Raw genomic sequence first — 72,089 nt, forward strand, 5'->3', positions numbered from 1 at the left:
CGTAAGGAAATGCAGTAAGTGTTCATTCAAATCTTTTGATGAGAATAGCAAGTTCTCAAATCCATTCTGAGTGAAATTCATGTTAAAGGCAGTGCTACTGCTATTCCTATGATTATTTTTTGTTTAAAAAAATGTGGACATAAAATGGGTAAAGAGTTGTTGGGTTGGAGAAGGCAATAAATGTATCGCATTTTTCGGAGTATAAGACGCACCAAGGTTTTGAAGAGGCAATTTTTTTAAAAAAAGTAGGTAGGTAGAGGGATAGAGAGGGAGAGAAAGAGAGAGAAATACAGTAGATAGGTAGGGAGAGAGAGAAGGTAGGTAGGTAGGGGGAGGGAGAGAGAAATACAGTAGGTAGGTAGGTAGATGTTTTCCAGGCACAGCACTTGATCAATCTAATTCTCATCATCAATCACTCTAACTAAAGAGCTTTCCTAAAGGAAAAAGATTATGCACTCTGCAAACCTTGCAAAAACGGCCCATTTTTTGTGAAAACAGGCCTTTTTTTAAAAAGGCATAGTCTTGTGGGGGCTTAGAGAGTGCTCCTGGAGGGGCAAACATGAAGAAAAAATGGTCCATCTTTTGCAAAAACGGGCCCATTATTTGTAAAAAAAAAAAAGCATGCATAGCCTTATGGAGGCTTATAGAGTGCTCCTGGGAGCGGTGTGTGTGTGTGGGGAAACTGAGCAAAAAACACCCCATTTTTCACTCATTTCTGTCCTCCCCAGCCCCTAGGAGCTCTCTGAAAGCCTCCATAAGGGTATGCACGGCCATTTTGGTGAAGGGGGCAGGGGTTTGGGAGGCAAAAAATGCTGTATTCAGTGTATAAGATGCACCCAGTTTTTCAGCTTTTTTTTTTTTTTTGAGGAAAAAAGGTGCGTCTTATATTCTGAAAAATACGGTAGGTTGTGATAAGCTTCTTCTTTGAGAGCAAAAGTTTTGTTTACACTTCTTGGCTTTCTTGGCAGATAGTTGAATTGCTGCGTCTGAAGGAGAGCTATTCCCAGGTCCTTGTGTTAGCTGATGTTTAGTCTTGCTTCCCAGGATGTTTTAAATCTACATGAAAACACTGGTTAAAGTCACTTAAGGACTTGAACTGCCGTGCTATAGGTATGATGATAGTACTCATTTCTATTTTGTTTTCTTCCTTGGGTTCAGGTGTGGCCCAAATGTTTTGGGCAGGTGTCTGGAATCAGATGGGCTAAATGACAGTGGAGTTCTGGATGAGATCAGATTTTCCTTGATAGCACTCCTGAGTGATGACACACCCAACACAACATCCCACCTGGAGGAAAAAATCTAGCTATATAGTGCACAAGTCTGATATGATCATTTGTACACTGTTAAGCATCTTATGAAGGTCAACTTAGTAATATCAGGAACACATTCAGTTTCCTTCACAGCAGTGTGGAAATATTCTGCCATTGCCTGTGTGTGTATGTGCGTGTGTTGTGTATTTTACTTCTCATTCTTGTCCGCAGGCCTGAAGCGTCCCATCTAAGTACCACCCAGGCCCAACTTTACTCCAAGGTCAGTCAGGTGCTGTTTCCCCCTACATAGACATCTGAACTGGCCTTCTTTGAAAAGCATTCCAAAGCAGAACTTAGAAAACTGCAAACAAGTTTTATTTCTCTGGTATTTAATGTTTGCTAAATCCAGTTTGAAGTGCAGCGCCCCCTAACTTAGTCACCCGGAATATTTCGCCGATTACAGTACATTTGTGGGAGGATTAATTCTTCTTCCCTTAACTGTGAACTCCCCTCCTCCCATGATAATTAAAGGCCACAAATCCTCTACTGGAACTAATGGATACCTTATTAATCCGATTTCTTGCAGGGGGTGGAGAAGAAGTCAAGCATGCAAAATGGTAGTTCTTCCTTTCCAAGCAGTAAACCACAAGACTGATTCCACAGAGCAAGGAGGGGGGGGGGGCTTTATTTAACAAGCATATTGAGAGATGAAAGCAGTGTGAAAGCTCTATAGGTGGAAAGTCTATACCTCTTATCTAAATAGTCTGCAGCCCTTTTTTTAAAGTGTAAAAAAGATAAACATTCCATTTTGGTTCCCAGTGATTATACATCCACATCCATACTGTTTTCTGGAAACAAAGAGAAATTACCTTCTATAAAAAAAAATCTCTAACTTCCACTCTGTGTGTGTGTGTGGTGTGTGTGTCCGTCCTGCCTTTATTATTTTTATAAACTCAAGGTGTCGGACATGCCTAATACTCTTTCCTCATCTTATTTTCCTCATAACAACCACCTTGTGAGATGAGTTGAGCTGAGAGAGTGACTGGCTCAAAGTCACACCCAGACAGTTTCCAGGCTAAGGTGGGACTAGAAATTATGACTTGCTTTTTTGCTTAAAGCATAATTAATTAATTAATTAATTAATTAATTAATTGCATTTTCTCTCCCTCCCCTCCTTTTTAAATAGATCCATTATCAGGTGGATGCACTATACATGGGGTTTCCAAGTATAAGTCTATAGGGGTATGTGCTCATATAAAAGGTCTCTTAAGGGAAACTGTGTCTTCCAAAAGATACCTCCCCCTGCTCTCTATTAAAAGGAAAGCAAGGTGGTGCTGAAGAGGGATTGTAAAGAAACAGAGCAATACCCTTATTGGGAGCCATGGAAAATGTAGTCCACTACTAGGTCCAAAATATAGAAAGATTCCAGGAAGGAATTTCATTTCAAGGGCTTCATTTCCAGTGGGTTCATTCACTGGAATTATGACTGGAGTACAGAGAAGCCTTTAAGTCACAGAAATTTTGTGAAATTATTTCCCACAAATTTATACACTGCCTTCTACCTTCTTGGGCACAGCTGGCAATGCTTTTTTTAAACCAGACCTGTGCATTTTATGACCTGTCGGCCACATCTGGCCCTAGGGCTGTCCTTATCCAGCCTGCAGCAGCATCAGTGTGCTAAATGACAGTCCCATGTTCATCCCATGTTCAGGCCACATTTGGAATACCGCATTTAGTTTTGGTTGCCACGATGTAGAAAAGATGTGAAGACTCTAGAAAGAGTGCAGAGAAGAGCAACAAAGATGATTAGGGGACTGGAGGCTAAAACATATAAAGAACGATTGCAGGAACTGGGTATGTCTAGTTTAATAGAAAGAACAACTAGGGAAGACATGATAGCAGTGTTCCAATATATCAGGGGCTGCCACAAAGAAGAGTGAGTCAAACTATTCTCCAAGGCACCTGAGGGTAGAACAAGAAGCAATGAGTGGAAACTAATTAAGGAGAGAAGCAACTTAGAACTGAGGAGAAATTTCTGACAGAACAATGAATCAGTGGAACAGCTTGCCTCCAGAAGTTGTGAAAGCTCCAACACTGGAAGTCTTTAAGAAGATGTTGGATAGCCATCTGTCTGAAACAGTATAGGGTTTCCTGCCTAGGCAGGGGGTTGGACTAGAAGACCTCAAAGGTCCCTTCCAACTCTGCTGTTGTATTATTGTACATGTGGCCCATTGAGAAAATTAATTGACCACCCATTTTAAAGAAATGTCTTATCAAATACCCAGTGTTTTATATTACTACAGCACTGATTTTAGTTACACCTGTTTGTCTAAGACTTCAATCCTGGCATGTTTCTGAAGAGAAATTCTGTCAGGCAATGGATGAACTTATTTACAAGTAAAAGTTAAAATTCCTGTTTAAAATAAAATATACAGTGTCTCTTATAAGCACCATTGAAAATAATTTTGATGTGTAAGTGGCCTGCAAATATAGACAGCAGCACATACTATACCTGACTTTGACTATCTTGAAAAACTAAATAGGGTCAGACTATGGCTAGGAGACCACCAGGAAATTCCAAGAATGTGAGGTAGAATTGGAAGTCAAAAACTCATTCTGGACAGCAGTGGCAAACAACTTCTATATCTTGCCAAGAAAACAATCTGACGCGTCCTTGTAAAGGGCAGGCCCATCAATTTGACTCAAATGTATATATTCTGAATCAGAAACCCTTGTCTTGACTTTTCCTCAGGGTTCAAAGTGCTATCTTCTTGTTCTGGAGACAATTATGCTGGCATTACATTCACTCTATGCATTGCCCGATTCTTATCTGGCTTCTAGTGTCAGACCTGGAAGCCATCTTTTACATTGGGCCTTTAGGCCTGCCACAATTTTTACTGTGGGAAAATGGGAGGAATTATATGGTGTATGGAGAGATATATAGTCTAAATAACATTCCTTCTCAGAGAGTCACGGACACCTTGCCCTGCAGCTGCGATGGTGTGACTGGGAGGCATCTCCAGTTTTGGATGGTGCCTGATTGGACCATGTGATGAACATGTGTGTGCTGGGCAGGGACATGAACCTTCACCTGGGTGGGGAAAAAGACCTTTCTCTTAGAGAGAGTTGCAAGGCACCCATTTTTTGAAACAGGGCAAAATATTTTCTATTTTTTGATATATGCTCCAATATGTAAACTCTATTTTAGCTTTATTGATTTAATCTGTTTCTTTTCTTTTTTAATAAGGGAGGACTGAGGAATTCCGAGAGCTAGTCAATTAGTTTATCATTTTACAGACATTCCAAAAGTGACCCTAAAAAACAACATTTCTAAAATATGCTGGGCTTAAATGAATTGGGGCCTGGAATTCTTGTCCTCTTTCTTGGCGCTTGGGATTTCTCTCTCTTTCCCCGTGGTGCCTTGCTGTCCTCTTTTGTGCTTATATTTTAATTTACATTTTAATTTTATTGTGAAACATTTAACCTACTTCATTTTATCAGAAATTTGTTATTGGCTGGCCTATATATAAATAACTCTGTCTCTGAACAAGCCTTGGCACATATGAGCCAAACAGCTGCATATTCTTCTCATGTTTATTCCTGCCTCCAGTTTTTTTGCACGTTGAAGTTCAGATTGCAAGTTTCTTGGAACCCAGGGCTATCCTTCTACAGACAATGAATTGTTAACACAAATTTAAAATGTCAACTTAGTTGTTCATTTATATGGCAACTTTCCTCCAGAAGCTCAAAGGTATCTCATATTGTGATCTGTCTTCATTTTAACAGATATGGGCTGGACTGAAAGAGAATGACTAGCTCAAAGTCACTGGGTGAGTTTCTGTGGCTGAAGGTCAACTTGAACCAGAGTCTCCCTGATTCTTAAGCGCACTCGAGTCTAAAAACATATAATTATTTTTTAATAATTCTGCCTGCCCCAGCTTAATAGATCTGTTTTTGATACTGAGCAAAGCATGTATGTAAGCACTTGCCATTTATGTCTTTTTAAAATAGCTCTACATTCCTATCTAAATAGTTTACTTCACTTTAATTGGGGTCAACAGGATGTTGGATCCTCTCACTGCAACGGTAGGGAATGTCTAATTCAAACGTAATGTATAAAGATTTATGGCGGCAGAAGAGAAGTCTTGGCTAAATAAATAAGAGCAACAGCACAAGAGAAATGGAGGGGAGGGGGAGCTCAGATTTGGAAGTCCTTTGACACAGTCCAAAGATGGAATTGTGTTTCATGAACAGCTCAACAGCATACCCTATTGGCTCATTTCTAGAGATGCAAGAAACATTTGAAAATGCAAATTAAGCACAGAGATGGGAGGTTTCCCCTAAATTTGGTGCACAGAGGGGGTCACTTGCAAAGAAACATAAAAAGGTGGGAGTGGCTGTTTTCATCTTTCTCTTCCAGCCTTTTTCTTAAGCTTATTGAGAATGTAGACTCCACCACCCTTCTTTCTGTCCTGTTGGGGATAACCAAACGTACACTAACAAAGTTTTCATCCGCCTCTCCTTTTTTGTGGAATTAAGTGTAACTTTAATGTTTTCAAAATTCTAATGCTTTAGCAGCTCACTCAACATATATCCACTTCTGGAATTTTACAGACAAATTTTAGGATTTTGGGAAATTCAAATCATGTGTGAACTGACTTCAAGCTAATCCGGAAACACTAAACTCCCCTAAATAGAGAGCAAACATCTGAACAATTGCTATTGGATTTATGCAACCTAGATAATTCTAGCTTGCTTCTTTAGAGATTCCTGGTAGATGTTTTAAGCAAACTCTGTCTAGCTAGTTTCCTCACTAAAGTTGCTTTTTAAGGCTTGATTATTCCATTATCTTTGGCAATTGAAGATGTAAATGTGTACAGCAAAATATAAAAGATCATCAAAAGATCTCATACAGGGCAATGTTTACTTTCTGAATGGATCTAGAGAAGGATGGAGGTTTAAAAGAAGTACCAAGCCTCCTCACGGGTCCATTTTTACAAGTATTATTAAAATACAAACTAATAGTCAGTCATATAAGAAGTCATATATAATTCAAAAAGAGATTTTGAATTTGGAAAAATTACCGAAAGGAAATGGCTGCGAATGCTTTGATCAAGCTGAAAAGATATTGAGTTCTTTGAAAAATAATAATAGAATTGCCACGTGAATTAATGTTATAAAAATGCTTGTGAGAAAGAGACATCAAGGAGGGAAGAAACAAAGCCGACAAAGATTGACATTGACTCCAGGCCTCAATTTTTAAGTGAATGGATACAAAAATAAAATCATATAAAAGGTGCGGAATCAACAGGACTGGAAATAGCATAGCATTAAACAGACTATGGTAAATACATTTTTAACCATTAGATTTTTCTAACCTTACAACAAATGCTGCCCCCGGGACAAAGCAATGAGAGTGCTTAGCAAGGTTTTAAAATGTACCTAAATGAAGCATATCATACCTAAGGAAAGGGTCCCTAAAGATTTTGGCACTCTTTTTGTGCTGCTCCACTTACGCTAATGCTGCTAATGCTTGGCCATTTGTTTGCATTAACAACTAACAGTCTTCATGCCAGCTGGAATTTTCAGGAAAATTGGCATGTAAAAAAAAAACCACATCTTTTCTCCATTTGCTGTAAACAGGGGATGAACAGAACCTCAGGAATCAGGAAGAAACCATCTGGGAAGACTGGCAACATCAACAACCCCCTCCCCACGGCATTAGCAGACAAGACTAGCACAACAGAAGCAATACTGTGGCTTGAGAAATAATACATTAATGGCACCCTTTGACTATGAGGTTTTTTAAAGTACTTTAAAAGCATGATACATGGCATTTCTCCTTCATTGCACAGAAAGTAATTTGGAAGCACTTGCAGGTGGTCTTATAGGCAAAACAGGGAACTGAACAAGAAGCCACCTTTAACTTTCTACTTGTCCCAATAAAGTCGTATTCATTCAGAGATAGATTCAGATGTCTATTTGTGTGCGTGGATATATTTCTTTTCATTTCTATTGCTTTCACATCAGAATCTCCATATATTTCATCACATCTCTGAGTCCGCATACATCCCATTGATCAGGTAGTCCACTTGAGTGTAGTCTTTCTTTTTGTAGCTTTCATAGGCTTGTATGGCAAATAAGATGACAATTGTTACAAAAAACAGAACACCAAAGAGAAGCACTGCTAAGAGCAAACTGACGTCTACTTGCTGAAAGCTATTTTCTCTATCTGTATCTTTCTGGGTTTTGCTTTGTATTGTAGTTGTTGGCTTGGATAACATTTTGGGATTTGTACTTGGGAGCACTGACAAGGGTCGTACAGAGGTTGTCCCCTTCGTTGGTTGACTAGTAGACAACATTTGCTGTGAAGTGGCAATGTCAGCAGCTTTAGTAAACAGAGGAGGAATTACCTTATCTGAAGTAGGCTTTATCCTGTCTGTTGTAACTGTTGTGAATTCAGCTGACTTTATTGTTACTGTAGAAGTCGCTGCCGTGGTTGTACTTGCAACTGTATGAATCGTACTTTTGGCTGTTGATGCTGATGGCTTGGGGGTGGATGCAACTGTAGATGAGTTTACCACTAACTGAGAATCATTTCCAATGTTAACTGGTGCAGGAATGCTACTTCTTTGCAGCTTTTGGAGAGTTGTGGGAAGCGATGGATAAGTTGCTATTGTAGTCAAAGCAGTGGTTCTCATAGTCCTGGGAAGTGGTTCTGTTGATATTGTTTTCTCCGATATGCCCGATATTAATTTACTCTCTTGTGTCCCTTTTGCTTTTGTAGTACTTGCAATGTCAGTGGTATTGCCTGCTCCTTTTGTGGGAGTTAACCAAGCATGGCTGCTTGGAATACTTAGGGTGTTATTTTTGAAGCTACCAGTAGAATTATTCTGGATTTTAGTCATGCTATTACTAATATTGATTATGGCTGTTGATCCTGTAACATCTTGGGAGACACTAGTGTTCACAAGGCTGGCAGTGGTTGTTCTCAAACTGGAAGTATTTTGTTGTACCAAACTGGCATTGTTTGTAGTGTTGACTGCAGGAGCTCCCGTTATAGTCCTTGATATTAATAAAAGAGGCACTTCTGTGGGTTTCTGAACTGATTCGGAACTCTTCAGCACATCTAACTCTTTATTCACATTTCCTGTATCATTTATCTCATGGGGTGCATCATGGTCTCTTCTTTTACGAGTCACAAATTCTTAAAAAGCAAAAACCAGACCCATAATCAGAACTTCAGCAAAAATGTTCATGGACAAGTTTCAACAGACAAGATTCAAGAATGGTACATAAAAGATAATTGACTCGTCCCCAATTTGCTTACGGTGAATGAAAATCCCAGCCACCACACACCTACCTATCTGTCTGGATGTATGAACTTGTGCACAGCACTTTTGAATTGATTACATTCTATGACTATAAGGTTCAGGTAGCTTTCTATTTTTGGTATTATTTCTTATATCATTTTTGGTTTTTTTAAAAATATATTTTACAAATGTTAATGTTGTAATCTGCTCAGGAGCAATTCTTGAAAATAAGAAAGAAGTATGTGTGTATGTATGTATATATATACATACATACATACATACATACATACATACATATATAACAGATAATACTATGTATTAAGAAGATAATACTATGTATTAAGAAAATAAATAAATACCAGGGATATTTTTAATAACTGGCCATGTAAATCATCTTTTTTACCTAATCAGGTGGCAAGGGCTACTCTGCATTCAGATAGCGCTGATAAAAAAAAGTCAGGTGTATGCAAGCAGCTACTATTCTAAAATTTGTTGTTTTCATCACATCTGGCTGGCAGAACATTCAATAGGTAATTAATTTGAAGGCAAACAATGAACAGGAACAATCCGCTAATTCTTGCCCTAGGCACAGCACAGGGCAATAGAACTTTAAAAGTCCTCATGTTGAGTTTTTGATAGTTGGATGGCATATGAGTTTAATAATAATAGTATTTTGGGAGTTCTCCCCACAAATATGGTTGTGCCCTCCCTGTTTGCAAAACACTTCTCAAACACACCAGAGGTCCCTTTGAAGCCAATGTCTCTGTAGTTCCTAGTGTATTTTTTTCAAATACTTTACTGAGGGTTTGGAACAAAGGGATTTCATGGGGATACCAGTTGCTTTCCTTTCGGCTCTTCATGCTTAAAGCACATATAATGTGAAAATCATAATTCAGTTCATTTAAATGTTTGAGAGAAAGATGTTTTAAAAGAACAAACTGGGGAGGAATGTGCTTAAACGGAAAGAGGGGGGAAAGATCTATACTACTGACTGTTGTCTTCAGGAATTCATTCCATCTAACACAGTTGCTAAAACCCGGAAACCTTTTGAGGATGAAAAAAACCTATGCAGTCCTGACCACTAGAAACATATGGGCAGTCAGTTACAAGGTTATTTTCCTAGATCAATGGTCTCACACTTAGAACAAAGATCGTGGTGTAGAGCAGTGGTCCCCAATCTTTCCAGCTTGGTGGCCCGGCCTGGGATGTGTATGTGTATGTATGTGTGTGTAGCAGGTGCATTCTCTGCTGGAGCTACTTTTAAACTCAAAAAATATATGAACAGTAAATATAAGAGTCTTGTGAAGTTGTCATTTGCTTGTTAAAAATTATTTTTAAAACCAAAAATATTCTGCTAAATCCACGTTACCTCCCATTAGCTCTTTAATATCTTGTCTGCTGGTATTCTGACATGCGCTTAGCTGAGGACAGCGGAGAAGGACACAGTGGCTCTGATACAGCACCGACCAGCAGTAAGGATTATCTGGTGAATCGTAAAGAAATAACATCATTTGGAGTAAGTCAAACCATGTATAGAAAAACAAATAACAGCCAACTTAGGTCCTCCCTGATGCTTTGAGATACAGTTCCAACTACTCAGCCAGCCTGAAAAGGATCAGGGATGATAGAAAATGTAAGGCCAAAAGTAACGCCAGTGTAAGGAGGGCTGAATTCCTGAAACAAGGATTTATTTATACTTTAGCAAAGTTAAATGACCACCATCCATTTCTGTTTCAGTTTTTCATTTGTTTCCTTCCCACAAATCTTTTGTGACCTTTTTGTTTCAACACTCACTTGGAACTGGAATTAAAATGGAGCTCCCAGAAATATTTTATATCACACTATATTTATCCATTAAACATCTTCCTCATGATTAAGATTCTATATACTTATTTATAAGCAAATGCCTTTCAGGAAAATGTCTATAGCAATGTTAGTTAAAACATTTCAGTAAGTCTTCTATTTTAAAAAATGCAAGAAATATAGCACTGAATAACTACTTAATTTCCCCCCTAATTACCGGTGTCTAACTAACGAGAGGAAAATAGACAGAAAATATAGCCAAAATGACATGTCTGTTCTGGACTCCAGCCAGGGATAAAATGGCTGAATATTATTTTGTGCAAATGTTCCTAGTATCTTTTACCCACAAACTTGAAAAAAATAATCAGTGGAAACAGGTAACATTGGACTAACTAGACTGAACAGCTGTCTGCAGAAGAACACATCTTGGGATGGAAAAAACAAATGGTTATGAGCAACTGAACTTGAACAGGAGCAGAATTAAAGGTATAAAGAGTGACTGGAGAAATTGCTATAAGATTGTGAGAAAACAATTGCCTATCTGTGGGCTACTGGACTGAATTACAGCAGGAGACATGGAATTAACAATGTGTCAACATCTTCTTCTCAAAGACTTTATAGAAAAAGGAAAAAGAAACTAGATCTCTGCCAGGCTTGATTTAACTCTAGAAGTCCTTACTTTACATAGTATTGGAATGGAATGATTTCTGAACCCAAGGTCCATTTTGATTTTAAGGGCTTTGCAGGTCCCAAAGCATGGTAAATATGGTGAAAGGGAGACAGAAAGATATGAACTTTTATCAAAGTTTGAAACATCTGGTTAGAGAGCAGGCTAATCAATGTAACAGAACTGTTTAAACTAGTGGAATGCACACAAGCTGCTATAGATTTGAGCCCTTGTAGAATCATCATTCCCTGGGAAAATAATGGCTTGTTTCCGATCTAACTAATGCAGTAAAATAATTTAACTATCATTCATAGAAACCATAATTACAACAATGGAAATTGGCGAGGACATTACATCTCCCCCCAAAAAACATTTAAGATGAATATTGGTAGACTGACCTGCATCTGTTGAGCCTTTACAAGCTTGTTCACAATGCTTTTCATTACTGAGCGGGTATATGTGTACTATTTCAGCACCACTCTCTTTTAAAATGGAATTCCCATGATCAGACAAACATAAAGAAAGCAACAGGGAAAATACAACCCCGGTCCTCATCTTCAAGGCTGGACTTGGAAGGGAACTTGGAAATCGTTTTCCAGATTTACCAGCCACTCTTGGAAACTGAGTGACGCAATCTGCCAAATGAAAAATACACATTGCACTTTCCAAACACTTAATGTGGCATATTTAGGCTTCTTTAACAGTTTTGCTGTTTCCTTTCTAGGTTTTTTTTTTTTTTAAGTTTTTACAACTGTTAAAAATCTGCAAATGCTGTAAGTCAAATGGTGCAACAGATTCAACAGCAGCAGGCAGCTCAAATTTAGAGCGCTGGTTGTCCTTGTCTTACGACCAGTCATTTAGCAACCATTTGAAGTTCCAACAGACCCCCCCAAAAAAGATATTGCGACTCAGATTCAAAGTTCCAACAATCCCACTGCATGGTCATGTGATTACTCAACAACCAGGCCACATTTTGTGGCTGTATGCAGTGTCTCACAGTCACAATTTATGATATTGCTTGCCAATACTTATGGACAACTTAACAACTGCTGCAAAAGAAGTCAGAAAATTGAATCAGTCATGTGGGTACCTCGATTTACAACTATCGTGAGATATGAAAGGAATTCCAGATTCCATTATAGTTGTAAATTGAGGACTACCTGTATTCTTTATTTTTCCAATCAATGATGCTGATGAATAGTCTACAACTTGCATGTGGCCCTGACTTCCTCTCTCCCTCTCTGCTGTTCAACTCTGTTGTATAAAAGCTGGGAGTGAGGAAGATTGTATGGGGAAGAACAAACTACTCGTGTGGAGGAAATAAAGTTAACAGAAAATCCTTAGGCACTTTCCTATTCTCTCTCTCATTAAGTTGCATATCTAGATAGTTAGGAACATCGATTAATTAGTTGGACAACTAAGAACTATGGAAATTCGGAAATTGCAAGGGAGAGATCCCATCTCACACCATGGGACGCAGTTCATGACTCACAGCCACTGGTTATATTGAACAGCACTTTTATTGACTTTTTTTTTGAGAAGGGTAGGGAACCTGCATTCTTATCACCAGCAGGGAATCCTTACAATTGTACATTAGAGGCAGGGGTGAGATTCTACCAGTTTGGACCGGTTTGGGCAAACCGGTAGCTCCGACTATCACCTGGAAGCGTACTGGTTCGCTCTGACTTTGAAGAAGGCCCACTCACCAGACCCTCTGCTATACTCACTTATATTTCCTTTTCCGAAGCCCAGCAGATTGGCGTGGCAGAGTGGATTGCCATGCCTCAGCTGTTTTCCTTGCCAGCAGTAATGCAGAACGGGCATTTTCTGTAAATTGCGCACGCGTGTGCTCAGCAAACCGGTTGTTAAACCAGTAGGATCCCACCCCTGATTAGAGGTACATTACATCTTGAGAGGTAATAATTTGCTCTTGTTTCAAGCACTTTACTTATCCAAAATACAATCCTATATTTAAGAAGCCCACTTAGACTACCAGTCATTTCTTTATCATTTTTATTGTACACCATCCAGAGTCCCTCCGTGAGAGAACTGGGCAGTTCATAAATATGACACCCACACAAACAAAAAGATTCTCAACAAATCTAAGATGGTTTTAAGTGTAAATTGTTTCCATTCAAATAAAACAATCAGCAATAACTGTCTCAAAGCATCTTACGCTATTGACCTATCCAGTTTGGCTTTTGCATGCTAAAATTATGTTTTGGAAAGTAGATATCGCATTTTTTTGAATATAAGATGCACCGGAGTATAAGACGTACCAAGGTTTTGAAGAGGCAAATAAAAAAAAAGTTTTTGCACTCTGCAAACCTCCCAAAAATGAATAGCCTTTAGGGGGCTTGCAGAGTGCTCCTGGGGGGGGGGGGGGCGGATGAGAGAAAAATGGCCCCATTTTTTGTAATAAAAAGGGCATGGATAGCCTTTAGGAAGCTTACAGAGTGCTCCTGGGGGTTGAGGGGGTAAAATTGAGCAAAAAACAGGCCATATTGGTGAAGGGGTTGGGGTTTCGGGAGGCAAAAAATGCTGTATTCAGTGTATAAGACACACCCAGATTTTCAGCCTCTTTTTTGAGGGAAAAGAGTGTGTCTTATACTCCGAAAAATACGGTAATAATATTGTAACTATCAGATGTACCGGTCGTCCTTGACCTACAACCACAACTGAGTCCAAAACTTTTGTTGCTAAGTGAGACATTTGTTAAGTGAGTTTTGCTTCACTTTACAACCTTCCTTGCCACCATTGTTAAGTGAATCGCTTCAGGCATTAAGTTAGTAACAGGGTTGCTAAGTGAATCTGGCTTCTCCATTAACTTTGCTTCTTGGAAGGTCACAAAAGGAGATCACATGACCCTAAGTCATGCAATGGTCCTAAATATGAGACAGTTGTGAAGCATCTGAATTTTGATCACGGACGTAAGTGTGAAAAACAGTTAGAAATCACTTTTTTCAGTGCTGTTGTAATTTTGAACGATCAATAAATGAACTCTTTTAAGGAGAGGATTATCTGTATTGTCAGCAATAGTCATAGAAAATACTTTGTAATGCTTTTCATATTGCCTATTACCCTAATTTAACTGATTGGCTTGAATTCTTCAATTGCAATATGTAATCACCTGGCTAAGAAAAGAAAACATAAAATATCGAAATGTTTAAGAATTTTCATTCCACTGTTTTGGAAATTCATACTTACCAACACTGGGCTAGGAGGCATTTGAGTCGCTACTTAACTATGTTGGCTGAAATATTGCAAGAAGAATTTTGATGCTGGCCATGCAGGACAGAATGATCTCACAACGTAAAAGCAGCTCCAGAGTCACCTCCTTAGCACCTAAAAGATACAAGCAGAACCAAGAAGCAATAATATATTCTCTGAAATTTTAATGACTCTCTTTGAGGTAGTACATTTGGAAAAAAAACTTCTTACAAGGCAAAAACAAGCTATTTATAGTGTTGACAGGCTTCATTCTTTTTTAAAATATATAGAAAGGAAGGTAATCTTTCCAAATGTTTTATTCTGGTACTTGACATCTGGCAGACTGGCATAGCACAATATGCCTGAAAGAAAAAAGATGCTTGAAATAGCAGCAATTGGCATTTGTATATATAGGTGGCAAATGCAGTAAAAATTCCAGTGCCTTCAAATGCACCAAGCTTTAGATGTGCATTTTCATCTGCCTCTTGCACCAGAATGAGGCTTTTAAAAAAAAATTGAGACAATACATCACAAAAGAGATTGCTTTAGGTCTCCCAGTAGATCTGCTATTGCAGAACCCATTAGGCCAAAGTTTTTAAAGCAGCAATCACAATAGAATTCATTGTGCATTTTCAATCACAGAAATACTCCCATTGAACATGTGAAATAATTTTGCCTTCGAGCTGAGGAACGGGCAGAATTTTTCTCCACAAGGAAGAAAAGGGATCCTTTGGGATGCCAAATAGTACTGAAAAGGAAACCAGCCAGGTCTGTAAGAATTTGGCTCCTTGCTTAAAATCTCATTGCAATACAAAATATTTCAAGCCTGAATGAGGAGTATAAATAGCAATAGCAATAGCAGTTAGACTTATATACCGCTTCATAGGGCTTTCAGCCCTCTCTAAGCGGTTTACAGAGTCAGCGTATTGCCCCCAACAACAATCCGGGTCCTCATTTTACCCACCTCGGAAGGATGGAAGGCTGAGTCAACCCTGAGCCGGTGAGATTTGAACAGCCGAATTGCAGAATTGTGATAGAGATGAGCCTAGCATCCAGTATATTAATATGGAAGATTTCATTCTTAAGAACTATATTTCTGAATATCTTTCCAAAATGTTTCAACCTTAGCAGCGATCTTCTAATTCACAGCGACACCCACTCATTTAGCAACCATTTGAACTTGCAATGCTGCCAAACACGTGATAGTTGTAACTGGACCTCATACGTATAGCTATCACTGCTTCCCTGTGATCAGATTATTGTGATTTCGGACCTTTCCTGCAGGCTTCCCGCAAGCAAAGACAATGGAGAAGCCAGCAGAAAGTCAGAAGTCATGGTCACATGACATCTTCACTTACCAATTGCACAGCCTCTTTTAATGATGACAATTGGGAGTTCCGGAAGTGTTGTTGCTATGTGGACAGGTTAATATGATTTCTTGACTTATAATTGCATTGCTTAAATACTTCACTCTCAATTAGCATCGTTAAACCAAAACTGTATGTATCTAGTAACAGAAGCTCATAAACCAACCTCATAAAATGTAGTCTATGCATGCCAACAAAATGAGCTCACAAAGTATAGCTTTCCTCCAATTGGTGCCCTTAAGAGGTTCTTTAAAACCACAACTTCCAGAATTTCTAATCACTACCTAAGATGACTAGGAATCAAAACATTTCTAGTTGATTAAGCCCATTTGAGAAACTATTTTTTTATGAAACCAAGTTCAAGAGACAGAACATCTGAGAAAAACTCATCTTTCCCTAAGGAAGATTATCTCAGAAAAAAGAGTAATAAACACACTTGTAGCAGAATGGTAGATGACTGCTATCTATTAGATAGATATAAAATCAAGCTCAAAATAAGCATACCATCTGTGTATAAAAGCTGTGGTCTACTGCAGGGGTGTCAAATCCGCGGCCTGCGGGCCGGACGCATCACCCTCGGTTTCACAAAATGGAATCACCATACATCAAGTGACAACGTGAAGTCGCGGGTTTGACACCTGTGGTCTACTGGATCATTCCTCTTAGTAGAGAGATTTTATTTACCCTCCACATTTCAAAACTGTTTTGTTCACCAAAACGTTCTAGAAAGTCCTAGGTTCCATTGCTCTTTTGATAATTTCCAGCAAAAAATGTCTGGGGTACACTTCAGTTTGTGATGTGACTTGGTTTGAGATATCTGAAAGAATTCAGTTTAATATCAAGAAAAAATGAACTGCTAAGCACAATGACACTAATAAGCAGAATTAGGCAATAAATCTATCAATATAAACACCAGCAAGGAATAAAAATCCACTTTGAAACCAGACTGTTGTCTTGCACGGCCTAAACAAGACGGAAAGGCACAAGTGAAATTAAAATGCACAGTATCCACCTGGGAACAAATTCTTTGCTTTTTATACCCTGTTGTGGAACTTGAAAGAGCTACAACGCAAAGTTCAGCTCACGAGGGACACCTAGTTGACATCTGCATTCAGGCAGAAAGTGATCTCCCAATTACAGATATGTTTCCCCCTTCCTTCCATCCTTCCTTCCTTCCCTCCTTCCTTCCTTCCTTCCTTTCTGAGGCATGCTTTACAGGCTTGCCTTACTTCTACTGAAATGCTCTAAAAGCCTTGTGGTTTTCCTGTGGCTCTAATTTATTCCAGGGTTACAAATCAGTTGAAAAATGAGTGTTATTAAGATATTACCTTAATAATATCTATGATGTCTACATTCACTAGCAATGATAAGTTAATAACAAGTAAAGATCCCATGATGGGCAAAATCATAGTCATAGTTATAGATTAGAAGAACTGCCAGAGGTTTTAAAATGATCTTCGGATAATGATAAAACAGGGTTCTAGGTGATCTTTCATGTAGATCTGGATTCATTGACATGTACTTTTCACAGCAATTGATATCTACTGTTGGAGGAAGATCTTAAAATTTAGCTGTTGTTCCAACAGTAAAGGCAAGCAAGAATTTCAACAGTACCATTTCTGACAGCACTTTAAGGCTCTGATGACTGAATACTTTTGCATACCTAAAAACTTCCTGTACATATAACACTAAACATTTTAGGAAGCATTTCTCACAACCACTTCTAATTTTGTACATTGGGTACTTTGTTTTGTTACTAACCAATTAGACATTACCACCTGCTTGCAGTAATCCAATTGGAAACTATTAAAAGGCATTAGAAAAATTTCACTTAAAAATAATAAACTTTACCACATTTTTCTCAGGCGATTAAGTATAATTTACAAAATAATTTAAGTAGGTAAAAAATCACAATACTATTTTATTTAAGAAAATTTATATGGTGCCCAACTCACTCTCAATGACTCTGGGAGGTTTACAAAGATAAATATCCAATATACAAACGGAAAAAAACAATAACTCCCCACAATATTCTTACATCACTGATGTTTACTCTGTGTGCATTTTGCTGTCTAATGAACAAAAGAACTATGTTCAAAATGATGTCTTATTTTTGTTCATTGAAATAAAGTTGATTATTCCTATACTTTAATGTTTAAACATATATTTTCTATATGTTCTGATGTAGGATCTCTAATATGAATAAGGAAGCAGTGTTTATATTGCACTTTAATAATTACAGAATGCTGATATAGTTGTTGGATATAAAATATAAGAATATGAACAGGAGGAAACTGAACAACTGCAGAAGCCTTATATATATTAGTAAAATAGAATTGTAGCTCTAAACCAAGCCATAGAGTTAGCAATGAGAGAAGGTGGGCGTTTATCAATAGCAGGTTGAACAAATTAAACCAAAGAGCACCCACATCGCTGTTGAAATCCAGGGTGCAACAATCAAGCCATTGGGCCATTTTTCCCAACTCGGAGCTTCCAGATGTGTTGGGCTGACAATCTTGCCATCATCAGCCATCACAGTCCAAATATGTCTTGAGTGTACCGAGTTAAGTAGCCTTCTTTGCAGCATTTTTCTGACTATTATTAAAAACCCAATATTGGTCACAATCAAATTTATCCACACAGTTTTTCTCTACTTCAAATTTCTGAAATTAGCTCTGGAGAGGAAGAACAACTCTGCTCAGGTATGAATTTCTTGCAGTGTCATAAGCTAGCTGTTATTTTAGCACCAACTTTCTCACTGTACTGCTAAAAGGAAAATGCAAATGTATTTCAAGAATCACATTAGGACAAATCAACATTCCCAAGATGTAACTTTTGGCTTTCAATTATTTATTCTTCACTTTTTTGAATGCATTTAATTATCAGTATATGGGGAATATTAAGAAGCAAATCTTATTTAAAAAATTAAAATATATAGCACACAGGAAACATGTTTCTGAGCAACCAATCAAAGAGCAAAAAGGGAATGATTGTCAGGGACAAGAGACTTAAAAATGCTCTTCATACTAGAATGAAGAATTGCCTGGCTCTAATAGAGGAGTCCGACTTTCAAATGCCACTGGAAGACCTTCAACAGACTTCACCAGGCAGAAATTGTACAACTGATGCCTTGAAAAATAGAAGAAGGACAACTTCCTGTAGCAAGACTAGAAGGTGGTAATGATGGACTGATGATTGCTCATTCCAACCTTTTGGACTGTGAAACTATCTCTGAGAAACATGAATTAGGGTTATGACAGAACTATTGTGAACACTCATATGCTTTGATAACAGTCTCTTACTGCTGTTCACATGGGAATAAGTGATGCAACCAAACACAGCTGCAACTGGATCCTATTATGAAACTTTGCAAAGGAAACGATAAGTTTTGAAACAAAGAACTTGATGAAAAAAGATATAAAGAACTCTGAGATAGAGATAATTGTTCTGCTGCTGTGCTGACTGAATCAGAACTGAAGGAACAGGAACTGATGAACCAGTTTATGCTTTTGAGAAGAGCATTGCTCACAAAGATTGGAAAATATATCCAAAAGATGTCAAGCTTCACAATCAAGAGGGCTTCAAAATTAAATTTTGGTGTAGTGAGAAATTGAGATGATCAATGTTAAGAATTGTAACACTGTTTCTTATAACAGGAAAGAATGTTACTGGAACATTAGCTTACAATTTTCAGCATCTTTATACTAATGTCCTGAGGAATGAAAAGGATAAACTCAAGTTTCTAAAGAACTTTACATGATTTTAGAGACAGGCCTGGTAGGATGATACCCATGAACAGAATAGAATTTAAATTATGATAATTTACATTTAATTTGTTTAAACAAAAAATAAAATAAAAAGGTGTTGCATCATATGTTAAAAGGGCCCACACCTGTACATTAAAAAAAAACAAAGAAAATATCAGAGTCTTCTGGAAAACGTTTAGGTGAAAGAAATGGAAAAAGAAATTAAAAATAGTACCATGGCTGGAATGTATTACTGACCACTTAGCCCAGAGAAGATAAATGGATGTGTTCCACGAGTGAATTGTGACACACCATGAAATTAGTAATAGCAATAGCACTTAAACTTATAAACTGCTCCACATTATACCATCATTGGACCATCCTGCAAACCCACTCTGGAAAATAAACCTCAAATCTGTGGGTTGGGTTTGCTAAGCCAAAAGCAAAGATTAGAGCATAGTGTGATATTAAACCCAAGTTATCTCCTTAGGGGGCGGGGAGTATCTAAGATAAGTATCTATCTGTGGTGAAGGGAAAACACCAGCCTGCTAGTGGTAAAGCCACAGCAGCAAAACATGAGTATCTGCAGACTCACTGCCTGCTGAGCATAAAGGCTGCTCTGAAGAAGAGGGAGGTGGAGATTTAAAAAGGTTGAAGGAAATTCAGAGGATGACAAAGAGCATCTGCTGGACTACCCTTATCCAACCTTTTAAACAAATTCCCCACTCTGTTGTGCTCCCAGCCAGGATTCAGCTCATTGCTTAGGCTAGAGATGGTTAATCTTTTTGGCACCGAGTGCTGAAACTGGACCATACGCAGCAGAACCCATAAGAGCCCACATGCCCACAGGGGGCTCTGCATGCCACCTCTCGCACGCGTGCCATAGGTTCACCATCATGGGCTTAGGCAGAGAAGAGAGCTGGTTCCACATACTGAAGAGCTTTATCTCAGAAAGAAGCCAGAGCCCAAGAAGCTGCTTATATGCTCAGACTGAGGTTGGAGCATTTATTGGTGTGTTGATATGACCACAAGACAAGATGTCTCAAATTCTTGCTGCCAGATTCACTTACTTCCTTACTACTTTGACTTGCTGATTTCCAGAGTCTGTTTTCAACCAGTCCCTGTAGGAAGCTTCATCGGGTCCTCTACATCTTGGGGAGTCTAGTGTTTCCTTCCTATTACAGGTACAGTAGTTCTTATTTAGCAATTGCAATTTGGACCTAGCAACTTGGTCAGTAAGTGAAACCATGATTGTGCTTATGGTCTTATTTCATCTTTTCTCTGCTTTACAGATCTGCTAAATTTACAAATATGAGGACTGATCACTACTGTACTTTATCATCACTGTTGTAACTGAGTGGTCGCTAAACTAGTTGGTTGCTACCTGTACTTGCTAGTCAGCCCCCCACCTCTTTTATCTTTAAAATCCTTTTATTAAGAATTTCCACTACAGGAGGTTTTACCAAAGAAAAGACAGTCAAGAATTTTCCTTTTCTGATTGAACACCACCTGACTACAATTCAGTTCTCAACTAGTACAGCTCACAAAGCAAGGATGTCACATGGGCACATAAAACAAGCATTCTGGACAGTCTTCAAGGGAGGCCCCATGTAGAGCGTATTACAATAGTCAAGCCATGAGGTGACTAGGGCTACTTACAATTGGATGCTTCTCAATTAAAAAAAGACCTATTATGTTAAGCCCCCGTGATATACTAAAAAATATAAACAGCTTTATTGTGCTAGTCTCATGCATATATCATCATTTCAACATACTTTATACCCAAGCTGATTGTAATTGTTGATAAAACAAAACAAAATCTAACATGAATACACCTGCTTATTTTTCATGGTTATGCATAAACAGAGTATGATGCAGGAAGTCCCAAAAACGCACTGTCCCTTTTTGTGACACAGCAATAGCCTCCACTCGTGTGTCAAGAACAGGAAGGAACTGGATAATAATAATGTTTGTTAACACAGAAGATGCAAGTTGACTCTTGCTTAAACAGAAGATAATTCAATGCACAATCGTGATTAGGCCTTTTTAGACATTCGGGAATTTAGATAAGTCTTCCAGTGTTACATATAAACGTCATATTATAATGCTTGAAATTACTGTGTCACAAAAAACAAGCAGTGTAGCAAAATATTGTAACCGAAAGGTCTCAAAATCCAAATAAGAGATACACATCGAATTAAGTATTCAAGGGAACTGCACACGGGGCAACTATTTACAATTGAAGGTTTACATCTGAATAGAAAGAATATTTGAAAGTTTAGCCTTTTGCAAGTTGAAAAAAAAAGAATTGGCTTGAGAGCTCAAGGAACGTTTCTTAACAAACCAAACTGGAATCAAGAACATGTGAATTAATATCACATAAAAAATACTTTTCGAGATTGCATTTATGTTGATATTAAGCAGAGGTTCGGAAACATCACCTTGTGATTTCTGACAAAACATACTGGATAGTTGATCTTATTCATTGCAATTAAGATTTACACAAACTTCGAAGATTTAGAGGAACAGCCTCCAGATAAAGACTTTGAACTCTTTGCTTGTAGGCTGTTTACACAAGATCAAGTGTCGTGTATTTATCGTGGACTTTTCCCAGCTATAATTGTTAAAAAGTAATAGCCTATCCTTCCATTCCTTTAGAGCAGCCAATTCAAAACACTGTGAATTCTGCTGTTCGGCAGCTTGATAGAATCAGTATGAAGATACCACTAATTTCCATTTGGTCTAGTGACATTAACATAAGTACGGTGCCTCTGAGACGGGGTGAAATCCATCAGGTTCTGGAGAACCGGTAGCGAAAAGTTCGAATAGTTTGGAGAACCGAGTTTCGAGTTTAATAGAATTTGTATGTCGCCCACTCCTGTTGGAACTGGCAAATGTCACCTCTGGCTGGCCCCAGAGTGGGGTGGGAATGGAGATTTTACAGTATCCTTCCCCTGCCATGCCCACCAAGCCACAACCACAGAACCGGTAGTAAAAAAATTTGCATTTCACCACTGTTCTGTGATGCATTGGGCAGCAGGCCTTGTAATTCTTGTAACAAGCTGACCATACTGTCTGGGAATGAAGTTATAGTTCAAAACTACACTTGGACAGGAAAGTATCTAAGCTCTCAACTCTAACAGTAAGGTCCAATGACATTACATCTGGAGTTCCTATAAACAGCAGTCTGATCACAGGAAACTCCTGCTTGGAGAAAATGAGACAGTCTTCTGAGATGTGCACTGAGCTATGCTTTCCAGAATAGTATGGAAGACGTTGCCAAGAAATATTGCAAACTATGCAAGAATGTTCTCCGTTCCTCCTTTATTGCAGAGAAAAGCTTCCACTGAACCTTGTCTCTTGCATGGAAATAAAGGACTCTATTGACATGTGGGTAAAATCGCAATACATCAGCATATATTTGAACACATGCAATTCATTGTGGCATACCAAGAACTAGTGCTGTCAGTCGTGCCCTATTGAATATGGAGGGTGTGAAGCAATTTATTTTCTTCACTGCTATTTTTTTTTCTCTCTGGACAAGTAGCTATTCCAGCCAGCAAACCTGAATAATGTTCCTAGAAATCACCTGATTGATTTCAAACTTTTCAAGGTTTAAATTCCCTGCTAAATTTAAGTTTCAACATTTGAGCTACCTTCTTTACAAAAACAACTACTACTGCAGAAATCCACACCGAAACAACAGTAACAATTTTTTTACTGTAGCAGCATTTGCAAAATGCAATTACATTTCCAGTTGCCAGTGGAGCTATTGATCCTATATCAGAACAAAAAACAAAAGCCAGAAACCAAGCAAATTTATCTTTACTGAGGGTTTACAGTCTCTGGTAATCTATGTTTTTAAAAAAGGGCAGGGGAGATGGGAGGGAAACTTAATACTAATAAATTCCAGAGCTGTATTATAATAGATAATGATACCAATAAAGGATAATATTTATAGCTCAGGGTTGAAATGAGGGTCCTTGGTGCTCTCTGAGCTTGCTTGCTTTCTTGCAAAGTTTTCATTACCCTAACTAGGTAACATCATCAGTGCTAGTAAAGAGTGCTGTTTGATGTCAGTTTATAGACACCATAATATAAACTGAACAGCAAACAGCACTCCTTACTAGCACTGATAATGTTATCTTAGTTAGAATAATGAAACATTTGCAAGAAAACAAGCAACTCAGAGAGCACCAAGGACCCGTCAATAGATAATGAGTTATATCAGATTGGTAATGCAATATGTATAATTTCACATTAACTTAAATACAAGAAATACAAATTACCTCCCTCACTGCTAATTTTCATCAACAGAGACAACCATGACGGGGTGGAGAATGGGAAGTGACATTCCATAGCCAGGCAGGGAACAGAGCTGGCATGCCTAGACATCTAATCACTTAAACTGCACTAAGATCAGAGTTGCATCATTAATGTGAATCACAGCTGAATGACTAGACCTGGGATGGCAAACCTATGGCATGCGTGCCACAGGTGGCATGCAGAGCCATTTGTCAGGACACGCGAGACGTTGCCCTGTCAGCTGGCCAGTGCGCATGTGCGTGCTGGCCAGCTGAGTTCAGCCTTTTTTAAAGCCATTTTTCACTCTCTTGGAGCCTGGGGAGAGCAAAAAGAACCCCCCCCCCCGAGGCTCTCCAGAGGCTTCAGGAGCTTCCCTGAAGCATCTGGAGCTCAAAAAACCAGCCCTACAGGCAAACTAAAAGTTCAGGAACGGACTTCCGGTTTGCTCGTAGGGTCGGTTTAAGCCCTCCGGAGGCTTCAGGGACCTTCAGGAGGCTTCCCTGAAGCCTCCGGAGGACTAAAAATGATGCTACGTTAGCCCTGAAGCCTCTGGAGGGCCCCTGGGGGGGGCAGGGGAAGTTGTTTTCACCCTCCCCAGGTTCCTATAAAGCCTCTGGAGCCTGGGGAGGGTGAAAAAAGCATGCAAAAAATGAGGGGAGCGCCTCTCGTGCGCATGCGCACTGGGGGGTCACGTGTTGCATTATAGGTGTGGCACGACCACGCATGACCCCCCTGTGCTCCCCCCCTTTATGGTACGTGAACCGAAAAAGGTTCTTCATCGCTGGACTAGACAGTTACCAAAACAATACTGGGTGGGAGTATTAGAGAAGCAATCATTAATTAATTATGGATCTTATGCTCACTCACAGAATTGCTATGTTGTGTGGCCCAGTCAGTCCAATATGGCAACCACTGTATGTATTATCACTACAATTCCAACCTTATAAACTAGTTTGATATGATATCCTCTAAATATTATAAATATGGAATGTGTCAAAAAATTGATTACTGGAAAGGAGACGGAGATGTTAAATGTCCTAAAATACTCTGAGAACTGTCTCAGCAGTAGCCCAAAGATACCCTTAAACATGGCTGAACATTTCCAGAAGAAATAAACACACATGCATAGATAAATGGTTGACTTGAAGCACAATTCACACTGATTAAGCAAAGTTTCTGAAGTCTCACACAGTTCAGATATAAATGGCTGGGTGATGCAGGAATCGACACTAATGAAAGGAAAGGACCCAATCATCTTTTGCAATGCAAAGTAAGAGTTTACTTCGATGGATTCGCACACTGCCCCCCCCTTTTTCATTCCAGTGAAGTGCTTTGCATGCAAATATGGCCTCATGAAAAATAGCGTCTTGCTCATATTTTCACCCCTTACTGCTTCTTATTTGTACCAGATGGAAGCCCAATTTGTCTAAGACAAGTGATATAGTGGTCCAATCTAACCAGGTGGGATAAGAATTGGATAAAGGGCTCAGATCAATCAGGGAGCTTCTGTACAAGGAAAGCTAAGAACAGCACTGAAGCAACAGTCTCAAAGCACTCAGATAAGAGAACCTAAGATAGATAAAAGTCTCACCTTTTAAAACTGTTTCTCACAGTATTTTATAAGGTATATTCCTAACCTGAAGTCATCAGAAAATAAAGATATTACATTTTGTGAATAGTATAATGTCTGGTTCTCTGAAGAGGAACTACTGCTGCATTTCTCTAGTCTTGCACACCAAAATGCAAACAAACTAGAGGAAGTATTGTCACAGACATTGACGTTCTAACAAAAATGTTTTATAATGTTTATATATTTGAAAAAAGGGTGTGTTAGCTTTTGGAGGCCACAACTTTTTCCTTATTATGGCAGTGCACCAAATATTTTAATATGACATTGGAAAAAAATGCTCTGAAAGAACCTTTGATGCTTCTTAGCGGAATGAAATACTTGTCAGTTCTAAAGGGTACACCATGCTAAGAAATCAATGCCATGTAAGTCTAAAACTACTTTTATTGGGACAATGATAGTAGAAGAAACTTGAATGTGCTTTCCCTCAATTTATCTTCACATGAATTAGGAAGGGGCCTGGATGAGATGTTTTCTCAAATTAATTTGTTAAAATGGACTTAAGCCACTCTTGCCTGATTGTTGTCTGGGTGGCCCCTCTTTGGTCCCCCAAGACCATTCTGTGTATCCTCTACAAATTGCAACAAGCAGCTCCTCTCTAGTCACATTTTCTCACGCCTTATCTTGCGAATACCTTAATTTTTCTATCCGCATCTACTCCCTCTGGCCAATGATACAACGCAGTCCACGATAGTGTTCTGTTAAATTACAAATAGTTGTAATTTTTATATACAAAAATTGAAAGAAAAGATTGTATTTTGCAAAACTGTTGTAAACTGAAGCTTACTTCACTGTTGGACTGAACTATAAATTACAGTATGCAACCAAAATATACAATACACTTTTCAACATTTCTCCCTGCTCCCCTATGTTTAAAACCACTTTAAATAATTTGATAAAGTATCATTTTCTTAGCACTGATTTGCAAAAAGGATCTCTCAAATATCTCAATACAAAAATAAACCGATTTCTGAAAAACAGGCCTCACAGCTACAAACACCAGATGTATGTGGGAGGAGAGAAACTGTTTTGAATGGAAGTACAGAGAAAAACCAAATTTCTCTAGGATAATATTAACAATGAAAAGCCTGCTTAGTCACATTATCACTGGACTCTCTTTATTTCTGACTCTGTTCCATGAAGAAAAAGTAACCATGAAACTATATGAGTTAGACTCAATGGAGTTCTTCATGCAAGGAAGGCTTGTTGGCTTTTCAACTAGCTTTCAAGTACTCCCCATTAAACTACTATAACTGTGATGGTGAACCTATGGCATGTGTGCCAGAGGTGGCACGCAGAGTCGTCTCTATAGGTACGCGCACAGTCGCCAGCTGCTCTTCCATTGCGCGCATGTGCTGGTTGAGCTGGCTGGCACGCAGTGTGTGCAATGGTGCGCACACGCACATCAGCCAGCTGCTGTCTTTTGGGTTCTGGTGCTCGGGCGCGCGCGCTTCAGGTTTGGCACTCAGTGCCAAAAAGGTTAACCATCACTGTACTATAACAATAGAGCTAGAAAAGGCCCCGCAAGTAGTCCTTGACTTACAGTCATCCATTTTGAGGCAGTTCATATAATATTTCCCCGAAAATGTGACATGCCCTGAAATTAAGGTCATGCCAGATTTTTGGGGTGAGCAAACATATAAGCCCTCCCCGAAAATAAGCCGCTTGGACAATGCACCTCCTCCGGCCAGGCAGAGTACCACTCACTGACTTAGCGGTATCCTGAAGGCGCCAAACTGCGGGAGCTGGGGGAATAGGCGCTCGCGTGGCTTGATGCCTTTGGGATACCGATAGGTCAGTGAGTGGTGCTCTGCCAGGCTGGAGAGTGGGGTTGCATGAGTGCCTGTTCCGCACTCCCCACCACTTGTGCACCTCCCAGCCTCATAATGACCTGGGTCACCTCTCCCTGCAGGGCCAGGATGACAACAACAATGCTGCTGCCATCCCAGCACTGCGGATAGCTTCTTCTGTGGCTTCCAAACCCCGGAGGTCTGCTGCCACTCTGGGAGTGCGCTCTATGGTTGTGGGCCAGCTGCCGGAAGACTTGGCAGCAGGCTTCCAGGATTTGGAAGCTGCAGAAACCATCCTCAGTGCTGGGATGGTGACGCCGGCACCCTGGCCCTGCAGAGAGAGCTGGCCCAGGTTGTGGTGAGGCTGGGAGGTGCGCGAGTGGAGGGTGGAACAGGCGCTTGTGCAACTCCCCTCTCCAGCCGGGCAGAGCGCCACTCACCAATCTAGCGGTATGCCGAAGGTGGCAAGCTGCACGAGTGCCTATTCCCCCCCTCCGACTCCCGTGGCTTGGCACTTTTGGGATACCGCTAGATCGGTGAGTGGCGCACTGCCTGGCTGGAGAGGGGAGTTGCTGGGCAGTTTTTCATGAGTTACGACAGCGCAACACAGCCATTCGCCCCTGAGATTGTGCCTGGCTCTTCGGGAGCTCCCTCGCAATTCTAAAACAATAACCCCCTCCCCATGATAATAAGGCCCAGGCCATATTTTGGGGGTCAAAAGAAAATAAGACCCTGTCTTATTTTCAGGGAAACACAGTAGTTATAATGCCACTGAAAAAAGTGACTTATAACAGTTTTTCACACTTACCACAATTGCAGCATCCCCATGGTTAAGTGATAAAAATTCGGGCATTTGGCACCTGGCATGTATTTATGACAATTGTACTGTCACAGGGTCATGTGATCATTACTTGCAACTTTTACAACTGGCTTCTGACCAGCAAAGTCAATGGGGTAAGCCAGATTTGCTTAACAACTGCACAATTCCCTCAACAACTGCAGTGATCCCTTTAACAACTGCCAAAAAAGGTTGTAAAATGAGATGCAACTCACTCAACAACTGCCTCGCTTAGCAATGGAAATTTTGGGCTCAATTGTGGTTGTAAATTGAGAAATACCTGTATAGTAAAAGGGTTTTCTTTATTCTCAGAAAACTCCCAAAGAACCCCTAAAATATCTTAAATAGTGCATAAAAAGAAGAATTACACATAGAACCATCTTGTTCTTAAAGCAGTTTGAATGGCCCTTACCCTGACCTTGTTTTCAGTGAGCCTTGAAGACCAGGCTCATTCCCAAAGTCCTGGATTAGGGAACATGACCAGTCCCTTTGGGGAATATAGAAGTTTATGTTTTACTGCTTTTTCAAGACAACTTGGTTTTTATTGGTTATATTATCATTTTTAACATTACATGTTTGAGTAAGTACAGATTTGATAGTTTTGGAAATCGACTGATGTATACACAAACCATAAGTGACATGCATTTATTATTAATTGCAAGAAATAACTATGACATGCATTTATTAATTGCAAGAAAATATTATAGAGATGACAAAAACAAGAGAGATGGTTGTTTAATAATTGTGATTACTAAGCTAATATTGATTAGTTCTTCTAAAAGCAGATACAGTTGGTGGGTGCCAACAGAACAGTAGCCAATATAGGACCAGTAAGGAAAATAATATCTCACATTCAGAGCATTCTCAAGTTTGCAATAATTCAAATCATCTCCTTAGAAATGGAATTTCATCTTGAGAAATGGGAGATAGATGTAATCTCACTCATTCATTTGGAGTTTTTAACTTTAGTTCTATGTTAGTAATTTCAGAAGATTCTTAACAATTTGATTATTGTCATGGGGCAGATAACTGCTTTGGATGCATATTTCTGTGTGAAAGATTTCCATTTAAAGGTGGAGGGATATCTTTTTTACTAAATGCTATGTTACATAGTCACATTCAGTGAAATGTCATGGCCATTATTCAACTTTTATAGAAGTTCCACCTGCAGATTATTATTGCATTCAGTCTAGGCTTCTTACATGGGTTGAAATTTAAATATTTGAAATAGTTAAATGTTTGAATGTGATTTCAAAGCCAATGTTTTCGACTTTAAATGCAGTATTACGAAGATACCAAAAGAAGGAGAAGCTCTCCCTTTTTCCTTACCTTGTAACACATACTCTCAGCAAAGAGAAGGTAATGGGGACAGCATGTCTTCAAAAGTTATACAATCAGCTGCTGAATCCTTGTGAGACCAAGCCTGGATAAAAAGAAAGCAAGAAGCAAAGAATTAACCACAAGCAACAACATGATGTTTTGGATTCCTGATAAAATTCCTGAATATTTTAAAGCCTGAAATAAAAAAACTAGAAAGAAAACATAAAGACTATTTATCAGTTAGAAAAGGACTTTATGTTATTGCTACACAGAATGGTTATCTAAAAAAAAACCCCAAACCCATGATTTTTGTGCCTTTCAGACAGAACAAAAGAGAACAGAAATCCCCAATTTTGCAAACTGATGGGCACCTTTAGAATATTAAGAATCTATAGTAGATTCTCTTACAAAATGGCAGCTTAGTAAGCAGGATGACTTAACATATTAACATTACATAGTACTGATCCAACAAATGGAATCTGGCCTCAAGCATGTCCCAATCGAATAGCAAACACCATATATACTTGGTTCCATGACTAAATAATTCAGATAAACCCATGTACTCTTAAGAAAATCACAGCTGATCCAATACTCAGACATTCTTCTAAAGGCAACCAACATGCCTTATCCTTGGGTCCTAAAACCCAGGATTTAGTTAAGAACTGGCCCAAATTATAAAACAGGGAGATCATAATAGCCCATCCTAAAGATACAATTGTATGCTCTTTGTGCCCAGTTAACACAGGGACACTTGCTTTGCTATGCTACATATAGATTTGCCATGAGCCCAAGGATCATTCTTTATATAGATTCAATCTGTACTGCAATTTAGATAGCTAAATGGATAGCTTATGTCAGCAGTTACTAGCAGTTCAAAGTTTTCTAAGTAGATAAGCAATCTGAGCTAGTTATCAGCACAATGCATAAAAAAATACAACAAACAAATATAAGTATCTTGCAGGAACAGGAACAGCCTTTTCCAACTGCAACAATCAAAGAAAGCATTGGGGGAGGGGGTCTATTCAAATTATACTTCAGCATGTACAAATACTGGAAGATACTCTGTACTGTGAGGTGACCAGGATAAGCAATAGTCCCAATGCAGAATTTAATGCTACATTTAGAAGATCAATTCAGACAGAAAATTATTTATTAGATTTGTATCACACCTTTATTTTTCAGAACTTTAATATATATTGCAAAGAGGCTTTAGTGCAGTATCAGAAGACTCTTGAAACATCTTCTTCAAAGCTCATACTCCTGATAGCAAAATAACTACATGTAAAATAACTAGATGGACCTTAGCTAAAAGTGCCATAACTTCAAGGAAATGATGCAACAGACAAAGCATGGACAAAAAGTGGATGAATTTAAGTCAAAAAGACCACAATGTACGGGAGAGGATGTTAATATGCTCTGAACTAGTATAGAAATTTTAAGTCTGCATGCCTAGCTATACATTACTCATGGTTATATAAATGTCAATAAATTTCTGCATGGTTTGCTAGGTAATACTGTTTTTTTAATATAACATTTAAAGCAAAACACACCAAGAAAAAAAGCCAAAGCATCTAATATCAAATTATTAAACAGCATACTATAGCTCATTCATTTCTCAATGTCAGGATGTTTTATCAACAGTATTTTGTGAATGATTCCTAGTACATAGTTATGACTGAAATAACTCCAGAATTGTAAGGAAAAAGGCTTCTGAATTGGGTTAGAGCACTGGGATTATCCAGGGAGGAATTTTTAAATGTCTGTCTTGGTTCTGCTATTTCATCCTGGATCACACTGGATGCAAGTCATTGTCTTTTTCTCAAATTTCTTATTACAATTAATAACACTTCCCCCATGTACTATTATTGGCACTGTATATAATAGTATCAAAGCAGTTTGATAAAACAGCATCCCATCAGGAACAGGCAGAGCCGTGATTTAAAAAGCTACTTTTAGAATTGCAGTGACACACTTGAGGCAGAATGTGAGAACAGCTAAGCAGCTCCAGGCAATCATTCCGATCGTTAGGATCGTGCTATCTTCCCAAGGCTCGCTGTCCTGCCTTCAGAGCCGGGTGCCCTGGAGAATATGGGAAATATAGTCCAATACATCTGGAACACATCAGGCTGGGGAAAGCCGCCTTAAGATCTACTTTTGCCTTTAGATTTTAAGCGGGAGGATGGGAGAAGGAAAAAGCAGAAGAGGCCGGTCTATCTCTCGGGGCTACAGAAAGCGAAACAGCGGCAAAGCCCCTGCCAAACCAAACTTAGATCCCGCCCTTTGCCAGCGCACGATGAAACTGTGCAAACTCCAGGCACAACTCATCCCTCGCCGACGGGGAGTGGTAAGAATTGGCCAGCGCGGCGCCTGCGGTATTTCGCCAGCGGGGAAGAAAGGCGCTAACTCAAGAGTCAGGCAACACTCCCTGCAAAATGTTTAGAAAACTCGAGCATTGGCTTTGCCCTTAAGGAAGCACAAAACGCACTCCGGGTCAGAGGAGCTGCAAGAACCCCTCTCCCGCCCGCTGCCTGCACCTCCGCTCTTCCAGAGCAGTCCCAACAGGTGTCAAGGCCAGGGACTCCCACCGCGTCCCCCGAAGGGAAGCCTGAGAAAGCAACGAGCACATTAGTCCACCCTCCCCGGATTAGTCTGCCGCATCCCACCTCCGTCCGACGGACCCGCTGGGAAGGAACGCGCGCTAGGAAAGCAAATGGAAAGAAACACAGCCGCCCCCCACCACAGCACATGCCTTCACAAAGCCACGCCCCTCGACTTCTTAAGCTCCGCCCAGGATTCCATTCAGCATCGGCGCCATCTGGCAAAAAGACCCGCCTTTCCTCCGCAGCCTCTCCCTCTGACTCTCCGCCCCTCGTTCCACGCTTCTCAAACCTAAACGTCATCGGTGGATACCCGGAAGTTATGGCTTCTCCTTGGCTTTCCCAGATTGGGGTGGGGTGAGGAGAACAACCTCCCCTCAGCGGTCGCAGTGTGTGACGTAAGAACATTCATGCACAGACATTTACTCTCTGTCTCTGTCTCTGTCTCTCTCTCTTATATAAAGAGATAGATAGATAGATAGATAGATAGATAGATAGATAGATAGATAGATAGATAGATAGATAGATAGATGATAGATAGATAGATAGATGATAGATAGATAGATAGATAGATAGATAGATAGATTAGATAGATAGATGATAGATAGATAGATAGATAGATAGATAGATAGATAGATAGATAGATAGATAGATGATAGATAGATAGATAGATAGCAATATATAACTGACTGCGCAGTCCCCCAGTCTCCAAGACGTGGGATAACAACCAGGTCTTCAAATGTTTTAGTCTTAAAGGTGGAGCCATAAAAACCTCTTGGGAGGACATTATTCCAGAGGGTAGGAATTGCAACGTAGTAGGTATGCTTTGTGGTTCTCATGTGATGACATTCTGTAATTGATGGGACCTAGCACACCAGATGAGCAGAGATAACAATAACAAGAGTTGGAAGGGACCATAGAGGTGTTCTAGTCCAACCTCTGCTCAAGTAGGAGACCCTGGCCCAGAGGTGGTATTCAGGCAGTTCTGACAGGTTCTGGAGTAGCAGAAATTTTGAGTATTTCGAAGAACCGGCAAATAGGCTGGCCCCACCCCCTCTGTCTCCCAGCTGATCCTTTGTTGCAGTGAACAGAATAGAGCTGGAAAGCAGGTTAATGGGGTGGAGAGGGAATGGGGATTTTGCAGTATCCTTCCCCTGACATACCCACCATGCCACGCCCACAGAACCAGTAGTAAAAAAAAAAATGAATCCCACCACTGCCCTGGTCTACACCATTTCAGACAAATGGTTGTCCAGTTTCTTAAAAACATCCAGTGTTGGAGCACTGATAAGTTTTGGAAGCAAGCAGTTCCACTGATTCATTGTTCTAACTATAAGGAAATTTGTTAGTTCTAGGTTGGATCTTTCCTTGATTAGTTTCCATCAATGCTGCTTCTGCCTTCAGATGCTTAGGAGAATATGTTTACCCCTCTTCTTTGTGGCAGCCCCTTAGGTATTGTAACACTCCTATCATGTCACCCTTAGTCCTTCTTTTCATTAAACTAGACCTACCCAATTCCTGCAACTGTTCTTTGTATGTTTCTCCAGTCTCCTAATTATCTTGGTTGTTCTTCTCTGCATTCCTTCTAGAGTCTCAATATCTACAGTCCCTCAGATATTTAGGGTAAGTGATTTTTCAAATGTCAGGAAGAAAATAAATAAAAACAACCCTCCTTGAAGTGTCAGTAAAAACCTCAATTTATTTTAGCATCAAATCATCCCATCTTATCTTAAACCACAACCCTCAAATGTGAAGGTTTTGTGATGCCTGGCAATGAAAATACCAATTTTAGAATGTTCTATGAATGAATTTGGAAAGTCACAAAAAAACCCTTTGTTTTAAGGATTCTTAAATGGAGACTTTGTGGTAAATTAATCCTTTGTCCTCCACATTTATGGAGCGGATGTGTGCGTTAAAGCTGACAGGTTATTAAGCTAACATTTCTTCTATACCAAAAATTCCATTGACAACTGTGAAGCCAGCATGATACTGTGTCATCAATCTTTCAGCCAAACATTTTCCCCAGATCTTCCACAGTCACAATAGTGGCTGAAAGAGTAGAAGTTTTAAAACAATGCCTGATACCAGGCATGTATCAGAAACAAGATGGCAAATGTTTATTAATTCTTTGTTTATTTGACAATGTTTGTAAGCTATTGCAATAAAAAAATAAATGGATAAAAAAGACAATACTTCAGTAACTATAATTCCATTTTCACCCCTCTCCACTTCACATTTAAAGCAAGAACAAAATGCTTAGCTCTACTCCTTGATCATGGATTGGGGCATTGCTGAAGATCAGATCAACAGAGTCTTGTCAATTTCACCTCAGTTTCCTTATTTTATTTATTAGATTTTTATCCCTCCTTTATTATTTATAAGTAACACAATGTAGCGAGCATGCATAATACTGCTTCCTCCTCCTCCTTTTCTCCCCCCAACAACAACCTGTTTTGTGGCTGGTCTGAGAGTAGGTGACTGGCTCAAAGTCATCCAGCTAGCTTTCATGTCTAAGGTGAGACCTGAATTCACAGTCTTCTGGTTTCTAGCCTGGTGCCTTAATCACTACACCAAACTGGCTTCCTTGTACATGCTATTGTGCAATAATAGTTGTAATACAGCATGGTTCAAAAAGTTCTGAACTGCTTGGTATAATATGCATTTGTCTGGTAAACGCAAGAATATCTCAGCCATTGCTCTGGAGGGGATTTCTAAAGGCAACAAGTCATCAGCAAGCAATCCTTAGGATCTTTAGGATCTAATACCAAGTATAAATGCCAAGACCACCAATCAAACAAGGAGGTGCAGAGCAATGAGAAGGAAGAAAAACTCAGATACAAAGTAGGAGATTTAGGAAACAAAACAAAGCAAAAATGCCCAACCTACCAAAAACTGTAGAAGACAGACTAGGAATACTAATTGAAATAGGCAAGAAAATAGTAAGAGAATACCTATCCACTCTAGACAAATTCAAATCACCATGATTTGACAAATTTAAATCATTCATTACATCCCAGAGTTTTGAAGGAGCTGGCAGATGTCATCTTAGAACCATTGAACCTTATATTTCAAAGATCTTGAAGCATCAGGGAACTACCAGAGGAGAGGAAAAGATCTGGTGTGGTTTCCACCTTCCAAAAAGCGGGGAAAAGCAGATTCAGGAAACTACAGACCAAACAGTCTGACATCAATGCCTGGGAAGATCCTGGAAAAGATAATCAAGCAACAAAACTGCAAACACCTACCTGTAGAAGGAAGCCAACATGGGCTTGTCATGCCATCTTATTTCATCTTATTGTCATCTTATTTCATTCTTTGACAAAGTGACTAAATTAGTGGATCAGCAAAATGCTGTGGACATTGTATACTTGGATTTCAGTAAGGCATTTGACATAGTAGACCACAAGTTTACTTTTCTAGCTTACTTCTTGGTAAACTAGAAAAATGTGGGATAGACAGCATCACCTCTAGATGGATTTGTAACTGATTTGACAAACCACATTCAATGTATGAAGTCCTTCATGAAACTACATCTATATGGAGGGAAGTAAGTAGTGAGATTTTCCAAGGTTCTGTTTTAGGCCCTGTATTCTTCAATATTTTCATAAACAATTTAGATGAGGGAATAGAAGAGTCAAAATTTGCAAGCTGGCAGGAATAACCAGAAGTTAGACAGAAGATCGAGATTGATCTCGACAGACTTGAACACTGGGCTCTATTTTACAAAATAAAATTCAATGGAGAGAAAAGTAAGGTTTTACACTTAGGCAAGAAAAAAACACATGTAGAGATACAGATTAGGTGAAACTTGGCTCAACAGCAGTAACTGCAAAAGGACCTTGGAGTCCTAGTGAATAGTCATTTAAATATGAGCCAGCAATGTGCTACAGTCGCCAAAAAAACATAATGCAATCCTAGTTTGCATTAATAGAGGGATATTATCAAGATCACGTTAATACTGCTTCATAATGCCTTTGGTAAGACAACACTTGGAATACTACAAGAGAAGCAACCTAAAACTAAGGAGAAATTTTTGACAGTGAGAACAATTAACCAGTGCAACGGTTTGCCTTCAGAAGTTGTGGGCACTCCAACATGGAGGCTTTGAAGAGGAGATTGGACAACCATTTGTCGGATATAGTTCAGGGTCTCTTGCTTGAGCAGAGGGTTGGACTAGAAGACCTCCTAGGTACCTTCTCTGTTCTATTTTGTTCAGTTTGGTTCATCGTTTCCCTTTCAGAATCTGAGAACTAAATCCAGTGTTAACTGAAACCTGGAAGCTGGAAGACAGTAATGCAAGTGTTCCTACCAAGGGCAAAAACATCCACCCACAAATTTTGCTGAACTACAAACAGAAAAATTGCTTTCCCCCTCCATTTTGTATTGTAGCTAAACCAGGAAATTAGCTCAGTTATTAAACAGATGAGAACAAATGAATCCAGAGATGCAGTGCTAATTCTGGAATGTTCCAAGTGCTCCTGCATAAGTGTTTTCAGTTAAAGCTTTAGTATAATAATACTTCCAAGGGTATTTTTTTAATTAATTTGTAATTTTTATATCCCATTCTTCACCAGGGAACTGTATGTTGGGTCATTTCATATTCTCCTCACAACTATGTTGTATGGGAAACAAAACGAAGAGATCAAGTCTTGCTCAAGACATTTCAATGAATATCATATTTCACTTCCTAACTTAATTTCAGATAATAAGTTAATTTACTTAGCAACAAAGTGCCACCAGGTTGATCCTTGTGTCCAGCAGCAGTAAAATAAGGCAAATGCTGAAAATCCTTGTAGCTGGTATTATTTATGGTAAGCTCTACATTATGCCAGCTACAGTTTCAAGAAGGCAAGAACGTGACAGGTAGTTCTTAAGGTAGAGGCTGTTGTGATTTGATTTATGTTGCCTTATGAATATTCTAGTAGATTTGGTGTGTCACATGTTATTCAATTGGCATTCTCAGAATCTTTCCAGGGAAGTGGAGAAGCTATTACTACTTTCTGCAAGCTCTTATGGAGAGACAGGCTGTCTGAAGGAATTAGCATTATAGGGGGCTTCTGAATTCAAAAGAACAAGCACAGCGTGTGCTTGTTAACTTCACAATGGAGCATTTAGAATCTGTGGTTTGGATTTTCCAGATTAGAACAGCTCTGGTGGAGCCATTTTATTCAGTTTTATTTTTCGGAATTATCTGCCACACACTTGCAAAGTTAAGAAGAGCACATGCTTTTCACCCCAAGATCGAGAGAAAAGCATCAAGAAAGACAAGACAGTTACATGGAAACACTGATTCCCCTCCCTCTTCCTGCCTATAGGGAGCCAGCAGTGGTTAATTAGTTAGTAATATACCTTTTGTCTGTATATCTTTTACTTGAATTTCAAAACTGTACCTCCACTCACTATAGACTTAAATTGACCTCTACTCTTGCATCCTTTCTCTGTTGTTTTTAATTGCTCAGATTTCTTACCTAAAATGTGACGCCTGTGTAGATTGTGCTCTTTATCGAGCTTGGATATTATATATAGTTTTCCTGTCTTTTCAATAGTTGCTGTGCTGCATTTCTGCCAATTTTAAAAGCTGCTCATTCCCTACATTTGGCATTAGAATGATGAAGAGACTAAGGTAAATCGCTGTATAGAAATACTTGACTGAGTAAATTCCCCCCCTCCCCAGAGTAAGAAAAACAGAATTTGTTGTAAGATTTATTTGGGGCCAATTCAAAAACAGTTCCAGCCCTCTGTGATTCCAGTTCTGCTTGAATGGAGAGCTGAGCTGATTTACTTCTGGATTAACTGCAGTGGATTTGAAACTGCAACAACATGAACCCTTAAAAAAGACCAGGAGACTGTGGAGCTTGTAAATGGACTATTTCTCCATTTGCCGGAACTTTTTCCTCACAATCCTCACAGCTCCAGGGCTTCAGGCCATTTTGATCCCCTTCATAGGAACTCCTGGGCTTTATTTTCTTCTTGTAAATGATGGAACAAATGAATAATATGAATCTTGAAGGAGGGCTAAAAGCAATTAATTTTATTTCCCTTTTAAGTAGATTAGGTAATGATTCTTTGCTCCTTTCCCCAGAACATTTATAATAGGCTATCTTCAGACTGCCTTTTGAGGGATTTGTTTATGAAAATAATGATAGTGTGGAAAACCTTAAATTTGCCAGCAATTAAGCTGGGATCTACTGTAAATACCTTTAGACATAGCAGATAGAAGGATTTTAGAGACAAGAGGACGTATACTATTTATTAAATGGAATAATAATCCAAGCTATTGTAGAGCTTTCACCATTGTTGAATTGAAGTGTTTTCTGCTGATCCTTGAGTCAGCAGAAATACTAGCATGAAATTTACTGTTTTCATTGATGTTCCCTCTTGTCTTTCATTCATGTTACTGCAGACTACTCTTACAAGATAAAGGAAGATAAAACCTAACAGACTTGATACACTTTGGGACTGCTGTTGGATGGTGTCGAAAATGCCACTTTAAACCTCTATAACTAAGGATAATATATTTCACAGATTGGGGGTGAGATGAAAGCAACCTCAGGGAGACACATTGGAAAAAGAAGATAATGACAAGACAGGTTTGTTCCCCTGCAAGTGGGAAAGGCTCATCTTTTAGTTGCTTTCTTTACCAGCTGCTATTATCAAAGTAGATTCAGTGTCAAATGCATCTTTGACTAGGTATTTCACATTACTCTCTAGTCCTCCACTAATGTAAATGTATATATGTGACAATTCCAATTAGACTGGATCATGAAGGTGGAATTTAAGAGGTTTTTGTTTCTTTTGTGTGCCAACCCAAAAGACAAGTCTGTGCAGTTTTCTCGCTATTGTCTTCTTCCTAGAACTGCCCCCCCCCCCACTTCACTCCTAAGTGGGACTCAGATTCAGAGTGTCCTGGTTTCTTTCTTTCTTTTTTCTTTTACCAGTGCACTGGTATCTATGAGGGTGATTAAAGATAGATTCAAAGTTCCTGTTACTTTTAATTTGTAATAGAAGTTGTACATAGGTTTAATGTAGCAAGGAAATATAAACAATCCAACAAAGCAGCTGATACAAGGAAACATAAGCAGGGAAGGCTGCTCTCAGGAGCAGGTAGTGAGGGCAGTTGTTATGTGAATTTTTACCTGGGTAAGGTATGCCTTGTCCAGCTACAAATGACAGTGATGCAGAAGCATCTGCAATGAGTTCAGGGCAATGAACTTCCCGTGCCTTTGGGAGATGGCAGAGAAAAGACCTCTTTAAAAAAACAGGGAAAGCAGCCAACAAACTTCATTCATCCTGCCACTGTTGCTGTTGTCTATTTTTTAACAAATCTAACACCACTAACAAGACTACGGCACTAGGTGGATATAAAGATAAATAGTAAATCTGAAAAGAAACTGCAGCATCTCAGATAGATAGCATCCCCTTTCTGTTTTCATGAAAACCAGAATGAGAAAAATGGAAGAAGCCAACAGGACTTATTCCAACCTAGCAGGACACCTAGGACACTTTGGGTATTCCTGAAAGTGAGGCAAGAAACATTTAATTAGAGTACTGAAGAAAAAAAGGATTAAGATGAATATACTTGACTGTGTTTGATCATTCATGCTGAAATTAGGCAGACCAATTTTGCTAAACTATCTAACAGGTTTGCCTTACCCCACCGCCCCCCAAGTGTGAGAATGCCCACACTGGTGGAATTTAAGAGGTTTTTGTTTCTTTTGTGTGCCAACCCAAAAGACAAGTCTGTGCAGTTTTCTTGCCATTGTCTTCTTCCTAGAACTGCCCCCGCTCACATCACACCTAAGTGGGACTCATATTCAGAGTGTCCTGGTTTCCAGCCGTGTGTTTTTAATCACTGTGCCAAACAGCCTCTCAAGAGAGTTATAATTTCTTCCAATCCACTTCCTGTCTGGAAATTGTCCTCCCTCCAAAAGCTTTACAGCTGTTATTTGCTGGTAGTCAGATAATTGGTGATCTGAAGGATTATGCTATTTATGTGGTAATTGGACATTTCAATTTGGTTGAATGCTAACAGTGATCAATTTTGGGAAGACAAAAAACAACTTGCATTACTGAGAATACATTTTGGCATCCTAAAGGTCATTTTTGTTCTTAGCAAATTTCTAGTTTTTACTACCACGAAAACAGTTTGAACGAACCATTAAGATGAAAATTTAGGAACCAGGATTATTTCAGTAAGATTTCTAAAAGCTGGACATAGATGAAAAAATACATATTTTCTTCAGTGCTCTTAGGAAAAACAAACCAAGTAAATATTCAAAATAAGTATGGTTTTAAGCATATTGACACTACTAATCTCCCTCCCTCCCTCCCTTCTTTTCTTCAACATTTGGCTTAATTTAAGACTGATCTGGGATGTTTACCTTTCCTTAACACGTATGCAAAACATGAAATGTGTAGATGCCCAGTTTACATTGTTATAAATAGAAGGAGGATAAAACCACCTGGTTGATAATGCTCAAGACAACACATGTATGGTTTGCATGTGTCTGTGTGTGCAGTGGCCATTTTAGATTTTGAACAATCTTCCATTCTCCTTGAACACCATCTGTTCCAGAGTTGTATCAGGAAAGTGATGGAGGGACCTGGTCAAAGCTGTTCACAGGAATGGCTTGAGCAAAAGAGGCTCCATGAGGGAAAGGCAAAGTGGAGTAGTCTTTCAATGGCAGCAGCAGCTTTTTTGTTTCAGAAAGTGTCATGCCACTCTTGATGATTGTATAAAGCATTGCCAGCACTCCCTGTCTCCACTTGGGGGCAGGGAAGCAAGCACAGAGCCATGTGGTGCTCTGTAAAACAGCCAACAGAGGACTTTTGTTTTCCTAGGGCTCAGCCTTTGTTTTCTGTTGGAGTGGGAAGCTTCTAGCTTGTAAATGTCAGCATGAGGTTTTAATATAAAAGTCAGTCAGTGTAAGAGATGCTTTGGCAGATGTAATTCTGGATGATTTTGAAACATTTACAGTACTGTATGGCTATGTCAAACCAATAAATGAAAGCTATGTACTAGTTCAAAAAATACTATGATTCAATAACGATTCAGAAGTTAATCCACACAATAGGCTTTCCAGCTTCATTTTCTGAAGAAGAAAAAAAGAATGTATATATGTACATGCCTAGATAAAAAGCAGCAATTTACTGTATGTCTGCATATAAAATATTGTAACATTTTTGAATGGCTTCACAGCTTATTATATCATGTACATTTTTTATTAATATTTTTTTATTCTTGAATAAACACAAACAGACAAAACACAACAAACACCACAAAAATATCTTCCATTTCAAATTGTAAAGAGTGTGTCAATTGGTTACAAAGAGCTTTCGTGCATCCCTTTCACAATCATCACCTACAATTTATATCAAGTTATATGTTTTAAATCAAATATATTTATATATATTACTATCATCATACCTCAATCTTCATATGACTATGATTGTTTTTACGTCCCTTTATATAAAATATTCCAAAATTTAAAGCAAAACCACATGATGGCATTCCGTTATCTATTTTCAATATCATCCAGCAACATTACATCTTTATAACACTTTCTAAATAAAAATTAATTATGTTTAATAACAAAGTTTCTAGACCTCCTTTCTTAATCACTGTTTACAATTTATATCCAATTTTCCTTTTATCATGTCAATACAAATATTATTTTATTATTATCATTATCAATCATTTATTTAACAATATCTGTCATTTCATTTTTTGGGGTCAGTTTAACTAAATTTGACTTACTCTCTTTTTAATATTATAAGCTTTTATACATAACAGAGTTTCTAAACTTCCTTTCATGTATGTTTTATTGATGTTCCTATTTATAGGGGCAGAATAGTTCAGTGGTTAAAGACTTTCAGCTTGTCAGCTGGAGCTGACAGCCAGGTTTGAGACCCGAGACAATGGGGTGAGCACCCATTACTTACCCCTGCTCCTTCCCCTCTAACCGTTAAAAAGCATGGCAAATTGAAGTAGATTAATAGGTACCACTTTGATGGGAAGGAAACAATGTTCCGTGCACCTTTGGTTATAGCCATGCTGGCTACATGACCAGGGAATTGTCTTGGGACAATGCTGGCTCCCTTAGCCAAGAAACCAAAATGAGTACTGTGCCCTGGAGTCAGACACAACTAGACAAAAAAACCTTTTATCTTTACTATGCTTCTGTTTTGATTACACCAGATAATTTGTTTCTTACTTTTTCTATAGTTTTATCTAGTAAATTGGCTGCATTCTTATTTTAATGCTTTTCATTATACACCAGTATTCTTGCATTTTAAAGTGATGGGAGAGTTCTGAACAAGCAAGATTCTCTTTGGAGGAAGGAAAATTCATTTGCCGCAACTACACATAGTGTACAGTTTGACACGTATGTCTTTTTCAAAGCACATATGGACAAATAAATTGGAAAGAATGACCTGAACTAAACAGAATCTGAAATCCCTAATGTGCTACTTAGTCAACTTCATCTGTTTTAAAGCTTTTGAAAGTGATGTGCTTTGCTCCTCTAGGATCATTCCCCTTCTCCCAATCACTTCTCCCTTCCCTCCTTAAGCGTGCTGGTATACAAGCAATAGATAATCTTCATCTTTCCTTCTAATCATTCCCCTCATTCTAGGGCTACAGTACTTGCCATCTTTAGCTCTCAGAGTGAGCTGATAATTTTTTGTGTATAAATTATCTCCTTAACACAACGGTTAGTGAAACTCATTCAAATCTATTTTTTCCAAACAAACCAATAATTCAGTGTCTGTCAATTAAGCTTTTAAAAACTCCCATAAAATGGATTGATATCTGATATCGAAAGAAAAGAATACGATCTTTAAAATTGTGGTATATATGCATTTTGATGAAGCTCTAGTTTCTTGGCAGCAAACCATTTCAAATCTTTTCAGCTTATTTAGTACTTCAGAAAAACAAATTCTTTCATTTAAATATATGAAACATAGTTTCTGCTAGCTTTTAGTTTCTGCTAACTGTTAGTGACAGTGAAGTCTAGGGAAACAATATTTAAGGAATGGAATTGTATTGTATCCTGATGAAATATTTCTTTGGTTAACCTAAAATATGCAGAAAAGAGAAGGAATTACTTATACACATCTCATAATAGGTTAAGAGGTACCAGAGGATATCAAGTCATTTATTTCTATATCCAACATTTCATTTGGTGTCAAATAAATGACTGGACTAGATACAATTGAATTCCATAATAGTAGTGACACTCACCGATATATGTGAGTGTAGATTGTGAAGGGATGCAAACTTAGCATTGAGATTTTTGTTTTAAACTGTCCTCCCCTCCCCCCATAAGAACTAGATGGCCATTCCCAGCACTGTTGACAATTTATTAATTTGGATTGGTGATATGGGAGTTGGAGTCTAAAACGTTCCCAGCCATAGTGAAGAAGTATGTTACAGTTTATAAATTCAGCATGCATCCTATTGAACAGGATTGTGTTTGTTTCATAATTTTTACTTTATAGGCTGGCATTGTAATCGTTCTGTTTAAATATTTGAATATTTACTTTTATTTCCAGACAGGTAGCCTGGTTAGTTGCAGCAAAACTCTGCAAGGAAACCTTAAATACCACTCTATAATAGTCCAGATCTGTATTTTCTGCATTTCATTTGCTTCTGGTGTCAGAGTTTATAATCCATCACCATCTTTCTATAGTGTATATACTTGTAACAGAATTGTATTCCTTACCTCTGCTGAAATGGCCGAAGGCTACAAAAAGTAATGTCAAATGACATGCTCTGAAGATGCCACACAATAACCTTATTGCATTTTTAGCTCACTCTGCTTCCTGCCACAGCACCATCAAAGACCCATTTTATTCCAAGCATACCAACATTATTCTAGGCAATTGACACTTTCTGATCCAGAAATTAGACGAGTGTATTATATTGAATGTCCAGGGCAATGCAGGAAATGTACTGTTTTGGCATTTATTATCTTCTTCCTCCTCCTCACTTTGGATACGCTTCTTAGAAATGCTGAGAAATGTAATTCTGTAACTTTGGAAGGCCTCAAGTTGCCTGCTCATAGCCTAATCCTTGTCAAATACAAATCTCATCAGCTGGTTCCAAACATGTTTTTCCTGTTTCTCACTCATGGAGTGTATTGTAGTTACCTTGTGTCTCACTTCCTGCACACCTTCACAGACCAAGAAAAACGACAAAGTTTTGAGCGGAGACACTAAAACTAGCTCAGCGGAACTCACCTCTTTAGTAGGTATATGTAATAATCTGTTGCACAGATAGTTTGGAAAGTCACAGGCAAAAAAGCTATAGGGAAATGTGACAATCAACATGGACATTTATGTACTCGTTTATAAGTAAAAACTAAAACGTTTTGAAGCTATGGGGACAACTGACCCACAGAAAAAGACACACACACAAACATTGAAAGCATTTCCTCCACTTGATCTAAGAATGAACTCTGGTCAATTGCGACTATTTATGAACCTAAATGAACCTAAAACAACCTAAGTTGCCTAAGCAAAACCTGCACCTGAATTGGGATTTATTCCAAAGTGCTTGTATACGATCTGCACTGCAATTATATATTAGGGTTACTGTTGTATAAAACTGAATGCTGATGACACCTAGTGCTTGAAGTCTAGAAATGTCTAGCATATTTAAATAGAGCTGTAGATGATAGAGTAGTATAAGAATAGGTGACAACAAAGAAATGAAGAGTGTTTATGGCAAGTACTTTAACCATCAATCTTGTTCCTTTTTTGTCTCTAGAAAGAAACCTTTTGTTATTTTTATGGTGCTATAAATTGTAACCTATCTCTCTGTCTATCACAATTATTCTATCCTGCTGTTCTATAAAGTGACTTTTCAGCATAAAAGCAATAAATAAAACTGCAATAAATAAAACAATTACACTTTCTAACAACAACATTTAACCTCAGTATTGGCAATTACAAATCCAAGGTTCTTTATTCATTTTATTGCACTTTTTTTTCCTTTAGAGTGAAAAAACTGTTCAGTTTGGAAGATAGATGGAAAAGGTGATGTCACAGAAGGCAGACCAATTAGCCAGGCGTCATTTAGCATCTATCTGGAAATCCAGAATTACTTTCTGTTCTATGCTAGAGAACATAGAAGTGCACAGAAAGTACCATATTTTTCCGAGTATAATAATTACATTGATCAAGTGCTGAGCCAGCAGAAACAAAGTATTTGGTGTTGCAGATTGTCAGCGATTTCCTTCTCCATTACATGGATAAATATACCTGGAAACATCTACCTACCTACCTACCCTCTCTCTCTCTCCCTACCTACCTACTGTATTTCTCTCTCTCTCTCTCTCTCTCTCTCTCTCTCTCTCTCTCTCTCTCTCTCTCTCTCTCTCTCTCTCTCTCTCTCTCTCTCTCTTTATCTAACTACCTAACTATTCTCTCTCTCTCCCTACCTGCCTACTGTATTTCTCTCTCTTTCTCTCCCTCTCTATCCCTCTATCTACCTACCTCCTTCTTTTAAAATTTGCCTCTTCAAAACCTTGGTGCAACTTATACTTTGGTGCATCTTATACAGGTGAAACTTGAAAAATTAGAATATCGTGCAAAAGTTCATTTATTTTAATAATGCAACTTAAAAGGTGAAACTAATATATGAGATAGACTCATTACATGCAAAGCAAGATAGTTCAAGCCATGATTTGTCATAATTGTGATGATTATGGATTACAGCTCATGAAAACCCCAAATCCACAATCTCAGAAAATTAGAATATTGTGAAAAGGTGCAATATTCTAGGCTCAAAGTGTCCCACTCTAATCAGCTAATTAAGCCATAACACCTGCAAAGGGTTCCTGAGCCTTTAAATGGTCTCTCAGTCTGGTTCAGTAGGAATCACAATCATGGGAAAGGCTGCTGACCTGACAGTTGTGCAGAAAACCATCATTGACACCCTCCATAAGGAGGGAAAGCCTCAAAAGGTAATTGCAAAAGAAGTTGGATGTTCCCAAAGTGCTGTATCAAATCACACTAATAGAAAGTTATGTGGAAGGGAAAAGTGTGGAAGAAAAGGGTGCACAAGCAGCAGGGATGACTGCAGCCTGGAGAGGATTGTCAGGAAAAGGCCATTCAAAAGTGTTGGGGACTTTCACAAGGAGTGGACTGAGGCTGCAGTCAGTGCATCAAAAGCCACCACACACAGACAGATCCTGGACATGGGCTTCAAATGTTGTATTCCTCTTGTCAAGCTGCTCCTGAACAATAACACCAAAAGCGTCTTACCTGGGCTAAAGAAAAACAGACTTGGTCTGTGCTCAGTGGTCCAAAGTCCTCTCTTCTGATGAGAGCAACTTTTGCATCTCATTTGGAAACCAAGGACCCAGAGTATGGAGGGCGAATGGAGAGGCACACACTGCAAGATGCTTGAAGTCCAGTGTGAAGTTTCCACAATCTGTGTTGATTTGGGGAGCCATGTCATCTGCTGGTGTTGGTCCACTGTGCTTCATTAAGTCAGGGTCAACGCAGCCGTCTACCAGGAGATTTTGGAGCACTTCATGCTTCCTTCCGCAGATGAGCTTTATGGGGATGCTGACTTCATTTTCCAGCAGGACTTGGCACCTGCCCACACTGCCAAAAGCACCAAAACCTGGTTCAATGACCGTGGGATTACTGGGCTTGATTGACCAGCAAACTCAACTTACCTGAACCAGTGTAGCTTCCATGCCACACTGCATTGAAGCAGTAATTGCTGCAAAAGGTGCCCAAACCAAGTACGGAGTACATATGCATGCTTATACTTTTCAGAGGTCTGACATTGTTCCATGTACAATCCTTGTTTTATTGATTGCATGAATAATCTAATTTTCTGAGATGGTGGATTTGGGGTTTTCATGAGCTGTAAGCCATAATCATCACAATTATGACAAATCACGGCTTGAACTATCTTGCTTTGCATGTAATGAGTCTCTCTCATATATTAGTTTCACGTTTTAAGTTGCATTACTGAAATAAATGAACTTTTGCACAATATTCTAATTTTTCAAGTTTCACCTGTACTCCAAAAAATACGAGTAAGTAAAAGCCTAAAATGACTTCATCTGAAGTGATAGATTAGAAAAGAGGAACTAAAACGGGATTGGAAGAGAATCTATAGCTTTATCACTGCAATTAGTATGCAGCTACTTTGTAGCATCATCTTTGTTCATTTGCCTCAAGTCATCCCAGGGGCCTGGTTCATCACTTCCTCTCTTTGTGTAATGTTCTTGGAATAGTTATAACATCCATACTAATCCCCTCAGCCAAATCCCTTTCTCAAACTTATCCAGCAACTGCCCCTAGGTGGCAGTTAAAAGATACAAGATCTCTCCTTCGGCTACTACTTAGTGGTTAGTCCATCCACCAATCAACTGAGTTTCAAAAAACAACAAAAGGTTCAATTAGACCAGTGTTTTTCAACCTTTTTTGTGCAAAGGCACACTTTTTTCATAAAAAAAATCATGAGGCACACCACTATTAGAAAATGTTAAAAAAATTTAACTCTGTGCCTATATTGACTATATATAAAGTGTTTTTCCCACGGCACACCTTACACTATGTCACGGCACACTAGTGTGCCGCGGCACAGTGGTTGAAAAACATTAATTAGACAACTGCATGACAAGAAGGAGTATGAAAAAAAGGAATTCCATGGCTTACCTGAAGATTTGTGCATGCCATTTGGAGGAAGCTTTCCATGTGGTAGATGATCTCAGTGGAACTAAAATTTCAGCTGAGTAAATGATGAATCCTAGCCTTTAGAATTGTGCATGTTGAAACTATATGAACAGTCACACAACACAGACTGAAATTTTATTTCAATCACACCCCACAAATCCTCTCCATTTGATATTTTTGTATTCCTCATCAGTCTCATTCTGAGCTTTCCCATAGTCACTTCCTATATCAGTTTAGTTTTTTGAAAATCATTGAAAGGCAGCTCTAAGTGAATGCATTACAACGGTATACTCAAAATGTAATTTAGGGCATTTCTTCATAGCCACTGTTTTTATTTCTCAAACTCTTAGAAACATTTCTAGTTTTGGGTGAATGTCCTCACTACTGTCAGATTTGCAGACTTAATTATCTTTCTGTGACATGATTTATACTCTGGTTAACTGATGGGAAAGAGGACAGGATAATAGGCATCCAGTTGGCACCATGCCCTCTGTCCTCATTGGCACACTCTGCCTCTTTTTCACTGGGTGCATGAAAATGTTCCTTCCATTTAGAAAGCAGAGAAAAATGTGAACAAATTGCTACAATACTTGGTCTTCAGCTGGAAGGCAGGACAAGGCAAGAGCTATTCTTGCAGCTCTAATGTTTTTGCCGCAGAATGTTCTCCTGCCTTGCAGCTGAATCAGAAGTTCTGCTGCCAAAGACCTGCTGAAATCCTCTGATTCTTTGAGAAGTTTGGGGGATCCTGCAGTCTGCCCACAAGCCTCATACAAAGTAGTCTCAAGGCAGGCACTATTGCGGGGGAGACCAACTAAATCCTAAGGACAGTATTTCTAGTCACATCAACTCCTTGAGTACCTGGATGGAATTCTGGAGCCAGGAGATTCCCTCAATTTGTTCCATCAGAAGCAACATCCCTGTTCTGATATTTTTTCTTTTCACTCACAGCTGCACACAAAATGCAGTTGTGTGGTTTATGCTAATGTTCATAGCAAAGTAGGTATTTTAGCATAGTTGTTCTTAATGTGCTACCAAAAAGCAATTTCATGTGGAAAAAATAGCATAGTTTTGGTAGCAGCGAGGACACCCAGTGTAATTTCTGTCCCAGTTTTGCAAATGAAATGGCAGCCTTCAAAGCAATGAACCTAACAATGGCTACATAATCAGTTGGCCCTTACCCAATCAGCATACTTTTCAAAAGTGTTCAAGCCGCAGAATATTTATTTCTTAATTGTGCCATATGAGATTTTATCTGCTAGCCTGTAGATTCCCCATCTTGCTCATTTCTTTTAAAGAAGGATTCTGTAAAGGATGCAATTTGTCAAGTGAGGGGAGATCAGTTGGTGATCTTCAGAAAAGCCAGTTAATTAGGACTCCGCACTGACCATATCTTCTGCTTCAAACCAGAGGAGCTTTGCTTTAGAGCTTTTAGGGAATGGAGTAGGAGTGCTTCCAGTCTGAGTCCTTTTGCTCTGCAAATTTTGCATATGTCTTTTTCCTTTAACTGAATTCTATTGAATAGAAGCATCTGCTCTGGAAATAAATATAGCTGATGTTTATTAAAAGGCTGTCCATAGAGAATAGAGCAAATAAATCATCCTTCCCACCATATTAATATATTTTCCATCCATCCAACAGTTAGGAAGAAAGTATATTGATATTAACTGTGTTGTTGCTGTAGTCTGTCTTTATTGCTCTTCAGGAAGACTAAGCAGGGTGTTGCCTTCACATGATTTCATAGTTTCAAGGCAATTCCTGGTGGCTCTTTTGTCATCCTGTCTCCTCCCATCTTGTAGCACCCACCAGCAAGAAAATCAGCAACCAGCTAAACACATAGTTGGTGCTTTGAAGTTAACAATGCTTAATGTTTCTTGTTTATTTGCCTTTAATTTTGATTTGTTTAGACTTTTAATGTTTATTATAATAGTATAATTTATCACTATTACCCAGGAGGTTGACAGTTCTGGGAAACAATTTCATAGATGGTGTCACCTAGACACCAATTGATCAGATTATCTCTGGGAGATCAATAATTTTGCCTTAAAGTTATAAGATTGATATATCTATGTTGAATACTCTCCTCAACTTTATATGTGAAGTTGTGATGAGAAAAACTGATTTGAAATGCAAAGTAGAGAAGCCTATTTAGAACAGTTCTCAGAGCTATTGTGCTATTGGATCTTTTCCCACCTTAAGACAAATTTTCCGGGAAATCATTTTGGATCAGATATACAGTAAATACATTGTTTCAACTCTGTTATATGTATTTGTATGTATGTGCTTCATATATTTGCTCTACATTATAAAACAGTAACAGAGAACACACACACACACACACACATATAATCTATTACATTGAATAACAAGATTCTAACTGAAGATCTATCAATCTCTTGAAAGTTCAATATTCCAATATATAAAGAGAAAAATGTCATTACTTGCCCTGAATTGAATCTTTTTTGTTCCTGAAGAAACCATTGAAAGGCAGTGCCCAGGAAACAGATGGGGAGGGCAATTATCCCAGCATATTTGTTGGACCAGCAGATCGTTATCCACGAATATGTCATTCACAAATTCATCCCTAAGGCACCATAGATTGTCTGCATGGAAAGCATGGTGTTGGAAAAAGAAGTAAAGCCTCAGTTCCAAGCTGGAATCACCCAAAATGACTCTAGATTTTGTCAGTAGTTGGCTTATGCAAGTGGGGATTGAATAGAGACAATGTCATGAGAAGAAAGAAAGGGTGGTTTAGTTGAACTGATAAGGAAATTGATAGGGAACTGCATATGATCTCAACAAATACAGTAGATGTTACCAGTGTGTGGGAAGCACCATTTAATGAGACTATTGGCAGATGGGAGGAAGGACATTTAGCTGGCTTTTTGCTAGCTGATGATCAATGAATTTCTCTCTCTCAGGCTGCATTTTCATGCAGTTGCTAGGAAGGAAAAAGAAATACTAAATAATAGTTTTGGTGTGGTTTTAGAAGAAGCACATTAGACAGCAGAAGAAGGTCTGATATTAATATCTCTCAGCCATCCTCCTCTTTTGGGGCTACTGTTGGACTAGAAACTCTTTAGTTATCTTCTCCAAAACCTCAAGAAGCCTTGTGACAGGCAGATAGTTCTGAACTGCTACATACCATCACAGTGCTCATTTTATTTGCATCTATGCCTAATTATGTCTCCTTAATGTTTTGAAATCTAATGACAGATGAGAAGAATGTAGACTCTGGAAGTTAGTTTCATGATTTGCAAGTTTAGAGATTTAGAGATTTATTAGTATTTGTAGGCCGCCCTTTTCCCTGAGGGGACTCAGGGCGGCTCACATAAAACCAGGGAGGGGGAAATACAGACATTGACATAGAAACATATAATAAAATAGTAAGCAACATACATTCATCATTCGGGAGGGGCGGCTATCCTTGTCCCCAGGCCTGACGGGCTAGCCAGTTCTTAAGGGCTATGCGGAAGGCCTGGACGGTGGAGAGGGTACGAATCTCCACGGGGAGCTCGTTCCAAAGGGTCGGGGCTACTACTGAGAAGGCCCTCCTCCTTGTAGTTGCCAGCCGGCATTGGCTGGCCGATGGAATACGGAGGAGGCCTAATCTATGTGATCTTATTGGTCGCAGGGAGGTAATTGGCAGAAGGCGGTCTCTCAAGTATCCAGATCCACTACCATGGAGGGCTTTATGGGTGATTAATAACACCCTGAAGCGCATCCGGAGCTCGACAGGTAGCCAGCGCAGCTTGCGGAGGATAGGTGTTATGTGGGTGAACCGAGGTGCACCCACAATCACTCGCGCGGCCGCGTTCTGTACTAGCTGAAGTCGCCGGATGCTCTTCAGGGGCAGCCCCATGTAGAGCACATTGCAGTATTCCAGCCTAGAGGTCACAAGGGCCCGGGTGACTGTTGTGAGAGCCTCCCGATTCAGGTAGGGTCACAACTGGCGCACCAGGCGAACCTGGGCAAATGCCCCCCTGGTCACAGCCGTCAAGTGGTGGTCAAACGATAGCTGTGGATCCAGGAGGACTCCCAAGTTGCGAACCCTCTCTGAGGGGTATAGAATTTGACCCCCCAGCCTGAGAGATGGAATATTGGTGGAATCTTTGGGAGGGAAACACAACAGCCACTCGGTCTTTTCTGGGTTGAGCACAAGCTTGTTAACCCTCATCCAGTCCATAACGGCCTCAAGGCCTCGGTTCATCACGTCTGCCGCTTCATTGAGTTGGCACGGGGCGGACAGATACAGTTGAGTATCATCCGCATATTGATGGTATCTGATCCCGTGCCTGCGGATGATCTCTCCCAGCGGTTTCATGTAGATGTTGAATAGTAGGGGGGATAGGACCGAGCCCTGAGGCACCCCATAAGTTAGGGGCCTAGGGGACGATCTCTGCCCCCCCACTAACACCGACTGCGACCTGTCCGAGAGGTAGGAGGAGAACCACCGCAACACGGTGCCTCCCACTCCCACCTCCCGCAGTCGTCGCAGAAGGATACCATGGTCGATGGTATCGAAAGCCGCTGAGAGGTCAAGGAGGACCAGGATGGAGGAATGTCCTCCATCTCTGGCCCTCCAGAGATCATCGGTCAATGCGACCAAAGCGGTTTCTGTGCTGTAACCGGGTCTGAAGCCTGACTGGAAGGGGTCGAGATAGGTTGGTGACCTGCTCATTCTTTCACCACTATTTTAAACTGAATCCTTTCTATATTTAGAATTGGAAATTCCTTAGTCAGAATTTTAGTTGGTCTCAAACATTTAATTGAGAACAGTTACTTCAAAATCCCAAAATTGTGCACTGTACCAATAAAATGTGGGAGAGCATATGAATGGCAAGTTCTGAAAGAAAGAGTGTGTAAGCAGGTTAAATTGATGTGCTACAACCACCATAAAATTAAAATTGATTTTCTCCATTCATTTAGGCAAAATGAATTAAATGCCTGGATTATTTACAAGGCATTTTAGGCTTTTAGGAAGATAAACTATAAGCCTGAAAGAAGCACACGTGACGCGAACCCTTACCGGTGGCGGTAGGAACCCACTTCTGTAGATGACCTGTTGTATCTACTTCTGAGATGTAAAATGGAATGGAGCTGCTCCCATTGGAAAGGATTGGAAGCATTTAGAAGCAGAGGGAAGCTTGAAATCTAATCAAATGCATTTTGTAATAGCAACTTCCAAATGTATTATCTATCCCAAAGCCTTTTCATTATTTCTAGTGTGGGAAAAAATCAAGCAACTGTAACATCTCAGGTGATATGGATTAAGATTCTGTTTAAGGGTTTCTACAAAAAAAAATCATGTCTTGCTCAGCTTTTTTACTCTGTTCACACCCAAAACCCTTCTTTAAAACTACCTGGTGTTCTTCCAGACTGTTTTACATAAGCTAAACAGAAAATCATCACATCATAGTTCAGACTTGGCTAAAGCATAATTTGACAAAGCCAGTTCAAAGTAAAAGCAATATTTCATATCCCCCTCTGAATGTCACAAAGAAGTTACTGTAAATCATTAATCTGATAATGATATCACAAAGGAAAGCCAAGAGCAAATAGAACTACCTATACTTTGAAATTAATGTAATTACTTAAATAATAAAACAAAGCAAACAACATATTTATCAAATTTGAGAAAGTTGGGAAAGTTTAGTAAAAATACTCATCTTTTAAGCTTGAGCTGATCTGGAGAACTCATGCTTTGTAGAAATAGTGTTTTATCTCAGCATTTAAACTAGAGTATTTTATTGATCAGAAAATGTGATATCTTACTAGCTAGTGATTTTCATGTATGGAATTATGAGCAATGTGAAAAGATAATAACTGGAGAAACTCGCTCATCTTGTCATTTCAGATTTTCAAACTTGCTTGTTTTTTTTTAACCTGCTGGTAGTTGAGAAGACTGTTTCTCTTATCCTGCCCTTCCCATGAATAGTTTTTTGTTAAAGTTTCAAATACAATTCCTAATTGCCTGCAAAACATACCAACACATTCCAGAGGTTTGATTACTTTCATTCAGTGTGCAATTTGCTTTAAAAAGGGACAGGAAAGAAGTCTGACACTGTGACACTGACTTAAAACAGTAAATTACATATAAACAGTAAACTAGCTTTAAAACTTGGCAGAAGAAAATACTCATTTAAAGCAGTATTGAAAGGCTTTGTTCACACAATGTTTCATCCACTCAAGAAAATTTTCTTAAACATAGTTCTGGCTCTTCTAATGTGGTCTTTATCTCCTGAATATATATATATATATATATATATATATATATATATATATATATATATATATATATATATATATATATATATATATATATATATATATATATATATATATATATATATATATATATATATATATATATATATATATATATATATATATATATATATATATATATGGTAAGAAAATAATTTTTAAAAAATTATTATTTTAATTTTTAAAAAAACATATGGGAGATGGTGGGGAGAAAAACTACAAATAAAAGATAAATTCTTCTCCTTACCAGGTGCATGATAGATGCCTTACACATCAGCATCAAGGGGAGAGCTTATTTGTTTAAAGGGCAATTATTTCATAGATATTACACGATTAAGTTAAACAGATACTTCCTAGATGGCAAAGACTAAAATTGCACTGTGCTACCACAGCATCAGCTAAAGTTGGGCCAGCAGGTCAACAAACAGGAAATGATGAATCCATTGACTTAATAGCTTAATGCAGGGGTAACATAAAGGCTCCATTTATACACCCATTGCAGTCAGACAGAATCCTTTTGAGAGTATGTGTATTTTTAAGGAAACATAATATCAGGTGTAAAAGACCAGGTCCACATGTGAAGGTTAGATTAAGCTGATTTATTGCTAAAAGCCTATGCATGAGAATCTTTTCAACTAAGGATCAGCACCTGGTTAGGGTTAGATAGGGACCAATGGCAGTCATGGGAGTGAGTGGTTTGGAACAGTCCAGGGGTGATATTAGCGCCGAATTGCAGGCGGTGACATTTGAATGGACCCCTGTGCGTCACAATGGTTTGGTCCTTCACTGTAGCGCCATCTACAGGCAATTGTTGGTATGCCTGCTCCATGTCTAATTTTGCGAAGATTTTTCCTGGGCCTAGTGAATCTACCTGCTAGGCTCTGCAGGTTGCCGCTGACCATTGCCACTGGGAGTTTCCCACTGAACTGCTTGAACTTCACCTGGAAGGTGCCTTGGCCCAGGATGGGGACCCAGTTTCCCTGGTAATCGCGTAGGCAGATGTCAGGGGTGAGTATATGCTGCTTCCGTAGGCTAGGGATAGCCTGCTTAAGGGTAGACCATGGCATGATGGTCAGAGATGACCTGGTGTCGATCTCCATCTCACATGGAGAGTCCTCGATGAGGACTGTGACCTTCAGCTTTTTTGGCTGCCTGGTGTGGACTTGGCCGATTGACGTATGGTAGGTGACTCTATTGTCATCCTCTGAGTGCCATGGTGGCTTCTACTAGGCCCCTGGGTTGGGCCTCTGTTGGTGGCTTGGTGCGCTTCTAGGCTGCCAGGTGCTGGCAGGGAATTTGTTCCAGCATACCTTGGCGATGTGCCCCTTTTGCTTGCAGCACTGGCAGGTTGCGTTGTGGAAATGGTCTCCTCCGCAGCTAGCACAAGGCGGGAGACACAATTTGAATTTGCATGCCAGCTGGGCATGGCTACTGTGCATGCGACAGCTGTCATCTTCTTCGCCTTCTGAGCTCTTGGGCTCTGCAGCCTCACGATGTACGCATGTACTTTTTCACGCATCTTGCGGTATGCTTTGGCACTGCAGAGTCTCAGTAGATTTGGCAGCTGATTTGGACTCCCTGGCCTCATCCAAGGCAACCTGAAGAGTGAGGTTAGATTTAGCGAGTAACCTCCTCTGCAGGGTAATGTCCCACACACTGCAAATTTTGCGGTCCAGAATCAGCTCTTCCAGTCTCGGAATTCACAGAACGCTGCGGCCTTGCGAAGTGCCGCCACATACTCATTAATCGACTTGCCCTCTTTCTGATTTCTGATTTTAAATTCATGCCAGCGAATGTGCTTGGATGGCTTGGGCGCATAGTGGGTCCTTAGGGTCTGCTGCAGCATGGATCAGGTGACTGCTTGAAGAGGTGTCGGCTCAGAAAGGTTTTTCACCATCTTGAACACTTCCCAGCCGCAGTATCTGAGGAACATGTTCTTCTTGTGGCCGTTTGGAAGGCCCATGAGGTTGTTTGCCTCGAGGAAGCAGTCAAATCTTAGCATGTACGATTCCCAGTGCTCAGTGACTGGGTCATACGGAGTCGGTGGGACGTGCATAGCCATTTTGTGTACAGAGGCCAATTTGAGTTTGCCGCTCAAAAAATGGCTGCTCGATGCCGCGCTGAGCTCTGGGCTGGATGTACTTGCTGAATTGCTACGCTCTTTTTGGTTCACCTAGTTGCCTTCCAATCCCATCTTCGTTGCCAGTGTTAGATTGGGTAATAGATAAGCACACACAGGCTTAACGGTAACAACAGCTCTTTATTGAATACAACAAGTGAGAACAATCCAGCGGAAGTTGAGTCTGACTGCAGCCCTTTTATAGGGAGCTGTCAGACCCTTCGACCAATAGGATTAAACCTCTGTTCCCGCCGTAACAGAGGACCTTGGTGGAAACCACTGTAGTTAGAACTGATATCTAACACCTGTCACGTTTGAACATCCCTGGGGTTTTTTGTCTAAAGAGTTAGGGGTGCAAGGGTCTTGTAACTTGACAGCTTTAAGACTTGCACACTTCAGTGTCAGAGTTCATGAGCCAACATAATTGGAGGAGGAATTCTGGGAGTTGAAGTCCACAAGTCTTAAAGCTGTCAAGTTTGAATACCCCTGAGATTGTTTTTTTTTCTGAAGGGTTAGGGGTGCAAGGGTCTTGCAACTTGACAGCTTTAAGACTTGCGTGCTTCAAATGCCAGAGTTTCTGAGCCAATATTTTGTTTGCTAAGCAAGAGCGTTGTTAAGTGAGTTTCACTACATTTTACAAGTTGGCCATTCCCACCCAGTCACATGACTGCCAAGCCACTCCCACTCGGCCACATGGCTGGCAAACCACTCCCACCCGGTCACATGGTCGGCAAGCCACTCCTACAGAAGAGGTTTAAAAAAAATTGAAACCCACCACTGCCATACATATACACAAAATGTTTCTTGATGCTTTGTTTTGTTTCTCTATAGTTCCATCTCCTGGCCATACATACACAGTCTAAACTGTACATTATTATGTCTCATTAGGATTTAGTGTCATATCTTGACTACTAAGTATAACTTCAGAATAATTTATACATAGACCAAGAAATAATCTCATTCTGGAAGTGAATCCTATCTGCTTTTCTCTTACCTTTTAGTTTATTGAAAGCAGATTCATTGAAGCAGCCATTTCTATCCAATCTGTATGGACTGGGTACAGTATATACATACATACACAGACATCACTAGCCTTCATCACTGGGTCATATTATATAATTTCAGTCACCCAAAGAGGAATCAGAGCATCCCTGTGCTTTATGTTGCATTATTTAACTATAATTTCAGTTGGATGGATAACGTCTAAAATTGTTGAGAGATATATTTTTGTCCATGAACATGCAATTTGGAGTATTTAAAAGCATGGTAGGCAATCTGAACAGCACATACTGCTTTCTCTGTTTGCCTTGATTGTCTGATTTTCCAACCCTTAGCCTTGACGACTTAAACAAATGTGGCCTTGAATCCAACATGCAGTGGATATTTTTTGCTATTTCTAGGGCTTTTCCTAAGGAAAACTTTCTGTTTCTTACATAGCTACTAAGTGAAATTTTCTTCCAGAACAGAATGAAGACAAGGAACTCGGTACCGTTGCAGACCTATTTAGCTATGATTTCATGTGTCAGAGGCCTGGGCCTGCTGTGCCATAATTCACAGGTATATGCAAAATGCCATTTTAATTATTACATGCGCAAAAACCAGAGGGGAATCTCACTGGAGTCAGTATTCTGTGCTAATTACAGCACTCCAAGGTATATGATATTACATCCTTTAAAAGCACTTGATATTATCTGCAAGGTTAAGCAGGAGATATAGTGAAGTGTTCTAACGTGGGCAAAGCAAGATAAAAGGCGTACACACACACACACACACACACACACACACACACACACACACACACTCATTTATATGCATAGTTGCTGAGAGACTTGGGGCATGTGGCTAAATCCCATACCTGCACTCTTTACTGTATATTTGTCTATCTCATGTAAGGTAAAGAATTCAAGGAGCATCACAGATTCAATGGCATTTCTCAAATGACACTGTTTGTCTTGAGCCTCTTTATATCTCTTGCATGCTGGATGTTAGATTTTAGCTTTGTGGCCTAAGGTTCACCAGCACTTGAGAACAGCAGCTTTAAGCCAGCCAAGGGAAAGCAAGTCAGCAAAGAGACTCAGCTCCAAGGCAAAACAGGCCAAATAGTATTTGCCATAACTCCACTATGAATCCTGCAGCTTTCAGTTCAGTTCAAGTAATAGCATGCAAATGTTGTTATCTGAAAGCCCCAAGGTTTGGATGTCCTGACTGGGGAAGTGAAAGAACTGGTTAGAGGTGTTTTGTTTTTGTTTTTTTTTTAAAAACCATTAACCAGAGATACTCTTCTGCTTTTTTTTAATTCAACATACTTGTTTGCAGGTGAGGTTTCAATCTTTCCCTGAAATCTAATTTGCACTTGGAAAAGGAAGTAGCAATTGAAAAACAAGTGTGGCCAAGTCAGGTTTGAATACTTGTATTTTGTATTTCAGTGTAAGTTTCAGTATATCCAAAGCAGTAAAGCAGAGTATAAAAGATAAACAATTACTTACTATCAAATGGGCCCAGTGGAGTCATAATTCACCTACTTAGGAATTAATTATGGGCTTGCTTGAATGTTTGGAATGATGGAACTAGGAAGAAGCAGAACAAGCCCAACTTTTATTACTTTGTGTCTGTAACTATACAGTATTTGGGAATGACCTTGGGAGACAGGAGGGAGAGAGAGCCACAAGTATTGCATAAAAGGTATTTCAGCCCAAAGATGAAGGGAGGGCATGGGAAATACTTTTTAAAAGTCCCTCCATAGTTTTCTGGAGAGTAAAGCAGGAGAAATACTTCTATTCTAGTAAGCTTCTGTCAATACAACCTTACAATAAAAATAGAGCTAGTGTCTATTCTGAGTAATGCACTCATTGAAAGCAGAACTCGGAGGCAGGTAGATTCCTCAAAGAACATGTTTATTGGATACATCATATCATATTGGCACAGCCGGTGAAAAACAACTCTAAAAGTTCCCAAGGTGATCCCCCCCCCCCCAGGTGTCACCAGTCACATTGTCCAATGTCCAGTGAATATAGATGTCAGGATCCTCCTCTCCTCCTTCACCAGCCACATGTTACGATGACCTTGGTTCCCATAGGAAAACTTTTTGTTTTGACTGCTAGCTGAGCTATCTACTTCTCCCCTCCCTTCCCTCTCTCAAGCTTTGTGGCAACTATGAGGCAGCACAAGATGACTTCAGCCAGATTTGCTTCAGAATTGACAGCTAGGTTGTGCTTGCTGTGTGGATCACCCCACAGGATTAACACTCTTAGTGGCCTTCCAACAACACTAGCTGCTCACTTTCCCATTACATGAGAACAGCATCTCCTTATCTCAAATCATGCAAAACTCGTTGTTGGGATCTTTCAAGAGGTTATGGAAATAAACTAGGTTTTGGGAAGTTATTTATATAATTAAATGTTAGGGTGGGGAGACAGGGATTTATCTCAATATATAAAATTTAGAAACACAAATATCTTGGTTTTTTTGTAAACTTGGGTGCTTGAATCCAGAAATATATCTTCTATTCCTCCTGAACACATTTCAAGACAAATTACAGAATAGGAAAAAGTCCATGTTACAATCAGATCACAAAGAATAAGCCAATAAGGAGTCTGCATTTTCAAGATAATGGTTTTTGATTTAATTTTGTGATTTAATTGTCAGAGTTTGGTCTAGTAATTAAGGCACCAGGCTAGAAAGTCAGTTAGATGACTTAAGGGCAGTCACTGTCTCCTGCCCCTGTCCACCTCACAGCGTTGTTGTGGGAAAAATAGAAAGAAGAAAATGTGTTGGATATATTCGCCACCTTGAGTTATTTATAAAAATAGTAAATAAACACACACACACTCCAGTGGTAGGATTCAAAAAAATTACTACCAGTTCTGTGTGCGTGGCTTGGTGGGCGTAGCATGGCTTGGTGGGTGTGGCATAGCTTGGTGGGCGTGGCTTGGTGAGTGTGGCAGGGGAAGGATATTGTAAAATCTCCATTCCCTCCCCACTCCAGGGGAAGGTTACTGCAAAATCCCCATTCCCTCCTGATCAGCTGGGACTCGGGAGGCAGAGAATAGATGAGGCGGGGCCAGTCAGAGGTGGTATTTACCGGTTCCCTGAACTACTCAAAATGTCTGCTACCAGTTCTCTAGAACTGGTCAGAACCTGCTGAATACCACCTCTGACATACACACACTGCACAGCAGTTTTCAGGTGGCAGCAATAACAGTCATCCTCTAAGATTCTTAACCAAATTAGTTTCACTCAAAATGTTTTCATCATGAAACCTACAGTTGCACGAAGGCAAATATTGCTGGGTCTCTCCATTCACAGCCCAATCTATTAAGCACTATATACCACATGGGCTGTCATGAAAGCTACTCCACTAGATTTAGGGAGAAGATTACTCCATTTTTTATTCAGGCACTTGAAAAAAAGGCAACTATGATTCCTAGGTGGGGTGACTCTCCCTCCAAATATTCCCTACTTTCGGCTGCTGTTTCCTAATGCTTTATGTTGCATGATTTAAATATTTCTTCCTGTATAGTGTAATAATAATATTTTCATTTCTAAGCTATTTTCTCAAATCGTTACTCAAAAAGATATTGCTTGTTAATTCAGTTCCATAAGCATACCCATATTTCCCCAAACCATATTTTTCATTATTGCAAACTTAGTAATACAAAAAGTATTGCAAACACTTATTAATACCAGGGCAGCTGATATACCCACAAAAACCTCTGTCTGCCCCTTTTCAACACCAACATTGATTTGAGCATGAAAACCCCACAAGACTGGCATGCTTGAATCAGAATTTAATCTAATTGTGAAACTGTGTCTAAGAATGTCAATATAGTATAAGCTTTCTGGATGAAGATGTGAAATTTATCATTAATCCCAAAATTCTGAAGGATTTCTATGAGTTTTAGGGACAGATAAGAGGCGAAATCTTGGTTCCAGATTCTATCTGTGAGTTAATAAACATGATCTGAGTACCTTTATACTAATCTTCCCTTATTCCCCCTAAGCTATGTGGAAATAGCTATGTATAAAATCATCTTGCCTTCTTTACTTGCATACAATGGAGAGATCCCCATGGATGGATTAGCATTGAAATTATTTATAGTTTTCAGGCCATCTGATCTTTTAGGCCACTACTAAACCACTATCAGCATCACCCCACCAAGTATCTACCTCTCAGCCAAAAGTATGTTTTGAAGGAATGTTTTGGGTTCTATTGCATGATGGCACAAAACTGTCAGTAGGTCAAATGAATTTTCTTCCCATTTGGCCCATAATACCAGTACGAAGGGCTTGCAATTATGAATAATTTCAATATACCTCTCTGCCAGAGGTGTGGGAAGAAAAATTACCACGTTGAGGCAAAAAATACAGCTTTGGGAAGAGCAACACGTGTCTTATGCTTCAAGAGGAAATCTATTCTCTCACTGGAGGAGTTTTGGAGATTGTCCCACCTGCCAGCTCCTGGGATACCGACAAGCTCCGAATCCAATGGGGATGTCCGTTTTGCTCTGCAAATTCATGGAAAGCTAACCTAAGTGGAATTTTCAGCAATGACATTTCTGCATGTATTTTGCCAGAAAATGTACATAAAGCCGGCTCAAAAGGTGTGCTCCCTCCTAACCATACTGACGGGCTCCGAATCCAAAGGTAATGTCTGTTTTACTCTGCGAATTCATGGAGAGCTAACCCTAACCCTAAGTGGAATTCTCCCCGATGGCATTTCCCCATGTATTTTGCCAGGAAATGTACATAAGGCCCTTTCAAAAGGCATGCTCCCTCCTAACCATACTGAGGGGCTCTGAATCCAATGGCGATGTCCGTTTTGTTCTGCAAATTCATGGAGAGCTAATCCTAACCCTAAATGGATTTTCTCCAATGGCATTTTTCCAGGTATTTTGCCAGGAAATATACATAAGGCCGGTTCAAAAGACGTGCCCTCTCCTAACCATACCGACAGGTTCCAAATCCTATGGCGATTTCCGTTTTGCTCTGCGAATTCATGGAGAGCTAAACCTAACCCTAAGCGGAATTTTCCCCAATGGCATTTGCCCATGTGTTTTGCCACTAAATGTACATAAGACCACACAAAAAGCCTGCTCCCTCCTAACCATACTGATGGGCTCTGAATCCAATGGCGATGTCCGTTTTGCTCAGTGAACTCATGTAGAGCTAATCCTAAGCCTAAGTGGAATTTTTCCCAATGGCATTTGCCCATATATTTTGCCACTAAATGTACATAAGGCCGGCTCAAAAGGGGTGCTCTGTCCTAACCATATTAAGGGGCTCCGAATCCAAAGATGATGTCCATTTTGCTCTGTGAATTCATGGAGAGGTAACCCTAACTCTAAGTGGAATTTTCCCCAATGGCATTTCCCCATGTATTTTGCTAGGAAATGTAATAAGGCCAGCTCAAAATGCATGCCCCCTCCTAACCATACTGATGGGCTCCAAATCCAATGGCCATGTCTGTTTTGCTCTGCGAATTCATGGCGAGCTAACCCTAACCCTAAGTGGAATTTTCCCCAATGGCATTTCCCCATGTATTTTGCCAGGAAATTTATATAAGGCTAGCTCAAAAGGACTGCTCCCTCCTGAATGAATTCAGTGGGTGTCAAACAGATTTGTCTGCCTTAGAAGTTTGGAAGACAACAAAGGTTTCCAACCACGATGATCACAGAAGCTCAGAGATAGGGAATATCTATTTATTCTGTTTTACTTTTCGTGAGAAGAAGAGACATATGCTTAGCCCTGGACATGATTTGATAAGACAAGCATATATGTCCAATAAGTGAACATTGATTAAACTGATAGTTCTCTGGGCTCAGAAAGAGCAATGGCTGATTGACTTTAGATTCACAAACATATGAACATGCCCATGCTTAAAGACATTTTAAAAAAACACCTGAAAATACTGAAATCAGATTGGATCAGTCATGGGGACATTTTAATTGAAATGGGCTGGCAGATGTAAAGGCCATCTGTTTGGAAAAAGCCTTGACTTGGCCGTCTGCTTTTCTACAAGCAATTTCTGACCACAGCCACATTTCTATTCACCTGCATCTTTTGCTACACATCTATGTACTACTAAAACTCTCCAGTCTGTAACCTTTAACTGGGTGAAACAGTGCATCACAGGACAACACTTTTTGAACCAAATTACCTCAAATGAGTTAACTTACAAAAAGCATCCATACTCCAGGCCCCATGATTCCCATGGGATTAGAATTTGGCAAATTTGTGGTCACTTCAATGCTGCTGTGTTGCCAGATTGATGCTTGGAGATTCAGTAGACCAATCCTGTTCTACCCTGTTGGAGATTGGGTAGATGTGTCTCACCATTGGCTGCTGAAGGGCAGTCAGGTGGGATTAATGGGGAAAGATGGGGGGATTGGGGAGAGATACTAAAACAACAAAATTAAAAAGGAGAAAAAAGACTGAAAAGAAAAAAATACAGGAATTTTAAGATCAAGAAAAAGAAAAAGAGTGGAGAGAAGAGAATATAAGATAAATGAAGTTCCTGAGAGACTAAGAGAAAATGGTCAAAAGGAGGAAAGAAAGAAAAGGAATCACTAGTATAATAGAATGAAATTTGGTGAATATAGTCAACAATATATATTCAATGCAATGTGAGGGATATACAGGTGAAACTCAAAAAATTAGAATATCGTGCAAAAGTTCATTTATTTCAGTAATGCAACTTTAAAGGTGAAACTAATATATGAGATAAGACTCATTACATGCAAAATAAGATAGTTCAAGCCATAATTTGTTATAATTGTGATGATTATGGCATACAGCTCATGAAAACCCCAAATCCACCATCTCAGAAAATTAAAATATTACATGCAATCAATAAAACAAGGATTGTACATAGAACAATGTATTGTACATTGCTCCTTGGTCCAAAGCCCTCTTTTCTGATGGGAGCAACTTTTGCCAAAAGCACCAAAACCTGGTTCAATGACCGTGGGATTACTGGGCTTGATTGGCCAGCAAACTCGCCTGACCTGATCCCCATATGGGGCATTGCCAAGAGAAAGATGAGAGACATGAGACTGAACAATGCAGAAGAGTTGAAGGCCGCTATTGAAGCATCCTGGTTTTCCATAACACCTCAGCAGTGCCACAGGCTGATAGCTTCCATGCCATGCCGCATTGAGGCAGTCATTGCTGCAAAAGGGACCCAAACCAAGTACTGAGTACATATGCATGCTTATACTATTCAGAGGTCTGATATTGTTCTATGTACAATCCTTGTTTTATTGATTGCATGTAATATTCTAATTTTCTGAGATGGTGGATTTGGGGTTTTCATGAGCTGTAAGCAATAATCATCACAATTATGACAAATCACAGCTTGAACTATCTTGCTTTGCATGTAATGAGTCTTATCTCATATATTAGTTTCACCTTTTAAGTTGCATTACTGAAATAAATGAACTTTTGCACAATATTCTAATTTTTTGAGTTTCACCTGTAAATTAAAATTATTACTTGTGGATAACTAATTAAATGAAATATTTACTACATAAAATTAAATTTGAGGATATATGTTATTAATAGTAAAACAGAATATATGGAAATGATATGTTAAATTTGATTAGTTTTGAGAGGCAAATAATGATATTGTCTATATATTAAGAAGAAATTAAAATTGTGGGAGAATATGGAATAAAAATAAGATGACTGAAATGCAAAATGGAAATAGGATGTAAAATTTACTATGCATAATAGAAGATGTAAAGGGGGGGAAACCAGAACAACAGTTTGTTTATAAAAGAAGTTTAAAAATGTAACAAAAAATAAAAACTATTTTAAAAAAGAAGTCAGATGTTGCTCTTATTCCCATTGCTTTTTTGCCCTTGGTCAATGCTTTTTTCTGTTTAGATAAGGAAATATCTCTGAAGTTATAACCCAACAGATCATGGATTGCCTAGTTATAATATAAATACGGCAATCACTTTGAATACTTTGATATATTTTGCCAAAGAACAAACATGCAAAGACTTAACTAAAGAATAGAAATGTTCCTTGATAGCTGGAAATCGTTCCCTAATGTCTGAATCTTTGGATTTATGAAGGAATCTCAAAATAGTGGAGGAAGGCATAGAAATATTGATGGAACCCATGTTGCAGTTTAATGGGAACAAGAAGGAGAGAGGACACTTTGCTGGAGTTTGCTAGTATAGGCATGTGCATGACCAGTCTGCAGGATGGCTGCTGTCTGGTTTGGCAGATGTTTGCTTCTGATAAATTCTGTTTGATTATTTTGTAAATTTTGTAAATATTACAAATGGACCAAAAGTCTCCAGTGCATCCAGAGGATAATCAATCCTACAGCAGAATGAAGGATGCTTGAAGCTTTCATTCAGCACGTATTTTGAAAGTACGTTTCAAAGGTTAAACATGTCAACTGGAAGACAGTCTTCACAATTTCTCTAAATTTTCCAGTGGAATTCATAATCATAAAATGAGAATTCATATTAAAATGAGATTTAGAGCATAGTGGAATATCAGGAATGTATACTTTGAAGGAAAACTCTTGCATAAATTGTTTTTAGAAAAATTAGGTGTGTATTTTTGTGCTTCCTGGTGGCTAGCTTTAAAGTAACTTCAGGAGCTTGTTAGTTATGTTATGTTACATTACGTTATGTTAATTATATTATTTTTCAACTATAAGACGCTCCAGACTATAAGACACACCAAGCTTTTGGGGAGGAAAACAAGGGGGGGGAATATGCCTCTGCCTCCCAGCATCCACCGGTATTCATTTGGACTGATTGCCGTGGCCTGTTCAGCGTGGCCTGTTCGGCACAGTCATTCACCGCCACCCGTTCAGTGCAGTCCGTTCCCCACTGCCTTCACATCCCATTCTAGAACAGCTGATTGGTATTGCACCAACCCCCCCCTGCAATATTCGAAGTATAAAACACACAAACATTTCCACCCACTTTTTTGGGGGGAGTGCATCTTATACTCTGAAAAATATGGTATGGTATGGTATGGTATGGTATGGTATGGTATGGTATGGTATGGTATGGTATACTATACTATACTATACTATACTATACTATACTATACTATACTATACTATACTATGACATGACATGACATGACATGACATGACATGACATGACATGACATGACATAATTCAGGCTTATGTTAATTTTTATCAGACTGTCAAATTATTTTAGGATTTTTTTGTGTGTCTTGAGCCATTTCTATTCCTTGCACCAAAGTTCTTTTTTGGACATTAACTTTTTTGGAATTCCTAATTCAAGAAAGAAAACTGCAACAGAAATATAGGTCTCCCAAAAATATTAGGTTTTTGTAGAAATAGAATAAAGTCATGGCAAATGTTCCTGTTGAATGGGAACTAGTGCTTTGCGGAAGAAGAAGTAATGATGGGGAAATGCAAGCTTTCTTTCTCCTAATTGATGGTTGTCTGTTCATAGTCTAGTCATCATAGGCAATACAAACAATGTAGCTTTCAAAGTGGTTCACACACCACATTAAACCACCATGTGAGTTGTTTTGTTTAGACTGTCACTTGGGGTATTAGATGAATGGTATCAATTAACAAACATTGCTGTACTGCAGCTACAAGTTACTTAAATCCTGTAACATGTGCATCTCCCAATCTGTATTTATTCTAGGCCACTGTTTAATGGTAGCCATGCAAATGTTCACATGTAAAAGGAGAATAAATCCCAAGACCTACATTTCCAAAACTTCAGTAGGGCACTAGGTGGAGAAACATTTGCTGGGACTACTTGAGTCTTAGATACATCTAAGCTTCTACCCTGTTTCCCTGAAAAATAAGACCTCCCCACATAATGAGCCCAATTGGGCTTTTGAGCACATGCGCTAAAATAAGCCTTCCCCGAAAATAAGCCCTCCCCAAAAATATTGCAACACAGTAGCAGCCATGATGTGACCACGCTCTCCACCTCCTGCACCTCAAAAATAATAAGACCTCCCCAAAAATAAGGCCAATCGATTATTTCAGGGGTCAAAAGAAAATAAGACCTTGTCTTATTTTCAGAGAAACACAGTAGATGCAGATAGTCTTAACAGATAAGGCCCAGGGTTGGAAACTGAAAAATTACAAAGCTTCCTAGTTAATATCAGAATAATATCCATGAGGAACGAAGTACAGTGTTAAGCTGTTTCTTGTTTTAGTCTGAATTCAGTTAATGTATGCCTAAACCAGGCCCCAAGAGATTATTAATTGCACTATTTGTCCAACAAAGGCATCTAACTGCTCAGAGTTGTGAGTTAATTTGTCTCGTGCATTTCGTTTTGTATTTCTAAGATTGGATAGAACCGAATGTTTCAGAGAGTATCCCGAGTTTCAGCTGGATGCATCTAGTTCTCCATGGCCTAGCTTGAGGCACTGGACCTTCAAGGGCAAACATTCAATTTCCCTTTAAATTGAGAAACAGTTGTGGCACATCCAGTGTATAAGAAAAGGCAAAGGGAAGAATCATTGAGGTTTTCATATGGGAGAGCATTGCCATAACTGCATTTGTTGTATCTACAAATAAATCCTGGTATAGTTTAAAAGCACCTTGCATTGGTCACACATTCTTACTACATTCAAAACGTGCTTTGCACAATGTTTTCCATATATTTGCAAGTCTGGAACTTTCTGCCAATCAGTGCTTACTATCTCTGCATCTAACTTGCCAGCTATTACCTCACCCCACAGAGAATTGCCAGTGCTTCGTGTATTGCACAAATAACTGCTCCCTTCACAGAAAGAAAAGCATATTAGACCACCCATACATTTTATCAGAATGTTATGATATATTTTGTGCGCATTTACTTGATAGTTTTGCACATCTTGCCTCCTGACAGGGGCTGTGCAAGAAAATTATTAACAAATGGATTGAGAGGTTCATAAAAAGCCTTCCCCTCTTTATGGTGCCCAGCCGGTGATATTGAGGGAATGTATTTCATAAGACCAAATTCAGGGCTTCAGGCTGCCCTCAAAACTTCAGGGGAAAGGACTCTTAGAGAGAATCAGCAATCAGGGAAGTTTGAAATACCAACCAATCAGCAATTATTTCCTGAAAATGCCCCTAATATTAGCATGCACAGATGGGTTGGAGGCCTATATTTGTCTTGTACAGCACAGGTCCCCCCTCCCTTTTAATAAACCTGGTATGACTTAGAATTCTGCTGATAATGTAGGAAAATAAGAGTCTCCTTCTCTGGGTCTTTGCCCTAAGTCCACTGGAATCATTCATTCCTGAGGTGGACAACTTACAGTACATAAATGGGTCTCCCACAGCCTTCGGCATATTAAACTACAGCTCCTGGGAGCTTCATCTATTTTCAGCTGATGAGTCTATTGCTAGGCTGCAGGCAGATACCTATCACAGTATGTAAGCAGCGATGTGGAAACAATGATTTGGAGCAGATTCTCTAGGTGGAAGGAGATGTTGTCGCCTTTTCCATCACTGTTCTGACCCAGTTCCCCAAATACGACAAGCCCTCTGACGTGAACTCAAAAGATTCCTTTATTGGGAGTGCCGGCAGCCCCGGCAAAAAGTTTCTCTTGCAGGCTAACAAGTCCGTCAGTCTGTCCGTCCGGAAGATGAATAGTTGTCTGCCACATCTAATCATCCCCACCCCCTGCCTTTTATCCCCAGAGCTAAGGTGGGGCCTCACTAGCAGCAGTGGCTCTTCCTTCCCCAGGATCGGCCCACGTCTTTCCACTGCTCTGCTCTTCTCTGCCTTCTCTAACTCCAGACCTGGATGCTGTTGACTCTCCATCAGAGGGCTGACTGGTGGCCCAGGCTCCGCCTCTGTCTCTGTCAGCTCCATTCCCTCTTCCCCCTCAGAGTTCTCCTTATGCTGACCCTGACTCCATGCCTCCTCCTCCTCTGATTTGGCTGCTGGAGGGGTCAGTGGCTGACAGGCCACAACAATCACTGCTGGGTCAACCGTTCTGGTCCCAGGCTACCAATAATGGTAGAGAAGCACTATTTGCAAGATAATTGTTTTAGGGAGATTTTGTGAGGTGATGATAACCTCTAAGCCTCTAAGACGTGGGTGATGTGCTGACTCCTTCAGTAAGATGTACTTATTGTACATTTGGTCCGAGAATTTTAAGTTTTTGCTGAATAATCAATTATTTTAATGCATTAATCAGTCCAATTTTTACTAATCCTATAAGGTAGTGCTTGCCAAACCTTTCCCTTTGTTATCCCAAAGGAAACCAAAACCATTTATCAGGAGGTCCTTTTTACCACTTACTAGAAAGTTTTTGTTGAAATGTCTCTGTGGTGATTAGATAATGGGTGTTGCATGTTGTTACCCAAAAAAGAGCCACTTTTATCCAATGTTGGGTAATTTATCCAGGTTTGAGAAGCACTGCTGTAAGGCTTGAAACAAACTGGCTCACATGTGTCTCTATTATCAAGTTATGTGATTTGATGTCATCTAACATTCAGTAGAAGTGAAATGGCATTAATTTTTTTTCACGCGTAGATATGATGTTGAATGTCTTACAAAAAATGGTAAGTGTTAAAAATTAAAATAAATTATGGTGTTTGTAAAGCCTGGGTCTTCATTTGCCACAAGGGTTTGTGGCCGGTCTGCTTTTAACAAGCATTTATACTTTATTAAAAATAATGCTTATGGCAAAATATCATTCACTCAACAAGCCTATGCAGATCTTCTACTGGTAAGGTGAGTTTCTCTCTCTCTCTCTCTCTCCCCCCCCCCTCTCTCTCTCACACACACACACACACAAACACACACTATTATGAAAGAAAAGACAAAAGGCTTATTTGCTCATTCAGCAGTTGAAATTCTGGCAAGGTCATTCTGAAGTTTATAAGGGACAAGGTTGCAAAGGAGTCTGTAGACCTTTACAGTTCGTGGAACATTGTATATGACTAGCCTTCAAATATTTTGCCCAATAATTAACAGCAGATGGTTATCATGCAGAAGATCTCAACTTTTGTTCATTGTTATTCAGGAGCACGGTGGGAAAATTCACCTTGCTTAAGACTTGGAAGAATCACTGCCAACCAAGCTTCAGATTGTGCTATTAGATTGTCTAACACATAAGGCATAAGGAAAGATAAGGATCTTTCATTATGACGTGTATTTGACACACACATAAACTGACAGATAAAGCAAGCATATGAAATATGACATGCTTACTTTTATCATCCAGATTTTTTTTAAAAATAATTACATACACTTTGTCTTATTTTTTTTAATGTGAGAAGGTGCATTCAGCAATCTCTGTACAGAAAATGAGACTTCCTCACTAGGTTATCCAAACATTTTATTTCTCTATATCCACAGGATTGATTTCAGGAATCATCTTTTTTGTCCTAAATATTACATTACAGGTGGCTTACAAACTTTGCTTTTTTTTCAGCTCCCTTTGAGAGCTTTGAACAGAAGGCTCCCAACAATATTTCTAGGGCAACTCATTTGGATAACTCTATTTTACTAGGGATGCGGTGGCTCAGTGGCTAAGATGCTGAGCTTGTCAATCAGAAAGGTTGGCAGTTCGGTGGTCCAAATCCCTAGCACCATGTAACGGAGTGAGCTCCTGTTACTTGTCCCAGCTTTTGCCAACCCAGTAGTTTGAAAGCACATAAAAAATGCATGTAGAAAAATAGGAACCACCTTTAGTGGGAAGGTAACAGCATTCCGTGCGCCTTCAGCATTTAGCCATGCCAGCCACATGACCACAAAGACATCTTCAGCTTTGAAGATGAGCATTGCCCTGTAGAGTCAGAAATGACTAGCACATATGTGCGAGGGGAACCTTTACCCTTACCTTTATTTTACAAAAGCCTATGACTTCCTTGGAGAGAATTTCCTGATTAGGATCCCATCTTCCCAGGACTGCTTCCCCATGATATTTTATTGTTCTTTCCAGTCTTCCCTGCAGGGAAGAATCTCTTATATAAAAATTATCCAGGAAGCAGAAAGTTTTCTCCAATGTCCCTTTGATAAGGCTTTATGATACTGCTTCCAGAATAGAAGGGGGAAAAGAGCCAATAGAAGAGATTAATAAGTATTCTATTTCAGACAATATCTCAGTTATGCAACACTTTTCCAGGGAAGAAGGATGACACTAAGCTATCTTGTTGAGAAAACAGTTGAACCTACATTTGTCCTCTGATGCATGTATAGGACAATAATCTGTACCAGGAACAAATTATGATCTACTCTAGATTAACTACTATGGTTTTTTTTTTAAAGAGCCTGGTTTATTGTTTGTATTTATTGCTTGAGATTAAGAGAAACACAATCAGGAACTGCCTCTTTTCTTTAAATAAATGTAGACTTCCATGATGTGATAAATCAGAGGGTAGGACACTGAAGAAATAACTGATCATCTGGCTTTATATATTAGAATTCAGAAATCCTAAAGAAACAACCAAGTGCCAGATGACTGAAAGGGAACAAATTTCCCTATCTTGAAAGGGGGGAGGAGAACATCTGGGCAAGCAAATTGTTTAATCTGACATCAACATCTGACAAGGTTGTTCAGTTTGTCATAAAGGTACATAGAAAGTAAGATGGTAATTACTGGACACCAATATGGATTTGTCAACAGCAAATCTTGCCAGACTAACCGTATCTCATTTTTAAATTTGGATAACTTTCTAAACAAGCCTCAATTTTAGTGAAGCATTTGACAAAATACCTCATGGCATGCTGGTTAGCAGGGCAGTTGAATGTGGGCTACATAATTAAATGTGGATACATTAATGACTGAACAATGTACTCCAAGATCACTCATCAATAGCTCCAATGGAAAAGAGGTGTCTTCTATTCTTAAATATTAATAATCTGGGTGAAAAGATCAAAGAAATACTTCCTCGGTCTACAGACATCAAACCTGAATGGAATAATTAATACCTTAACAGACAGGAAAAAATCAAACTGATCTTCATAGGTTAAAGATTTGGATAAAAGCAATAACATGAATATTATCCTTCATTTTGTTTTTTGCCTTCATTCGTGAATATTATTCCTTCATCCTATTCCTCATAATTTCTTGGTATTTGAGCAAACTGAACCAGTCAGGCTTATAAAAACTAGACTTGACTTATAAGACGTTGATTTTTAAGAAACATTTTAGTCTATACTGACCTAAATATACTAAACCAATCAAAGAAAGTAATTGTTTCATTT

At 39.2% G+C, this 72,089-nt stretch overlaps 1 protein-coding gene and 1 long non-coding RNA gene across 2 annotated transcripts; one reads left to right on the plus strand and one right to left on the minus strand.

Moving 5' to 3' along the window:
• Positions 1–6,483: 6,483 nt before the first annotated feature.
• CUNH11orf24 (chromosome unknown C11orf24 homolog) lies at positions 6,484–29,501 on the minus strand. Its single transcript, XM_014054429.2, has 5 exons — positions 29,246–29,501; positions 14,241–14,378; positions 11,432–11,668; positions 9,933–10,046; positions 6,484–8,457 (listed from the first exon to the last, which is right to left on the minus strand). Exons 3-5 carry the CDS (start codon positions 11,586–11,588, stop codon positions 7,298–7,300), a joined length of 1,431 nt encoding a protein of 476 aa, XP_013909904.2. The 5' UTR covers positions 11,589–11,668; positions 14,241–14,378; positions 29,246–29,501; the 3' UTR covers positions 6,484–7,297.
• A 2,489-nt stretch (positions 29,502–31,990) lies between these two features.
• On the plus strand, positions 31,991–41,470 carry LOC148049559 (uncharacterized). Its single transcript, XR_015696718.1, has 3 exons — positions 31,991–32,231; positions 37,380–37,456; positions 38,237–41,470. It is a non-coding gene; the product is annotated as an uncharacterized LOC148049559 (long non-coding RNA).
• The last annotated feature ends 30,619 nt before the right edge of the window (positions 41,471–72,089 follow it).

The sequence above is a fragment of the Thamnophis sirtalis genome, unplaced genomic scaffold (genome assembly GCF_051295495.1).
Source record: "Thamnophis sirtalis isolate CommonGarterSnake01/CBP01778 unplaced genomic scaffold, rThaSir2_p1.2 scaffold_1, whole genome shotgun sequence".
Lineage (NCBI taxonomy): Eukaryota > Metazoa > Chordata > Lepidosauria > Squamata > Natricidae > Thamnophis > Thamnophis sirtalis.

Excerpts from the sequence above, each read along its gene's own strand:
- CUNH11orf24 (XM_014054429.2), bottom strand. The coding sequence starts at position 11,588 with ATGAGGACCGGGGTTGTATTTTCCCTGTTGCTTTCTTTATGTTTGTCT. Across the intron at positions 10,047-11,431 it reads TAAAGGCTCAACAGATGCAG|ATAATCCTTACTGCTGGTCG; the intron begins GTCAGTCTACCA and ends ACGATTCACCAG. Across the intron at positions 8,458-9,932 it reads TATTAAAGAGCTAATGGGAG|AATTTGTGACTCGTAAAAGA; the intron begins GTAACGTGGATT and ends TTGCTTTTTAAG.